Source organism: Pinus tabuliformis, chromosome X (assembly GCF_031772625.1).
Source record: "Pinus tabuliformis cultivar Carrire ecotype Pingquan chromosome X, CPIR1, whole genome shotgun sequence".
Lineage (NCBI taxonomy): Eukaryota > Viridiplantae > Streptophyta > Pinopsida > Pinales > Pinaceae > Pinus > Pinus tabuliformis.
Genome location: NC_142308.1, coordinates 693,137,594 through 693,209,682, shown reverse-complemented (window position 1 = coordinate 693,209,682; position 72,089 = coordinate 693,137,594).

Below are 72,089 nucleotides of genomic sequence, written 5' to 3'. Positions count from 1 at the left end.
CATGTATCATGTGGCATTGTACATCGGGTACAAATGTATAAGTGTGTTGTATATCGGGGGTATGTGTATGCATTTTTCAGTGTCGCACATTGTGTATAAGTGTATGCCTTGTGATGTACATTATGTATGTATATGTGTTGTGTTGTGTCATACACCGAATGTAGGTGCATGTATTGTGTGGTGTTGTGCACTGGGTGTAGGTGTATCTGTTGTATGTCAGGTGTGAATGCATGTATCACATGGTGTGGTATGTCGTGTGTGGTTGTATGTGTTGGATGTACACTATGTGTGTGTGCACATGGTTGAGGAAAAGGCGCTGAGTGTTGTTTGGTGCAAAAATTGATTCGGTATGTGTATAGAAATAACAAAGGTAGAAGTGAGGATCAATGAAGGACAAGTATCGGTATTGTATTTCAGTTTTATTATGCATATGATCTATGGTTCTGGTTTATGATGATTACAAGTGATTTATGATTATGGTTTATGATGGTTACATGTGATTGTGATGTTGATTTATGATTGTTGTGTTTGAGCTAACCTAATGTGATATGTTTATACATGATGATTTGATCAAAGATGCTAGTTTGACTTGTTGTGGTAGGAAGTAAACATGATTGCAAGTATACCTTATTGACGAGCTACCAATGAGGTATGATTTGAAGTTATTTCAATTTATTTTGAATCTAATGGAAGTTCTGTGATTGGTACAAGAAGCATGAAATGCCCAGTTGGGTGGTTGAAACTGACTACAAGAATTAGCAGTGTCGACAAAAGGAATTGAAAAATACAATAGTATGTCGGTAAAGAACTTCAGGAGCAGGGCCATTGTGGGACACTGGTATCGAATAGTGTCCATTGATTTCCATGAGCATCCTATGACTGGAATGATGGTTTTAAGGTAGGGATATGCCTTGGTTTTTGTATCTTCTAATGCGAGGAAGCTTTGCCAAGGCATGGAATTCCCGGGATGGGGGTGCCAGTGGGACTTGGAAGGTGAGTGACTACATAGAAGGGGTGACTGGATTCCTGAGGGACTGTCTAGCAGAGAAGGGAAGGTTATGGATATATTTTCTTTGGTAATTATCATTTCCAGATGGAATCAGATGCACATTGGGAGTGTGCACTGGAACAATGAGTTGGTAATTGTTCGCTAAGAGGACAAGTGGTGCGGGATTGTAGCGCTAGACATTGGATGCAGCTTTGAATGTGGCAGTGGATTCTGGAGTTCCTGGGAAGGATGTGAATCCTCTTATTACTTTGAGGGTGGAGGTGTAAGCCTCTGGATTCCCCTGTTGCAAATCTTTATTTTTTGGTTTAGAAAATGTGCATGTGTATATGTGGTTATTGTAAATATCATAATGAGTTGTGTTATAAAGCTCCAGTATGTGGTATGGTTGTTATCTGGTCATATTGTCATGATGTTTTTCTTTTGAGCGGGTAATTCATTATAAATATTGCAATGAGATGTGTTATAAAGCTCCATGGGTAGTATGTTTTGTTTTCAACCTTGTTGGTTATAGGTGTCATTGAACATTGAGGATGGTGTTCCCCCAAGTGGGAGGGTTTTGTAAAAACCTTGGTTAAAAAACCCATGTAAAAATATATAAGACCATGATTGATGGGACATGTATTCCAAGTTGAATGTTGGGAAAGACATCTTAGGGGGTGTTCATTTGGTTTTTTATAGCTAAGGAAATTGGAAAATGCAATGGCTAAGGCTTTGGAAAGGCAAAATGGAATTTTTGGAACATTTATTTATGAAAATAATGGAAATTAGGAGAAAAGGAAGGTGAAAGGTCACATATTTCATGTGAGTAGGAAAATAATGGAAAATGAAAAAAATAGAAGCATCATTGATAAAAAGGCTTCCGAGGATCAGTGGGCAGGGTTTGATCAATTCAGTTTTGGATCTCTCTCATTATTCTTTCTCTCTCTCTCACTCTTGGACACTTAGATTTTTCTTGGACCACTTTGGCATTGGAGCAAGAAAGGAAAATAAGGCATGAAGAAGCAAAGATCAAGCAGGGCAAGGCAAGATCAAGCATCTATAGCAGGCTTCATTGCAAGTATCGACTTGCATGTGTATTTTCCTTGCTATATTTGGCATGCATGGGATTGCATGTGTTTCTTTTCTACCATGGCATGGGTTTTTCCACACGTGAATATATTTTCATCCTAGCCTTGCTATTTATTAATAGCTTTGATGAGGTCGATTCTCTCGTTCGATTTATGTCGGATGGTCAGATTGGATTCAAAGCTGAGTGGGGTAGATATCTGAATTGACAAACACATGGTCTAGTGGTCCTTGAACCGAAATGTGGATCACAAAGCCACTAGCCTAGTAACCCCCGAACCAGATTGTGGGTTGCGGTAAAGCCAAATTGTGTGCCTTAGTGGGCCTAGGAATCCTTGCTAGTGAATGGAAAGATATACAGTAAAGCCAAGAGGTGGATTTTCTCTTCGTTGGGCCTAGTGATCTTGGGATGGATGCAAAGTAAAACCTGGAGAGTATGTCTCAGTGTAGGGCCTAGTGATCCCAATATCAGACTATGGATGCATGGTAAATCTTGAGAGACTAGGAGGCACTCAAATTCCTCAAAGTGTAGGTGGAGAACTCTAGTGGCATCCATGTTGATTGGTGTTTTGGTGTGTTCTATGAATCCCACATTCATTCTTGGAATATGGTTGAAGAGAGACTTGGCTCAGCCAACCTATGGTCAGGTGGAACATGGTAGTCCCATATTTTATTGGTTCATTGCATTCATTAACAAGAAATGCATTCCCTTGATTTTCATGTGTAAATGTATTAATGTATATGTGGATTTTGATGGCTGATATGTTTATGGTATTTATATTCCTATTATGTCGGTTATATATATATATATATATATTTAATGAAAACAACTATGTATGACTCTCAACATGTTTTTGGTTGTACATGAATGGATAATGTGTTTATGACCTAATAGATGATAATGCAGCAATTGACATGAGAGAACAATGGTTCATAGCAGATAAGTATGGGATCCCTACACTTAATTCTATTGTTTACACCTGTAGGTTACATGTTGATTGTTACACAGTAATTTGTCACTGCCTTCACCCTAGTCCTTCTACTGTGACATGTGTCCAAGTCAAACATGCTCATACTGAACAAATGCTCTCTGATGTTGCCAAATGACCCACTTTTCCTAAGTTATTTTTCTCATCGCGACTATGGACTTAATATACGTGCTGAACGGTGCTCACAAATGGTTTAGCCATGCTGCCAGCGCAGAAGTACATCTGATTCCCATGATGGTCTGATTTCATGCTCTAGCACGAGGTTACTTATTATCTTTAGCGATGATCTGACTAGCTACATTGCTCACTAGTGATGTCAGCGCTAAAGCTCAGTTATGCACCCGCGATGATCCAGATTGGGTGAATTTGTTCCAACAGTTGGCCTTCTGGATGACTCCAGACCTGGTTGTTGGCATAGGTTGTGTCACCCTTCCTCCTCTGGTGTAGCAGTTCCATCATTTGTGCTACCTTCCTTTGAGATAAGCTCACTCTTCCACCTTTCATGGAGACTCCTTCTCCTATTTAAACTCTCACCATTGCTATGCACTGCTAGTTTTGGATAGTTGGATAGTTGGCTAGTTGGTAAATTCTTGGATTGAGCAGTGTTGTTAGTGTTTGTGAGTTTGCTAGATAGCTGGTGTGAGTGTGATAAGTGTGGGATTGTTGATAGCTTGTGGAAGGTTGTGAAGTGCCCTTAACTTTGTGTAAAACTTATGAGTGAGAGAGAGAATCTTGTATGTTGGGAGATCCATCTTCAAAGAGTGAATGCTTGAAGAACATGTTGGCTGGATTTCTCTTAGATGGCTTGCGATGTGAAGACTTTGGTTGTAAACTTGCTCTTATTTCATTATTAATACAATCAATGATGTTTTCCTATGTCGTATATGTAATTTACTTGATAGCTCATGACTTCTTGACTTTGTGAGTAAATAGATCATTATTGTTTTCTAGTTACGTGCTTTGTTTTATTTCCTTTGCATTGTTTCAGATTGATCACTCGTTGGGGAGAAGGAAGCGGAAGCTGGAGTAGCGCAAAGGAACTCCATCGACCATCGGTTGAGGTAGGCCTATCGTTGATCTGTCCTTGTTTGTGACTAGACCCGCTCTAGGGCTAGAGGGGTTGCCTCTGTCCGCAGAGGGAACACTTTCCTGCATCACAAATTGGTGACTCCACTGGGGAATCTAACCTATGTTATTCTCTTTTTTGCTCTTGTTTTGATTTTGATTTGGTATCTTTTGAAGTTTGGGGATTAGTTATCAGTCTTTTGAGTTTCCTGGGTTGATCTGGGAAATACCTCTATTTGATTGATTGTTTTTGGTTTGGGAGTTTTTGTTCGCCTGTCATTGTTTTGAACATCATCGCAGATAATAGTTTAACAGTCGCGCTGTCATCACATCCACCCTTTTGTAAGATCTTGTGCGTCCCGTAATAACGTCTCACAGTTGCGACAGTTCTGAAAATCCGACCATCGCGGAAAAGTCATGTACTTCCGCGACGACATCGCTCTGTTGCTGCAGTTAGTTCTTTATCAGCGCTAGTTGCTTGTGTATTACCCGCGCTAATTCCTGTAGAATTGATTTTCTCAATTCTGCCTCCTGAGTCCATCAGTCCTGCTGGTCCCTTGCTTTTCTCGCTTTCTTAGTAGCTTTTTTTTCACTGTTTATGGTTAAGGCACTCTTTCATTAGCTTTATTGAATGAATCTTGCATTTTCGCCTGTGTGACCTAGTTCATTATTTCAAGTTTCTTGAATCTGTTGGATTGGTTACTGGTTTTCTCAAGGTTCGTTTGCAACTTTCTTGTTGGTTTGATTGAGCCTTCCCCATTGCTCGTTTTTGGTTGATTGATTAGTGACTGTTATTGAACCAATCTTTGGTATTGATTCGATTTCTTTTCACTACCGAACACAGATCACGATTGTTTGGATCAACCGGGATTTTTCCGCACTTGTTTGTTTGCTTATTTGTTTCTTCTAGATTTAAAGACATCAAAATAAAAAAGATTGCATTCATTAGCATACGAAAGTGAAAGTGAATTTGCATCTCAAGTTTGCATATTGGAAAGTGAATGATAAAATCTCTCATTAGTAGTATTCGTGCACTTTAGGAATTGATGTCTGTATTCATTGAGTGACTAACTTTGTTTATCTTGGTTTTCTTGGTTTGGGAATGATCTCTCTACCCTTCGTAGGTGGGTGTTCATTGAAGTAAATTTTGCTCATTCTAGCTGCATCCTAGGATTTGTTGTATACATACGGTAAGGCCTGAAAACAGAAACATAATTCAAGATCAACTCTAAAATGAACTGAATAAACCTAACAATGCATTGGAACATAACGCACACTATTTAGAGTTCTAGGCTAGAGACGTGCTCCGGCGTCATTAAACCTAGTCACTATTGTTTTCACTCAAGGTTGGGTGATTCCTCCTTCTGTGACTCAATAGCAGTCTAGTACGGAATTGTGCTCCCATGTACCATCGAGTATATGTTGGGAGACCCCACTAGGTTATCATCCTTTATCCTTAGGAAGCCGTGTCTGTCGCCTTGCAAACCGTAACGCACTGAACACAACATTCAGGAAGATTGACTGCCGTACGGAAAGTCCTTGGTTTTCATATGACTGCCAAGGTGTATATGCAGTTTTACGGGTTGTTTGGTAAACCTTTTGCCTAGTTCTCCAAAGTAGTCACTTTCGTTCCTTTTTGGACTCCCTAAAAGAAAAGGTCCATCTGAGCACTTGTCACTTCAGGCTCATTAAATATTCGAAGGTGACTAGAGTCATCTTTTTGTCCTTTTCTCAACTCTTTAAAGATGAAAAGGTCAAGTTTTGTTCCTGTGTCTTAAAATTTATTCAGCCACGTTCACATTTACCCTGTTAGATCTTGTTTGCGTTAGCTTGAGTAGGGTTCTTTCTCGTTAGTTTTCCTAGGATTTTTGAATCGAATCATCCTGGCGGAATCATCGATCCCGTCTCCCATTCCAAGTGACCAAGGGTCTCCCTCTTCTGTTGCTCCTGAGATACCGGTTGTTAGTGATACTCTCCCTGTTATTCCGAGTATCCAACCGATTAACTCTTGCGCTCCAGAAGACGAGTCTTACAATATTCACTGGAACCCCATTTGGGAGCCTTTCGAAGAAGATATTCCTGGTACTCCTCCTAGTGTTTTGGTCCCAATGTCTTCTTCTGACATGGATGACACATCCCCCATCACGAGTGAAGAATCCGTTGTGACGAGCGGTGAAATTCCTATCCCAACAGAAACTTCACCCTTCCGTGTCACCCCTCTCGGTGTCACGCTGCCTTTACGCTATAAGGCTTTGAGGGATGTTATGGGTTCTAGGACTCCCCTTACGAGTTCCATGTGGTCTCATACCGTCACTCCGACTTCGGAGTCTTTTATCCCTCAAATTCACAATGTGTCTGTCACCTCAGTCCCGACTATTCCAACTGTCTGTGTGGCTTCTTCAGCCCCTGTTGTTGGTGTCGTCACTGCATCCTCAGTTGTGACCACTATTGCTGGACCTTCATCCAGATCGGAAAATAGTGGCCCATCGGCATCTACATCTGGAGTTGTTGATCCTACACTAAATTCCCCACATTCTTCTAGTTCCATTCCAGCAGGGGGGGCCTACGATCAATATTTACAAGCTCTTTAGAATCCGGACCCCCAAGATCTATTTCATTATTACGATTCTCGAGGAGCTCATATTTATTACCCCAAACCTTTGCCATCTCAACCTGTGATTGAGGTATCGGTTCCATTGTCTATTGCTTGGGGTACCACCGCTTATCATGGTGGCCAAGTACCCCCTGCGAATTTTCAAGGACCACCTTATCAAGGTCAGTTGTCTTACGTGCAACCCTCCCATGGATAGCAGTATTACAGACAACCTTATCTAGGGCAACCTGGAGGCCCACAAGGACAACCCTTCCAAGGACAACCTTCAGCCTCTGGTGGTTTTCCTTTTACCTATTTCGGGCAGCCTTCTAGTAATCCAGGACAACCTTACATACAACAAGGCCAACTTGGTGTCCAGCAAGGCTACCCTTATGGGCAAGTCGGTCAGCCTTACATTCAGCAAGGCCAACCCACTGTCCAGTCTAGTCAACCATCTGGACAAGTTGGTTAGCCTCAAATCCAATCAGACCAACCAACCGTCCAATCTGCTCAGCCATCTGGCCCATCAGGACAACCCTCAGTTGTGCAAGGACAACCCAATACCCAGCAAGCTCAACCGTCTGGGAAAATGGGTCAGTCTCAATCTCAACTAGGTCAACCTTCTGGCTAGACGGCTCAACCTCAGTTCTCTCAAGGAAATCCATCTGGGCCTGCTCAACCGGGCACTCAAATGATTGTTGCTTCTCAAGATCCACTCGGTTTTCAGTCCCAGTCTGGGCTCCAAACCCAATCCGGTCCTCAAATGCAGGTTAGATCTCAATCTCAACCTGCTTATCAAACATAGCCTGGCCCCCAGGCTCAGTTTGGAACCTAGCTGCCTTATGGTTTCCAGAAATCCCAAGGGCAAACCTAATTTGCCCCATACCAAAATTATCAACAACTGCAGGTGAGTCCTTACTAGAATTACTAGCAACCGTATGTTGCTCCTGCAGGCCAAGTTGGTAATCAATGGAATGTTGGGGGGCAGATCCAGGGTCAGCCATCCAGTTATAGCTATAACCCCTATGGACAAAATCCCTATGGACAGAACCCTTCTGGGCCAAATCTGTCTGGACAGAATCAATGGGGGCAACAAGCAGCTGGCTGGAACTTTGGTGCTACCTCCTACCCGTGGCCTCAGATGTCCTTTAACCCTTAATTACCCTTTTTAGCAACATTGGAGTTACCGGATGTGTCCAAACTGACAAATGATCCTATTCTTCATAATCCGTATTGGCCACCGGTTCCAACTAAGATTCCTGGTGATTGTCCCAAGTTTGATGGTAAAGCTGGAGAAGATCCCCAAGCCCACATCATGACTTATCATCTATGGTGTTCATCAAATTCGTGGCTTGATGATTCAATCCGGCTCTACCTTTTTCAACGGACTCCCATTGGCTCTGCTGCTAAATGGTATATTGAGTTAGCTCGTGGATCTTTTCAGGACTTTAACTCGTTGGCTATGGAATTTTTAACTCATTTTTAGTTGCCGAGTCGATATGAAATGGGCACACATCTCTTGACATCCTTGAAACAAACAACGGCTACACATATCTCTGATCATATCCATGAATGGAGACAGCGTCACTGTTTGATTAAGTTTTGGATTCCCGATCAGCTTTTGATCGACTAGTTCATGACCTCATTTGTCGGTCCAATAGCACGGGACATTGCTATGGGGGCATGTGTAACTGAAGAGCAGGCTATTGTGCGTGCTCAGTACCTTGACTTGGTTTACTCCTAATCTGGTACACTATATGATTATTTGCCTGATGCCCCGAGGCCCAGAACTTCCAAAGCCCCGCCAACACCATCTGTTGACGGCGTCATTGGTTCTATTAATCCGTCCTCTAAGAAATCTTCCACGAACCCTGGGAAGCAAAAGTCGAATGCTCCAAATGAAAATACTTCTCAGGCTGTATCCAATTCCGGTAATACTTCCAAGGTTAACGTCGTCCAGTCCACCACGGCAGACAAAGCCTTGAAAGGGAAGAAGAAGGGAAAAGGGAAGAATAAAGCTGATCAACCGAAGCAGGATTCCCCTAAACCTCCACCCAAGGAAGGTGCCAAATGCAAGCCTAAGTATCGTTGCCTTATCTGTGACGAGGATCACTATACCAAAGACTGCCCCAAGCGGTTTAAAGTTAGTCGTTTGTTGAAAGGCGCCATCGAGACTCCTGCCATGCTCAAAGATCCCTTTCCCTCGCAGCAAATGCAAATGGTGGCTGATCCATCCCAATCCTCTTCTCCCTTCGGTTCTCAGGTATTTATGGCTGGGACGATTCCCGTCCACATTAGTACTCGGGCAAAAGAGTATCTGTCGCCTATCGGGAAGGAGCCTGAGGTCCCCTCTAGCACTCCTCTGTCCAGTTCTTGTCCCCTCCATATCAAGAGACCTAGCACTGAGACGACCATCTGACCCCCTCCTAAAGGTGTACTTCGGAAGTCTTCTTACAACCCTAATGCTCGTGCTACTCAACACTATAGCATCGTTGAGGACTTAGCCCAGGCTCCGTTAACTATGTCCGCTTTAGAAGTTCTCTAGAGTTGCCCCTCTCAAAGGAAGTCCTTGCTATCAGCTATCAGTGGCATTGACCCGGCCGACTTGGATTTGATCACTTTTGATCTCGATAGCCATATATCGAGACTACCTCACCAAATTGCCTTCCTTATTCAGGTCATCATCAATTCTAAAATGATTCATTGTATCGTCATTGATGAAGGCGCTTCTACTTGCATAATGTCTGTTGCTTATTGGAAGGCTATTGGTTCTCCGACTCTGAGCCAGTCTCCTACGACCTTGGAAGCCTTTGATGGGAGAGAGTCTCGCCCTTATGGTATACTCCAATGCTTGCGTATTACCTTGGAAGGAAAGACGGTCGAAGTGGAGATTGAAGTCGTTGATGCCAATCTAACTTACAATCTCCTTTTGGGACGAAGCTAGACATATGCCATGTGAGCCGTGGCTTCATCTCTATTTCATGTCATTCGTTTCCCTCATCAGCGGAAGATCGTCACAGCAGACCAGTTGTCTTTCTTTGCCTCCTCCTCTTCTGATGGAAACGTGCATTTTGTGGAGCATACCTCCATTCCATGTGAGAGTGTGGGAGCTAGACTCTTTAAAGACCCTGCCCTTATGGGTGTCTTTTCGCTCCCACCTCCCAACATCGCTCCTATTAATATGATTTCTATTCGCTCTGATCCGTGGGTTCTTCATTTCACTGATCAGATAGAATCTTGGGGCGATGAGATGCCGTTGAGTCCTGCCGAGCTCAACTATGTTGAAATTGTTTCTGCATCGGCTCTACCTTTCGAATCTGCTCCTTCGAGCAGAGCTCTCGACTTGTACGCTTATTCCCCTTGGCTTGGAGATGGCGCTTCTTTAGACCCTTTAAAGGAAATTTTTCCTTCTGATGAAGCCATTATTGAGCCCATGTCTTTCGAGGAACCCCCTTGGTCCGATCATCACCATTGTTCCCCGTTTCTCGCTGCCCATCGAGAGATGCTTACCTGTCTCAAGCGGTTTTCTCCATTGCACCCTGTTGTTACCATCGGCCCTTTTGTCAAATGGGGCATTGATTATATGACCTATAACCCTCGCTCGGAAGGGGGGCATGGGTATATCATCGTTGCCGTTGAATATTTCACAAAATGGGCCAAGGTGATGCCTACACTATCTGAAGACAGTCACACAACGGCGCAATTTTTATTTAATCATGGTATCTCACGGTTCAGAGTCCCTCAGGCTATCATCACTGATCATGGCAAGCATTTTCGTAATCATATGATGACTGAGTTAACAACCCAACTAGGCTTGCGGCATGATAGCTCGACACCTTACTATCCTCAGGCCAATGGCCAAGTAGAAGTCGTCAACAAGGTTCTAGTTACGATGCTTCAATGCACCATTGGCATGCACAAGTCCAACTGGCACTTGATGTTGTTCTCCGCCTTATGGGCCTACTGAAACTCTGTGAAGGATGCCACCGGGTTCACCCCATTCCAATTGGTTTACAGGCTAGAGGCTACCCTTCCAATTGAATGTGAGATCCCTTCTTTGAAATTAGCCGTCGAATTACTCCCCAACACTACTCCGGTAGAAGAACGCCTTCTCTACCTAGAGCGGCTGGACGAGACTCTTCAACTAGCCTCTATAGTTATTGAAGCACAGAAGAAGAGAGTGAAAAATCACTTCGATCATACTGTCCATCCTTGTTCCTTCGTTGAAGGATATTTAGTCCTGCTCTATGATCAATAAAATGATAAGCTAGGGGCAGGTAAGTTTGAGCCCATGTGGCACAGGCCTTATATTGTGAAGCAAGTTTTACAAAAAGGGGCCTATGAGCTGATTGATTATGAAGGGAACCCTCTGGATAAGCCCCGAAATGGGCTTTACCTGAAAAATATTATGCGTGAACTCCATGCACTCTGATTTGTACATACGTGTGTTTTTAGCAGGTGTGTTGTGTGTGTGTTTTCATGTTTGGCTTGGTGTGTAGGCATAATTGCCGCTTATTGTGTCTTTTGCTTCTTGTGCAGATGTCTAGTACACCTTACGTTGGTTTCACTGATGGTGCCTGCCGCAGTACCTACAACCTTTCTTCTGCGGCATGGGTGATCTACAATCCTCACGGTGAGTTAGTAGACCTTCAAGGTGTTTGTCTAGGTTGTACCACAAACAATGTCACTGAATATAGTGTTGTTATTGAGTTACTGACCGAGGCTATCAATCTCAGTATTCGTACATTGGTTGTGAATCTGGATTCTCAGCTTGTCGTCCACCAGCTTAATGGGCATTATTCTGTTAGAGACCATCGGATTTTAAGGTTGTATTTATGTGTTAAATTGTTAGAAAGGAATTTTGATTTTATTACATATCAACACATTCCACGAAGATTAAACACGTTAACTGATGCATTAGCAAACCATGTATTAGACAGACATTTGTGTAACATGTAATCAAAATAGCATATAAGAAGCATGCAAAACACAATAATGAACCATAGGAATATGTATATGTATATATATATATATATATATATATATATATATATATATATATATATATATATATATATATATATATATAGATATATATATATATCTCGTGTGACCCATTGAGGCGCTCAAAAAATAAGTGTATATGTCCAAATAGAGTCTGTGTTTCCCATACATCCGAGACACATGTCTCTCAAAAAATCAGTAGGAAATAAAACCTAGGCATCTACTACGGTGGGTTATGCTCCCTATAGCACACCACCACTCGTGCCACTCACCTCAACAGGTGGTGCACCCTGGGTATCACTCCTACTGTGTGAATCTGGAACTCTATGGGGACCTCCTCGATCCCCATGTAATCAAGGATCCCCACCGTCAGGCCCTCAAGATTTCGGGCCACTGTCTCCACTGGATCATTAGCTGGGGGAGCCAAGGCCAGTACTGTGATGCCCTGTGCATCCCTCCATGCCTCTGGAGCCAGCCCTACAGGTCTCACTGGTCCCACATCTGCAAATACCATAGAGTACGTCATTAGGACATATACATGAAAAAATCTAAAAAACATCATAAAAATAAAATGCAAAAATAATGTGATCAAGTGTCTTACCACCATCATCCCACTACTTTCCAGTGAGTAGCTGCATGTCAGGGTCTCTACGAAAGTCCATGCCAGCATATGGCCAGTCCTCAACAAAGATCGTCTAGCACTCCAGCCACTCACGGAACAATGTCCCCCATGACACTGGTCATCCGCCACCTCCTTGTGGCATAACGTGTGCCCACTGTGTGATCCTCGTCTCCCATGGTCTGGGAAAATCCAAGTCCATGTCCTATAACTGCAACGCTGGCACCCGCTCTAGCATGAGCGGGACCAAGATGGACCCGTAGCCAAACTGTTTCGTCTCTCCTCGACGGTAGTTGGTAAGTTGTCTCTTCATATTGGCCATCACTGTTTCCACCCAGTTGAACATGGTCGGATTGAGACATTCGAGAGCCAACCGGAGATGGGTCTTCGATGCCTCGTGTTGGGCTTGGGAGCCCGCTGCCCGCGTCACCATAAATAGCATTGCACGAAGAACCACATCTTCCACCGTCGGGATTGCCACCTTCCCGCTTCTCGTTTTGCATGCCCGTGGGCACACTCGTGCCATCAGCATCTCTAGAGATTCGCCCCCGGGTCACTGCCCCTCTAGAATTGGCCTCTCACCGCGATGAGACAACCTGGTCAGGAAATATACGTCCGTGGCATCGAACTCAATGTCTCGGCCTCGGATTATGAATTTTCCATCTGTCGGATTCCAGGCACGAATCAGTAGCTCTAGTAAATCGGGTTGGGACCGAAGGTGCGGAGTAAGGAAGAATTTTAGCAACCCGCACACACGTAAAGCATTTCGGCACCCAGCATCAACAAAAGCTTCCACATCATTATCATCGTGCATTCGTTCCTGCCAAAAAAACGCCATGATGTCCTGCATGACGAGAAAAAATGAATTAGAACTTCGTTTACAAGTTTCAATCCATAATTTGTACAAAAATATTTTTTTGTCATCATCGCGACTGTTTTTAAAACAGTCGCGATGGCGTGAAGTTGACAGTTCAATTTTCTCACGGTCATCGTGGAAGTACATCATATTCTCACGATGATCAGAAAGCGTTATGTGTAAAGCATGCTCAGTCATCGCGGACCCGAGTGGCATACCTGCGATGACCGAGCGGTGGACTCCGACTCAAAAATCCATCTAAACTTACATGTCTAACGCCAAAATGCATAAAAAAGATACTGAAATGAAGCATAGGAAGAAGTCTACTTACTTGGTAGAAGTTTCAAGATGAATCGTGGACGAATGAGGCTAAAATCAGCGCGCCAACTTTGCTCAGGTTGGTGCTCAAAAATGCTCCAAGGTTGAACAGTGCCAATGGTAAAAATAAATGGATTACCCCCTTTTTATAGTAATTTTTGAAAATTAAAAAATTATGTTTTTAAAATGTGGGTTTTTCCTCATTTTTATCACATGGTTAGTTAAAATGTTTGGCTTTTTAACTATGTTTCCGCATATATTGTTCATTTTATGTCAAATGGGTTTAAGTTTGACGTGTTTTGTGCAGAGCTACAGGTCAAGGAGTTATGTCATGCTTCGTGTACACTTGATCCGTAAAGTCTTCTTTAATGCTCTTTTCCGACTTAAAAGATGAAAAGATAGCCGAGTTATTCCTCTTGACTCATTAAACGAAATAAGAGGCGGTCAGCTTTAAGCTCTTTTCCGACCGTGTAAACACGAAAATTTTTCCAGGCCTTTGTCGTTTTGGGTTCATTACTGGTTACAAAACGACGTGATTTCGATCACTTTTCTACTTTTTTAAGTTGAAATCACTAATCACAAAAAGTACTCCTCGATCGTAATGGTCGAGCGGTTCTTTCGAGTATCATTTTATACTTTTTCGGGCTCGAGAGACACAAATCTACGAAAAAGGACCCCCCTGGAGTTTTCTTTTCCGTGTCTTTTTCAAACTCTCTAAACATGAAAAATACTTTGAGTTTTACCTATGTCGGACTTGTTAAACCCTGACGACATTGGACTCGTCACCATCACGAGACTCGAGCTTCTCCTCCCTAGGGCTCATTAAACTATTACTAGGTTGGATTCGACCGACAGTTGAACTTATATTACAAGCATATGTTATCCCCTTCAAGCTTGTTTTCAAAAATAATTGGGGTACTCGCCAGTAATGGTGGGGGAAAATTTGGAAATCATCATTGGCAGCTAGTCACTCTTGAACATCGACACTTTTGCTTCTTGTCAGGTTGGGACATCCATACATCGTCATTTGGCCTTCCGTGGGTTTGGGTTGTCATTTAGCCTCATTCCATCTGATTCACACCGTCTCCATCGAGCCTCTGATCCCTTGGTACCTGAATGCTACCGCCCTCCGGAGTCGTGTTGCTGACATGTTCAAGAGTATAATCTTTCTCCAGTTTACATCCTTGCCTCCTCCTCTGATACTCTGTTTCACCATCTATCTCTTGTTCCTTATCTTGTGTCATTGATGGGGGAAACATTATGGCCCTCCTGTGATGGGTCGTCTCCTGTCAACATCAGCTCATTATCCAGGAGATTGATCTAGAGATCCCCTTTGGTACCTTAGAGCTTGCATGCCTCAATGGCAAGTTCTTCAAACCTAATGGTTGACTTTCATCATTGGTCGTCGATTGGGTGATTCCACAAGTGTTTGACTTCAGTTCCTTCCTCACACTTCGTGGATTATGCTAAATAGTACCTTGAGAACCATTGGCATTATTGGTGGTTTCTCTCGTGCTTGTTAATGGTTTTCCTCATTGACCGGTAATCAAGCGACTTCCTATCATGCTCGACTCCAGCACATCTATTCGCATCTTAGAATTTGTACTATGATCGGTCAGGTTCAAGACCCCGAACTCAGATTACACATGTTCAGGCTGCGTGGATTGGTTCGTGATTACATGACTCATTGATGGATGTCTGCGACCATACCTGAGTCTTCATGGATGGCTACAACCATACCTTTATCACTATCATGGTATTATTAGCTGGATGGCTGCATCCATACCATAGACCTAGTTCGTATGTCTTTTGGATGGCTGCGCCCATGCCTAGACTACATGTATTTCACTATCATAGATATCAGTTGTACTTGCGTGCAGGTTCCTTCAGATGGTGTTCTAGCTCAGTCAGTTTCGTAAAGCATTTCACCCCTCCCACTCTCTTGGGCTTCATACTTTAGGGGGCATCTGTTACATAGTAATTTGTCATTGCCTTCACCCCAGTCCTTCTACTGTGACATGTGTCCAAGTCAAACATGCTCATACTAAATAAATGCTCTCTGATGTTGCCAAATGACCCACTTTTCCTAAGTTATCTGCCTCATCGCAACTATGGACTTAATATACGCGCTGAACGGCACTCACAAACGGTTCAGCCATGCTGCCAGCATGAAAGTACATCTGATTCCCGCGATGGTCTGATTTCATGCTCCAGCGTGAGGTTACTTATTATCTTTAGTGATGATCTAACTAGCTACATTGCTCACTAGCGATGTCAGCGCTAAAACTCAGTTATGCACCTGCGATGATCCAGATTGGGTGAATTTGTTCCAACAATCGGCCTTTTGGATTACTCCAGACCTGGTTGTTGGCATAGGTTGTGTCACCCTTCCTCCTCTAGTGTAGCAGTTCCGTCATTTGTGATACCTTCCTTTGAGATAAGCTCACTTTTCCACCTTTCATGGAGACTCCTTCTCCTATTTAAACTCTCACCATTTCTATGCATTGCTAGTTTTGGATAGTTGGATAGTTGGCTAGTTGGTAAACTCTTGGATTGAGTAGTGCTATTAGTGTTTGTGAGTTTGCTAGATAGCTAGTGTGAGTGTGACAAGTGTGGGATTGTTGATAGCTTGTGGAAGGTTGTGAAGTGCCCTTCACTTTGTGTAAAACTTATGAGTGAGAGAGAGAATCTTGTAATGTTGGAAGATCCATCTTCAAATAGTGAATGCTTGAAGCACATGCTGGCTGGATTCCTCTGAGAATGCTTGCGACATCAAGACTTTGGTTGTAATCTTGCTCTTATTTCATTATTAATACAATCAATGATGTTTTCCTATGTCTTATATGTAATTTACTTGATAGCTCATGACTTCTTGACTTTGTGAGTAAATAGATCATTGTTGTTTTCCAGTTACGTGCTTTGTTGTATTTCCTTTGCATTGTTGCAGGTTGATCACTCATTGGGGAGAAGGAAGTGGAAGCTGGAGCAGTGCAATGGAACTCCATCGACCACCAGTTGAGGTAGGCCTCCAACTATGATTGTTTAAGGAAAGCTATTGTTGATCTGTCCTTGTTTGTGACTAGACCCACTCTAGGGCTAGAGGGGTTGCCTATGTCTGCAGAGGGAACACTTTCATGCATCACATCGATGATATGTTTGATGAAATTTCTCTCATGGCTAGTAGGGGTCCGGCTATGGTCTTGTTCAGTTTATTCCTTTTGTATCATTTTTTCCTTGTATTTTTAATGATTCTAAGCAATCACTCCATTTTGGGTAGTGGCCTGGGCTCTAGGCCTGAAAAAGTAGCTAAATCCTAGGGTCGTTGGCACAAAAATGGAAATTTTGGTCCCTGATCGGTGGTAGGAAAGCCTGTGAGAGTGACTTTGGGTTGTTGGTAACTCCTTTTCCCATAGGATGAAAGCAACTATGGCCTAAGAGATCCAGAACATCAGTGGGACCGAGGGACAGGTTGCCTGAGTGGCTGACTTGTCTTCTGAGGGTTCTGTTGATGATATTGGATGACTGTGTGTGATTTTCTGTCGATTCCACTTCCTTAAGGTCACATAGGAGGTTGAATCTAATCATAGTAGCCTCTCGTCTGATGTTAACTCCGGTTGGCATGGTTACTTTGGTGGATGTGGGAGGAGGGTGTTACATTCAATTCTACCAATTCAAACCAAATATAATGTTGTGTAGATGGGTAGAAAGGTGTGTGGCAAGTAAGATTTTAAATTTTTTGATATCACTTTCTTGCTTACCTATATTCCATTCTTTCATGGTTCTCCTTCAAATGTCAAAATAATGCATGTATGAGAATGACTCAAAAAGTAAACTATGTTCTTGATTTCATTGGTTGTGGCATTTTTTCCTAGCTTTTCTACTTTCATCAAGTAGCTTAGGTAGGTATGATTTATTTATGTTCTAGTTTCAATCATCTTAATTTTTTAGTCATGAGTTCTCTTGTTTCCTTCATAGCTTATTGTATTTTATTAAGTAGAGAAAAACTCAATCGTAGAAAGATTATCCATTTTTTTCCTAAAATAAACGAGTGAATGCCTTTTGGGGATCGGGAGAAGTCACATACAACATCATATATAATGCACATGATTGAATTTTTATCCAAGGAAAAAGGTTCAAATTTTCCCAAAATAGGAAAAAGATAGGAAAATGAACATGGTGATATTTTTGGCAAGTTTGATAAACTAGATGATTGAAAGAATGAGATGATTAATATGGAGATGTGGATTTTTGTCTATATGAAAAAAAATTAGTTTGATACCCTTGGTTTTACTCTTGAATTCTTATTCATCACATGGCACCTATTTTTCAAAGCATTATTAGGTAGTTTTATGTTCTTTTGTGGGTTTGGCTTTTTCCTGAGTTTTTGTAATTATAGATATTATGTTATTTGTTTTTTAGCAATATGGAAAAGTCCCTTATGCCCCAAATATCATTCAACAACTTTCATATTGTGAAAAAATCCATTGTTTAATGGGGGACACACTTTCTATAGATTGGGGTTAGCAAGTACATTGGTGGACTTTTTCACTATGGCTAAAGAACTTGAAAGAATTCCACACATTCACTAAAAGGTAAACTCACAGGTTTGATCTGTGACTCCTACACAAAATATTATAGAATATTGTATGGAGGTTAAATCCTTACCACCACACTGGTTGGTTCGAAACGCGTCGACAAAAGATTGGTTATGTGATTTTGCCGAAGACTATCTTAACAATAATGGAGTTGTCTTTAGTGCAACATTTTGGACTTTTCGGTGTCAGAATCCGAAGGAAAAATTTGAGGTGAAATTTTTATTTGTGTTATTTAAACTGGTTTTTTGACATTATATATGGATTCAACACCATGAAAAAACCCTAAGGCACTTCGATTGTGTAGGGGTTACCAATAAAACTTGTGTTTTCAATAAATTCTTGCTGGATTTTAGAGAAATTAGACCGGAAAAACCCATCGGAAAAGATTCCAAAAAGTCTAACTCGAATAATAATTGATAAGTAAGTTAAAATTATGGAATCCCTATTACAAAATAAACGTGCCTGTCGATGTGAATATGCATGTTAGTAAATACATGAAAGAAAGATATGGAGATACAAGAATTTGATTCTTATCTAGAATGACTACTAAAGGATAATCTCCCAATGTTGAATTATGTACTATATGATTCTTTAGAACCTCCTATGGAGAATTACGAATGCACCTCCAGTTCCTTAGGTAGTTTGGGTGATTACCATAAAGCATATGCTTTTGTCCTATTGTACGGGTTCACCTAGAGTTATAGTGGTAGTAGTCGGAATCCACCCTGCATCATGCAAGTACGAGCCTAGCCCAGTTTTTTATTCCTCTAGACAAATTTTTTTATTATTTAGAATAGAATATAAGTTAATGTATAAGGGCCTACTACAATTACTTGATCAAAAAAATAAATAAGAGATAAGGGAACCTACAAGGGGAAACCTAAGGGGAAAGCTTAAGGAAAAAATAAGTTCAGGGAAAGGGGAGACAATAGAAAGAAAGTTAAGGGATAGTAAGGTAGGAGACGAATAGATAACGACAAAAAGAGGGAAAGAGAAGGGGGGAAACAAGGAGAAAGAACAATGCAAGGGAATGGGAGGAAATGTAAGAGGAGTGGATACTAGAGGAGAGGGAGGGGGAGAGGGAGGAAAGAACAAATGGGAATGAAAGAAGGAAATTTGAAGACAATCAAAGATAGGAAATGAGAGAAATGAAAATAAAAGGAGAAGGAATAAGATAAGGAGAGAAATACATAAAGGTGGGAAAGGTAACACAAGGCAAGGAGGAAAAGAGGAAATGTATGGAATCCTAGGAGGAAAGGACAAGAGACGAGGCATACGAAAGAGATGAAAGGAGGAGAAGAGGGGGGGAAAGCAGGAAGGGGTAATGCAATCAGAGAGAAGATTGGGGAGGGAAGGAAGAGGGGGGCAATGGGAAGAAGAAACCAACCACCACAACTGGCTTGGCTTGGATTTCCTTTTGAGGCCCTGTTGAAGTTTTTTTTTATGAAGTACTCTTGGGTGGGGGGAGGGCAGAAGAAAGGGCTGGAAGGGAAGAAATTAGGGACAGAGGGAGTCTACCATAAGGAATAAGGGGAGAGAACCATTTTGGTTAGAATGATTTTTTCAGGTTGATTGCATTACCAATATTTGGCAGACCAAGGAAGAGAAGATATTGTTTCCCTTATTTTTTTTATGATAGCTTGCCAAATAAAGTTTATGGAGGCCCTTATATTCTTAAATGTTTGTTTATTACGCTCCTATAAAATCTCCCATAGGATGAATCTTGTGATTAGTTTCCATGCTCTATTGACAATGGTATTAGTAAAAGGGGAGTCATGCCATAATTGTAGAGTGGAAAGGACATCATTTTTCATTATGTTAGTTTGTCAAAAGAGCATAGCAAGGTGGTCCCAGATAGAAGTAGAGAAATACAACTATTGAGAAGATGATTGACATTTTCTAAATTGGAGAGACAAAGAAGGAATATTAAGGGGCCCTGAAAACCATGACTTTGAAGCTTGTCCCATGTCAAAGGTTTTCTCCATAATAGAAGCCACAAAAAAGAGTGTTTTTGGATCAGTGTTTGAGATTTCACATTTTATACCATTTTCCTATATCGTCCTAATCTTTATTTCTTGTGAGAATATTGCAAGGTTTAGAGAGGTTAAAATTGTCTGAAGGACGATAAACCGTACAAACAATATCATTTCTCTCTTGAACCAATATTATTTTATTTTCTAATTCTTGGTTGATAATTATGCTTTCATTTTGGGAGGGAGGCTCAATCCATTCCTCACATGATGTCCAATTGTACCATTGACAAGTGCAGGGGGGTGGTTCCCAATAATATGCAACTAATATTTGGCCCTTGGAGACGAGGGAGTCCTTAGTTGGGTGGAGTTGTTCATTCTGAGTTAACTTTGGCCACTAATGCCACAAGCCATCCCAAAATAGTGCATTGTTCCCGCTTTGATTTCCCAAAATTTATGCTCCTAGACAAGATGTTTGTTTCTCCAAGCAACATTTTAGATATGAGAACCACCAATGTTGTCCATCATTCTGATGACCTGATATTCCTAGGTATTGGGGGCATACTTACATTTCCACAGTTTTATCCATAAATCCTCTAGGTTTTTAATCCATCTCCACCAAGTTTTAGCACTTAAGGCTCTATTGAGTATATATGGACCGCCATGACTAAGGCCTCCTTGTTTTTCTAAACAACAAATTTTATCCCATGCAACTAAAACCCATTTTTTGGTCTCTTTTGGTGCCCCCCCCCCTAGAGGAATTTGTGCTGAATATTTTTAATCTTATTTAGGATTGATTTAGGGGAATCCATTACTAGGAGAATATAAGTAGTGAGGGATTGAAATATAGATTTTAGTAGAATCAAGCAACTGATTGAGTGATTTGAAAGACCAACAAGAAATTTTAGCTTCAAATTTAAGAAGAATATTTTCCAATACATTTTTTCTGAGAGGATTTCTAATTAAAGGGATTCCCATGTATTTGGATGGAAGAGAGTTCCTTTAAACTAAGTAAATGAGATTTGTAAATTTGGATAGCTAGTGGGGTATTAAAAAAGAAGATTTGGTATTTTTTCATGTTAATGGAGGTTCCCAAAACATCAAAGAAGTATTGAAGGATATTTTTAAGAGTAATGAATTCTTTGATAGTGGGGATACCCAAGAGAAGAGTATCTTCCACAAACTGTTGGTGTGAAGAAATTATATTATGTGAACCAAGAGGAAGACATTTTAGTTGGCCAAGTTGTAGGGATGAGTTGATATATCTTCCTAGCCCTTCAGCCATGAGCAGAAAGATGTAAGGGGAAACAGGGTATCCCTACCTAATAGCTCTCAAAGAGAAAAAAAAGTGGGAGAGGGAGAGCCATTAACTAGGATGGAGAATAAAGTTTTGGAAATGAGGGAAAGAAACCAATGAATACATTTTTATGCAAACCCAAAAGTAATTAGCATCTAAAAGTAAATTTCCAGCTCAATTTGTCAAATCATTTTGACATATCAAGTTTGATGAGCATACCTTGAGACTTACTGGAATCAAGCAAGTGAATTTGTTCATGGACTAATATTATGTTTTTCATAATTTGTTTGGATTCTACATAAGAAATTTTATGAGAGATAAATGAGGGGAGAATGGGTTCTATGTCAATAGGCCTAATAATATGAAGGAGAATCAACACAAGATTTTTTAGGTATAAGAGATATAAAGGTAGCATCACAGGTTGTTAATATAAAGGAGGAGCTTCGAGAGTCTTCTACTACTTGCAAAACATCATACTCGAGAATTTTCCAGCAAGCCTTATAGAAATCGATGGTAAAGTCGTTGGGACCTATTGAATTTGTAATTATGGCCGGTATTCATAATTTACATTTGGTGCCTTGATGTAATTAATTATCATTGTAAAACATATTTATAAATTCTTAAGTAAAAGGAAAATTTATTTTGAGTCAAAGTCCCATTGCAATTTTTTAAAGATGAAAATTTGAATTTTTGAAATGTAAATTTTTGCTTTAAAAGTGACAAATCGACTTCCCTCCAAGTCAAGTTAGTCTTGGCCAAGGGACATGTCCATTTTTCCTAGACATACTACTATATAAAGGCAGGGCGATCTTCTCCATTTGAGCATTCACATTCTCTCACAGAAGACAATTTCTAAGAAAGAAAGAAAAAGACAAGAAGGGCAAAGTAGGATGAAGAAGGAGGCTGAAATATCTCTTTTTTTATCTCTCTTGAAACTCACACGTCTCTCTCTCCGCGGTTCTCTTTTTTCTGGGAATAAGTTACAGGGGGATGAAATTTCTGGGTTACTAAGGCAATTGTTGTAGGGTCAAAATTTCTAGGTAAACTGGCTATTGCAGAAGAGTTGGAATTATGGGTCAGACAGGTAGAGTGACACATAGGATTAAATTAGGTGACTCAACTTGGAGGATAAGGCTGGTTTTAACCATAAGTCGAGGTGTCTCTCATTGAACAAGAATAATTTTTCTATTGAAAAATATTTTTGGGTTGTTCCTCTTTGTGGGTTTTCCCAGGGTAAATATTGTCTTCCTTTGTGTGTATTGATCTCTATTGTTCCATTGTTCTTTATGGTTGAATTTCTAAAGTGTAATTGTTGAATGATGTATTGGAAGAAGTTAAACTAATATCTACATCAAAAGTAATTATCATAATTTCAGAAATATTGTACTAACCCTAATTGCTCTATGAAAATCAACATGGTATCAAAGCTTTGGTGAAGAGGAAGGGAACATTGAGATCACCTTGACAAAACCATAGAGAGCATTTTATTCAATTTCTTCTTATAGGTTGAAAATAATCTAGAGGGAGCATCTAATTTCTGAGCTTGGAAAGTTAGAATATATATTCTTCTTTCCAAGAGTAGGGTTTTGGACATTGTGAAAGGAAAGGTTCTTGAACTAGAATATGATGATTGAAAAGAAAAGTTCAAGGAGGATAACATCAATGCTATGAGCATCATACTGAACTCCTTTAGGGATTGTTGGTAACCCACAGTGCAAAACTTGATACTTCAAAGAAGATGTACAATTCCCTAATGAATATTTACACTATCAAGAATGTTGGCCAATCAACGAGCTTGAAGAATAAACTTTGAAATACAAGGATTACTAATGACAACACTTCGGTTTCCTACTTTGTAAGTATTTCCCAAATAAGAGATCAGATCCAAGCAATTGGATAATCCATTCCTGATCATGAAATAGTGATTACAACACTTAATGGTCTTCCTAGATCATGGAATGCTTTGCAGTAGGTATAAGCAGTTGGAAATAAGCTCCTACATTTGAAAAACTATGGACATCATGTGCTCAAGGAGAATTAAGACTGATGACTAGAGATCATCAAGATGAATAAGTTCAACCCTTGAAGTTCATTTCAAGAACAAGGGAAAGAAGAAGTTTGGACCTCAAAACAAAAAGTCACGAAAGGGATCTTCTTCCTACAAGAAGAAGAAAGAATTTTCAAAGATCCAATGTTATGCCTATCCGGAAAGTGAAAATCACAAGAGATATTTTCCTAACATGGCTAATAATAAGAATAGAAAATGGAAACAACACGCTTCCGTAGTAAATGATGAAGATGGAAAACCAAAGAAGGCCAAAGGTGATAAGGATTTCTTTTACTATTTTACTTTGACAGGTTCCCTTGTAGATGATGATGACATGTGGATGGTAGATAGTGGAGCATCAAGGCATATGAACAAAGAGCATGGGAATCTTTCAACCACGAGAGAAAATAAGTTGTCTCAAAGGGTTGAATTGGGAGACAATAACAATTATGCAATCAAAGAAGTTGGAAAGGCATCCATAGAGATGGAATTTGGTAACAATGTACATCTAATAAAATGTTCTCTGTGTACTCTATTTGAAAAAGAATATTGTTTTTGCTTCATGCTTATAATATAGATGAGATTCTAGAGTTTCTTTTATGGATGGAAAAGTACTTGGGATCTAGTATAGATGATGCTAGGCTTATTGGGATTTATGATGGAAGCTTTTATAGACTTGTAGGTCAACTAGATCAAGCACTAGTAACTAAAGAAATAAATCCAAGTGATTTATGGTACAAAAGGTATTAAAATCTTAATTTTAGAGCATTTCCTGAGGTTAGTCAAATAGTGTCAAGGGTTCTTGAACTACAAATAAATAATGATGGTGTAAGCAAAGGCTGTGCTCTTGGGAAGAACATCAAAAAACCATTTCCAAATAGTGATAATAGATATAAGGAAGATTTGGACTTGATTCACTCTGATGTATGTGATCTGATGCCTATTAAATCACATGGTGGTTCATTGTACTATATGACATTTATTGATGACTTCTCCCATAAGACAAGGATATATCTCTTGAAGACTAAGGATAAGGTATTCGACAATTTCCATGATTTCAAAGATGAAGTGGAAAACTTGATAGGTAGGAAGATCAAGATATTGAGATCTGATAATGGAGGAGAATACACCTCAAAGGAGCTTGTTGATTTTTGCAAGCAGGCTAGGATTAAGAGGGAGCTAATTGTCCCCTATAATCCACAAAAAAATGTTGTAGCAGAACGAAAGAATGGGTCCATTAAAGAATATGTCAAGGACATGATGCATGATTTGGACTTATCGTTGTTCTTATGGGGGGGAGAATTGCAAACAGATGTGTACATTCAAAATATAAGTCCTCATAAAGTTTTGGAAGGTATGACTCTTGAAGAATAATTCTCTAAAATGAAGTCATAGGTTGGTCACATGAGGATCTTTGGTTGTCTTGTGTATATTCATGTTCCTAAGGATAAGAGTAACAAGCTTGAACCTTCAGGAAAGAAAAGCATATTTTTTGGATAGAACAGATCATCGAAGGCCTACATAATATACATTATAGAGCAACAAAGAATTGAGGTTAGCCAAGATGCCACCTTTGATGAGAAAGTGTTATATTGGAAGTATAAGGAAGTATCCATAGATTCCTTGGATGAAGTGAAACATGAGGCCTCAAGGAAGGAGAATTAGAGTTCTCTAGAATATACTGGAAGGCTAGAAGGGCCTCAACATCCAGCAGAATGAGTCATAATTCCAAATATCAAGAAGACACAAACATGGATTAGATTCGAATTGGGAGAGGTAGAAGGACATGCAACTCTTGATGGCACATCTAGAGAGGTGAAGAAACCTAATAGGTTCTCTAGCTATGTAGATCTCATGAAAAGACTTATTGATCAATAACCTTCCACATATGAGGAAGCAACTAGCCAGTAGGTGTGGAAGGAAGTGAAGAATGAAGAGTACCAATCGATCAAGAATAATGATGTTTGGGAGATTGTGCCAAGACCTGAAGGGAAGTCAATGGCGACTTCCAAGTGGATATACAAGATTAAGCATGTTCTAGATGGTAGTATTGACAGAAAAAAGGCATGGTTTTTGGATAGTGGATTCTCTCAGAAAGAGGGAGAAGACTATGATGAGGTTGTTTCTCCAATTGTCAGGTACACCTCTATTAGATTCATTATCTCTCTTCTTTCTTCATTAGGATGGAAATTGCACCAAATGGATGTGAAGATTGCATTCCTCAATGGTGTGATTGAGGAAGAGGTGCACATAGATAAACCATAAGAATTTGAGGTATTTGGAAAGGAATCTCATATTTGTAGGTTGAATAAGGCCTTGTATGGACTCAAGAAAGCTCCAAGAGTTGGGTATGCTCATATTAACAACTATCTGATGAGACTGGGATTTACCAAGATTGATGTTGATCTAAACCTTTAATTTATGGTTGTAAATAATGCACCTATGATATTGTTATTATATGTTGATGAATTTTTTATGACAGGTGTTAAGCCTCTTATTATTTAGTGCAAGAAGAAGTTGAATTATAAGTTAGATAAGGAGCACCTTGGGTTGACACACTATTACTTGGGATTAGAAGTATGGAAACAACTTGGTGGAGTCTTCTTTGGTCAAGGAAAGTATGTGATAGATATCCTTCATATCTTTGGTATGATCATTTGCAAATACACAGTGACTCCCATGGTGACTAACTTGAAGAAGTTAAGAGGCTCTAACTCTAGATTGGTAGATCCATCTATGTACTGAAGGTTGATTGGTTCATTGATGCATTTGGTTAATACCAAGTCGAACATATTTTTTTTGTGAACACATTGATGCAGTTCCATGTTGAACCGAGACATGAGAATTGGAATGCAACAAATCACATTTCGATGTATTTGTGTGGAATAATGAATTATGGATTGATATTTTTTGCAAACAAGGATGTACAACTTCAGGGATATACAAATTTTGATTGGGCAGAAAATGTTGAAGATAGGAAGAGAACCTCATGAGTATGCTTTAGTTTGGGATCTACTACGACATCGTGGATGAATAAGAAGTAGAGGTTTATTTCTCTCATCACTATTGAAGCAGAGTACATTGTAGCCAATAAGTTGTAGGGCTCTAGAAGTTGTTTGCAAAATTTTCTGCCAAGATTTAGAACCAACGGTGATACACTATGATAATGAAAGTTGTGTGAAGATTCCATAGAATCTTGTATTCCATGATAGGTCAAATCATATTGAGATCAAGTACCACTACATATGTGACATGGTGTAGAGGAGAGAAATAAGGCTTGAATACATCTCCACGGATGAGTAGACGACTGATGTTCTGATGAAGTCATTGCCGAAAGACACGTTTGTGTACTTCAGATACAAGGTTGGTGTAATATTCGTGCTAGGAATTTAATAGTGACAATAAAGCAAAAACACCATATGCAACACAAAAATTAAAACATTCAATTAGACACCCATAAATTTCCAAAAATTGCACCAATCTAAGCCATTTTATTAATATATCAAGGAGAGTACAATATATGTATGGAGTATGTGCACTTGGGCTTGCAAAAGAAATCTAGACAAGTCCCATGTGAGAAAATGTGCTACCCTGATGATAGGAAGTAATTCTCCTTCAACCCCTACACTAGACCAAAAAATATATTTCTATTGGCTAGAAAGGAACTGGAGTTTTACCCCTCTAGAGTGCTAAGAAAATTATGTAAAATTAACTGTGGTCTCTCCTCACCAAACCCATAAAGACCTAGAAAGGGTTTTGCCTTTGTTTTGACCTTTCAAAAATACCACCAAATAGTACGAGTTCCTCCTCCAACTAGATATTCACACCCCCTATGAATATACTTCCCAAAGACCTCAAAAATGCTAGGAAATACTTCCAACAATTCTCCTTATGACCCCTCGAAAAACTCATCCTCAAACTCCTGAACAAGCCTCCCACATTACACTCGCTCTACAAGTGATTGTGTAATCCTTCCAAACCACCTCTGTGCATGCCCGGAAAGAAAGGAATTCGACCTGAGTGATGATCACCAAATAAACCCTCCAAACCACTACAAAATCACTACAAAATACGAAGGACATGTGCTGCTAAAATCCGACACCAGCTCTGAACATAAGTTATCCCCCCCAATAATGCATGTGCCCAGACTACTCCAAATATAGTTATAATTTCCCCTATAGAGTCTCCTGGAATAGCTCCCAAGTTTAGTAATGGGAGGTGAGGTATCCCCTTAGAAAACTCGCGTGTTGAAAAACACTTCGTAGACTTGGCTCAATAACTCAAGAGTACAAGAGAGTTCAAATTTCAAATGATCAAAAGCCCCAAAATGATGTATTCTCCTCCTATTTATCCTTGATCCCATTCTCTCTCCATGTGGGTCTCATACATCGACCCTTGTTTTTCCTCTCTCTCCCCAAGTGTGTGTTGTTCCAAGGGGAGCATATTCCTCCTAGGGTGGCCTCCACCATCCACTAAAGTTTCGATTTTCCTCTCTTATCCTATGTTGGACCCTCCCTTAGCAAATATTTTAAAGTGGGGCCCTCCTAACCCACTTTTCCTAAGTCCTCCTTAGCAAAACTCAACATTATGCAAAATTGTGACTACTTAGAAAAACTCTAAGGAACATCTTAGTCCTCCCTACCCAGATGTTGCTTGTCCCCAAGCAACTATAGTGATTAGCATTGGAGTACATGTTCCCCCTCCCATGTGGCATCCTCCTCTAGAAAATATTTCCACTTCACTAGAAACTCCCGAATGGTCATGTTTTTTAGCCTTACCTTTCTCACCTCAAAAATGGCCTTCGACACTAGCACCAAATGCCCCTCATCATCCAAAGGGGGTACATAAGTAGCTACTGTCACCTGCTTCCCCAAGGCCTTTTTCAGGCATGAGACATGAAATAAATTGTGCACCTTGCTGCCAGGTGGGAGCACTACTCATAGGCCACCTCTCCAACTTGCCTAGTCACCTTGTAAGGCCCATAGGGATGTGGTATGAGCTTCTCAACTCCCTTCTTCTTTAGATTGGACTGCCTGTATGGTTGGAGACTCAAAATGACTAGGTCCCCAACCTTTAAATGTCTCTCAACCCTGTGCATGTTTGCATAGATCTTCTACTGATTTTGGGCCATCTGTAAATTATCATTGAGAGCCCTACGGATGTTTTGGTTGTCATGTACCCAATCTTTGGCCCCTAAGGCCCTGCTTTCTCCAAACACCAAATCAACAAATGTTAGAGCATCATAGCCATATAGAGCATGAAATGGAGACATACCTATCGACATGTGGAACATGGTGTTGTAGCAATATTGATCTCCATGGTGATGCCACTGCACCCATGTGCGTTGCTGCCTAGTCACATAGTTGCACAAGTACCCCTAAAGTTAAATAAACAAAAGTATATGATAAAAATAAAAATAATAATTAAAAAAGGTAAGGTATAGGTACAAGATGAGGTTAGGGAGAACATATACTAAAGCATGGTTGCTAGGGAAACAAGAGAGCAAAGAGCTTAGAGAAGAACACAATAAAACAAAAATTGCATGGATTCAAGAGGATAAATGTTATTAAAATACTAAACCTAATTATAATAATTTATTATAGATATGTAATAATAAAAATTATATATTAATTTTTTTATTCTAATTACGATTAATAGTATAATGTTTCATAAATGTAAAAATATTAATCAATGTATTATAGTATTAATAGGGAACCTTTGAGAAATAATATAGTATGTGTAGGAACATTAATATAACATTATAAATGTCAAAAGTATAATATAATATATTAATTAATATAATTACCCTTAATTAATGTATTATATAACCAATAGTGAACTTTTAAAAACTATTATATAATGTACAGAGAAATTGGTATGTTAATGTCTTTTAAAATGCCAATATAGTATATTAATTAAAAGTATAATAAGATGTATAAATTAATACTAGAAATTCCCCAAGGGGTGTAGTTCGATTGATGATCATCGTATTATGTAGATGTTGTGCAAATTTGAGGTTTGAGGTTCAAATCCTTTGATTTACCGTGTAGACTGTGCATGGGGGCATGTATGGGTTCACCTAGAGGTGTAGTGGTAGTAGTGAATATATATATATATATATATATATATATATATATATATATATGTATATGCATGTATGTATGTATGTATTATATATATATATATATATATATATATATATATATATATATATATATATATATATATATATATATATATCTATATATATATATATATATATATATATATATATATATATATGTGTGTGTGTGTGTGTGTGTGTGTGTGTGTGTGTATATTTACACACACACACAGATATATATATATATATATATATATATAAAAAGAATATAAGTTAATGTATATGGGCCTACTAAAATTACTTGATCAAAAAAATGAATAAGAGACCAGGGAACCTACAAGGGGAAGCCTAAACGAGAAGCTTAAGTAAAAAATAAGCTTAGGGAAATGGGAGACAATAGAAAGAAAGTTAAAGGATAGCTCAGGGTAAGGCCCCACTCCCTTCGACCCTGCCTATTGACCTCACCCATGAAAGGGACCATGACCACTCAATCACTGTAAAATGCACAAAATTGGCTTATGAACCAAATGTCAACCAGATTTATCAAATTGTCCAGGGGTGAACCCTCCATTGGGGCTCTCTGACAAGGTAGGAACCTAAATTGGTCACCCTAGCACTCTGAGACGAAGCTTTGGCTCAAAACACTAACCTCGCTTAAGGGGGAACCAACTGGGGTGGCCCAATTGTAATACAATGCATATATTTGAGAGAAGTCAAAATAAGGATGGGTGTCACCTCCTATCAAAATTCTCTCACTGGCACAACAAATTTGGTCTAAAGCAAGCTCTATCTCCAAAACTCGAGGGGTCCGGAGCTATATTATCCTCCTCATAAGCTATCAATAAATTCCCCCAACTAGGATATCCAGGATACCACACGCCTCTCACCAGCGCTTGAGCACAACTAGCATTTTGCTCAAACCACTCACAATCATCTCCTCTCAAAAGCAATTTGTCCAAGCCCATGGGCATGCATAGGTGTAAAACCCATGCACACTTTGTCTCAATAAAACCACTCAACCAACCTCTCATAGAAAGGAACCAAATGAAACGTAAGGCTTTGAAGAGGCGAGCTCTGTAACCAACTACCTTCTTCTTGATTGTTTTGAGTAGATGGCACCACTTGTCGTTGTCACCCTTCATTTCATCATGTGTCATGTCTCATTATCTGGCTCGCCTGAGGATAAGCACCATACCACTTTCCCACCCTCCTCTGATGTACTCATGTTGTTCCTCTTCCCCAGTGGGGAAAACATATTTTAATTTTTAATTTTTTTCCTTTTTTTCTATTTTTTTTTTAAGTTTTAATCTTTTATTATTATTTTTAACTTTGAAGTTTTTATTTATTCATTCAAAAAAATAATTGTTTTTTTCCCGTGATTTTTTAAGGAAAAAAGGTGTGTGTGTGTGTGTGTGTTTTTTCCTTCTAACATAGAGGTGGTTTTTTATAACAATTAATTGATCAACAAAAGAAATAAGAGACAAGGGAACCTGCAAGGGGAAACCTAAAGGGAAAGCTTAAGGAAAAAATAAGCTCATGGAAAGGGGAGACAATAGAAATAAAGTTAAGGGATGGTAGGGTAGGGGATGAATAGAGAACGACAAAAAGAGGGAAAGAGAAGGGGGGGAACAAGGAGAAAGTGCAATGCAAGGGAAGGGGAGGAAATGTAATAAGAGGGGATACTAGAAGAGAGGGATGGGGAGAGGGAGGAAAGAAAAAAGGTAATGAACAAAGGAAATTTGAAGACAATCATAGATAGGAAAGGATAGAAAGGAAAAGAAAATGAGAAGGACTAAGATAAGGAGAGAAATACATAAAAGTGGGAAATGTGACACAAGGAAAGGAGGAAAAGATGAAAGGAATGGAATCCTAGGAGGAAAGGACAAGAGATGAGGCATAGGAAAGAGATGAAAGGAGGAGAGGGGGGGGAAAGGGAGGAAGGAAGAAGAGGTAATGATATCAGAGAGAGTCTAGCAGAGGGAAGGAAGAGGGGGGGAATGCAAATAAGAAACCAACCACCACAACTAGCTTGGCTTGGATTTCCTTTCGAGGCCCTATTGACATTAATTTTGATGAAGTCCTCTTTGGTGGGGGGAGGGAAAAACGAAGAGTTGGAAGGGAAGAAATTGGGGATAGAGGGAGTTTACCATAAGAATAGGAGGAGAGACCCATTTTGGTTAGAATGATTTTTTCACATTGATTTCATTCCAAATATTTGGAGGACCAATGAAGAGAAGAAATTGTTTCCCTTATTTCTTTTAGAATAGCTTACCAAATAAATTCTATGGAGGCCCTTATATTCTTAAATTTTGTCTATTACGCTCCTTCCAAATCTCCCATAGGATGAATCCCGGGATTAGTTTCCATGCTCTATTGACAATGGGATTAGTAAAAGGGTAGTCATGCCATAATTGTAGAGTTGAGAGGACATTATTTTTTATTATGTCAGTTTGTCAAAAGATCGTAACAAGGTGGTCCTAGATAGAAGTAGAGAAACTACAACTATTTAGAAGATGATTGATATTTTCTAAATTAGAGAAACAAATAAGGAATATTAAGGGGCCCTGAAAACCCTGAATTTGAAGCTTTTCCCATGTCAAAGGTTTTCTCCATAATAGAAGCCACAAAAAAAGAGAGATTTTGGATAAGTGTTTGAGATTCCATATTTTATTCCATTTTCCTTAATCATCATAATATTTGTTTCTTGTGAAAAGATTGCAAGCTTTAGAGAGCTTAAAATTTCTTGAAGGACGATAAATCAAGCAAAGAATATCATTTCCCTCTCAAACCACTATTATTTTGTTTGCTAATTCTTGCTTGATAACTATGCTTTCATTTTGGGAGGCAGGCTCAATCCATTCCTCACTTGATGTCCAATTGTACCATTGGCAAGTGCAGTGGGATGATTCCCAGTAATATGCAGCTAATATTTGGCCCTTGGAGAGGAGGGAGTCCCTAGGTGGGCGGAGTTGTTTTTTCTAAGCTAATTTTCGCCATTGATGTTGTGATCCATCCTAAAATAGTTCATTGTTCCTGCTTTTGATTTCCCAAAAGTTATGCTCTTGGACAAGATGTTTGTTGCTCCAAGAAACATTCTAGATATGAGAACCATTGATGTTGTCCATCATTATGATGACTTGATATGACTTATATTTCCACATTGTTTGCCATAAATCCCCTAGGTTTTTAATCCATCTCCACCAAGCTTCAACACTTAAGGCTCTGCTAAGAATATCTGGATCGCCGATACCAAGGCCTCCTTTTCCTAAACAAAAAAAATTGTCCCATGGAACTAAAGCCCATATTTTTGGTCTCTTTTGGTTCCCCCTCATAGAGGAAGTTGTGTTGAATATTTCTAATCTTATTTACGATGGATTTACGAGAAGTCATTGCTAAGAGAAGATACATAGTGAGGGATTTAATTACATATACGAGTAAGATCAAGAAACTGATTGAGCGATCTGAAATACCAACAATAAAGTCTAGCTTCAAATTTAAGAAGAATATTTTCCCATACATTTTGTTTGAGAGGATTTTTATTTAAAGGGAATCCCATGTATTTGGATGGAAGAGAGCTCTTTTAAAAACTAATTAAATGATATATGTGAATTTGGACAGCTATTTAGGTATTAAAAAGGAAGATTTGGTATTTTTTCATGTTAATGGAGATGCCCAAAACGTCAAGGAATTCTTGAAGCATGTTTTTAAGAGTAGTGAATTCTTTCATAGTGGGGATTCCCAAGAGAATAGTATCTTCCACAAACTTTTGGTGTGAAGAAGAGATATCAGGTGTTATGATACCAACTCAAAAAAAGATAAAAAAGATAGATCAATGCCTTAGAATTCAGCCTCTTTGAGGGGGCAAACTCCTTTACATTACACAAATGAATGATTATTTTATGATTCAAATGACAAAACCTCCTTTCTATATATAGGAGTCTAAGGAGTCACAATATAACCCAACCGACCTAACAATAATAATATATATCCACAAAAAGAACAATATATGGATTCTATGGGGCACAGTAATAACAATATGGGGACAAATAAGGGCACAACAATATTAATAAGGGATACAACTACAATAGTAATGGGGTAATCACTAGTATTATAGGGACCTAACATGCCCCTCTCCTTCAAAAAAGTGTTGTCCTCAATGCTTGAGTAGTTCTGGATGCTTCTATATAAAATTCTCATCCTCCCATGTGGAATCTTCAGTGGATAAGTTCTTCCACTTGATGAGATACTCCAAAATTGATTGATTTCATAGCTGTCAAGTTCTTGTTTCTGTGATTGCTTCCGGTTCCAATATAATTTTTCCTTCCTCATCAAGTTCTGGCAATATTATTTGAACTGGGAGCTTGTCGCCTATAACCTTCTTTAAACATGAAACATGGAAAACTGGGTGCACTCGAGAAGTTGCAAGAAGCTCCAATTTGTATGCCATAGTACCAATCTTTTGCAACACCTTGTATGGACCATAATACTTTGGTGATAATTTATTATCCTTCTTAGCTTGCTTGAGGGACATTTGTTTATATGGTTGTAGTTGTAGGAATACCCAATCACCTACATCAAAACTTTTTTCGCTGCGATGTTGATCTGCATGTTGTTTCATTCTATTCTGTGCCAACACAAGCTTATCCTTTAAGAGTTGGAGGACTTGTTGTTGATGTTCGATGTGATGTTCCACTGCTTGAACCTTAGAATTTTCTCGTAAATATGATGTGATGGATGGTGTCTGATATCCATAAAGTGTCATAAATGGGGTCATTTTTGTTGCTGTATGGAAGGAAGTTTTATACCACCATTCGGCCAGAGGCAACCATTTGACCCATTGTGTCTGTTTATCATATACAAAGCAATGAAGATATCCTTCCAAACATTTGTTTACTATCTCAGTTTTCCCATCAGATTGAGGATGATAAGATGAGCTATGAGCTAACTGAGTACCAAGACAAGAAAATAATTATGTCCAAAAATTTCCAGTGAAAATTAGATCTCTGTCACTTACAATAATCTTTGGGTTTCCATGTAGCTTTTGAATTGTTTCCATAAATGCAGTAGAAACTATACTGGCTTTAAATGGATGTGATAATGCACAAAAGTGTGCATACTTGGTAAGTCTGTCAACTACCACCATGATGACACTCTTTCCCTCAGACTTGGGTAAACCTGTGATAAAATCCATTGAAACCTCCTCCCAATGTTGGCTTGGAATGGATAAAGGTTGTATTAAACCCGGGGTCTTAATTGTTTCAACTTTATTTTGTTGGCAAACCAAACATTCCGCCACAAAATTTTGAATATCCGATTTAAGGCCATCCCAAAAAGATTCCTTCTTAACCTTGTGGTAAGTTTTTAAAAATCCTGAGTGCCCTCCTAAGGGAGAAGTGTGCACTTCCATAAGAATATTTTGTTTGAGTTGGGAATTCTTACAAAGGTATAAGCGATCTTTGTACCATAACGAATCATTTTGCCAGCAAAATGTATCAGATGTATTGGAATCTTGTTGTAACTTTCGAATAAGTGCCCACACTTCTTCATCATTCTTCCATTCCTCCCTTGCTTCGTTTATCCAATCTAGTTGGATAATAGAAATGGTGCACAACAATGCTTCCACATCCTCATCCTTTCTTGAGAGTGCATCTGCCACCACATTTTGCTTCCCTTTTTTGTAGATGATTTCAAATTCATAGCCCAACGTATTTGTGACCCACTTCTGTTGCTCTTCAGAGAATAATATTTGTTCTAAAAATTATTTAAGGCTATCATGATCTGTTTTTACCTTAAAGTGTCTTCCCATTAGGTAGGGTCACCATTTCTTAAGCGCATGTAGTATTGCCAACATTTTCTTCTCATAAATAGCTTTGTGTAAAAACTTTCCCTTGATTGGACGACTTTCAAAAGCAATGGGTCTTTCATCTTGCATTAAAACAGCACCAATTCCATTTCCTAATGCATCGCATTCCACAATAAAGATTTTTGTGAAGTCTGGTGTAGCTGAGATTGGTGCTTGGCACATTGCCTCTTTAAGATGTTTGAAGGCCTTTGTTGCTTCTGGAGTCCATGAAAATGCATCTTTCTTCAATAATGTTGTTAGAGGTGTTGCTATTCTCCCATAATTCTTAACAAAATTGCGATAATACCCTGTCAACCCGAGAAATCCTCACAGATGCTTTATGGATATGGGGATATTCCATTCCTTAATGGCTTTAATTTTTCTAGGGTCTACCTTAACTTCTTCATGAGATACAATATGACCCAAATATTCCACCTCTTGTACTCCAAAGAAACAATTGGATGTTTTTGCATATAATTGTTTCTCCTCCAATAGTTGTAGCACCCTGTCAACATGTTCAACATGATCCTTCCAAGACTTCCTGTAGATTAGTATATCATCAAAAAATACTAACACAAATTTTTTAAGGAAGGGTTTGAAAATGGAATTCATTAAACCTTGAAATGTAGAAGGTGCATTGGTAAGGCCAAAAGGCATGACCAAAAATTCATATTGACCCTCATGAGTTCTAAATGTTGTTTTTCAGAATGTCTTCAGTCTTCATTCTTATTTGATGATATCCTAAACGAAGATCCAACTTGGTGAAATAAATTGATCCATGCAATTCATCCAGTAATTCATCAATGACAGGAATGGGAAACTTATCTTTAATAGTGAGCTTGTTGAGCTCCCTATAAGCTGGACACATGCACCCATCCTTCTTGTGCACCAATACTACTGTAGTAGAGAAAGAAATTTGACTAGGTTGAATTATACCAGCCTCTAGCATTTCTGCAACCATACGTTCAATTTCACTCTTTTGGGCATAGGGATATCTGTACGGCCTGATGTTTGGAGGAACACTTCTTGGAATTAGATGAATAGAATGATCATGATCATGAATAGGTGGGAGACCTTTGGGAGTCTCAAATACCTTGGAATGATTGTCCAAGACTTTTTGGAGATCTAGAGAAATAGATGATTCTGATGTGGAAACATCTAGCGAACATAATTGTGCAATTACACCTCTTTGTTCCTTTTTTAGAAGCGTGGTCATACCGTTAGAGCTAATTATCTTTCCTGATTTCCCTGCAATACCCCTTAATTCAACTTTCTTTCCTTCTGCAGAAAATTTCATGAAAAGTTCTTGAAAATTAAAAGCTATTATACCCAAGGATTGTAGCCATTTGACTCCTAGTACAACATCAGCACCTCCCATTGGAATGGAAAGCATTGGGCTAGTCAATACATATTCTCCCATGGATAGCTTGATATTATGGCACTTTCCAGAGCAATTTATTTTTCCTCCATTTGCAGCCATCACTTGACACTCTGGTGCTAGATATAGGAAGCAATTCAATTCATTTGCTACCTTACAATGAATAAAATTGTGGGTACTTCTTGAATCAATCAACACTATTACCTTTTTCTTCTTGATTTGTCCTTCTATCTTAATGGTTTGAGGAGTGGTAATTCCAGCCAATGCATTACAAGATATGGTCGGATTCATTTCTTCTTTATCTAGGCTTTGTTCCTAGAGTATATCCTCTTCCTTTGACCTTTCTTGCTCCTTTTCTTCTTCCTCTTCACAATCTATGTAGAATAATTTCTTCTCAGCACACTTATGACCTTTAGTGTATTTTCTATCACAACTGTAACAAAGCCCTTTTGCTCTTTTTTCTTCCAATTGTTGTGGTGTCAACCTTAAAGGTTGTGGAAGACTAGGGGCAACAACACTTCCATCTTTATAGTTGTGAGTGGTATGCTTCCTGGTTGCCATAATTTTGCTTTCCATTTTTCTTGCTAACCTGAATGCCTTCTCTAATGAATTAGGTTCCCAAAGGTGAACATCATGTTGGATATTATCCTTTAAAGTCCCTATGAACACATCAATCCTATGCTCCTCTGGAATATTTTTTACCCTTATGTTCAATTTTTGGAACTCCTCAATGTGCTCCATTATTGAACCCTTTTGTTTGAGACTTATCAATTGGCTAAAAAAAGTGTTGCTTTTTGTATCCTCATAATGTGTTGTCAATTCTTCCATAAAAATTGCCCAAGCGATAATTTGTTTATGAGAGCAAAGCCATTGATACCATACAAAATGATTTGGTTCCAAATATAAAGTTGCAATACGTACCTTTTGTGTGTTTTGCACATTATTGAGGTCGAAAAATTGCTCCATCTGTAATATCCATGTTGCGGGATCCTTGCCATCAAACTTCCTCATATCGATTTTTGGAATATGGTGGGTCTCTGATCCAACAATAGAGTCTATGAAATCATGATTAAAATTTCTTTTGTTTGCATCATGAGTTTCCTTTACTGCCCTTTCACCATTAGTAAGTATTTCTTGTAGAAAATTTGTCAAATCTGTCTTCAAATCTGCCATACCTGTCGTCAAATTTGTCTTCAAATCTATCTTCAAATCATCCATCTTAGCTTCCATGCCATTCATCTTAGCTTTCATGCCCTTTTTCTTAGATTCCACACCATTTATCTTAGCTTCTGTTAGCTTTTGTGAGAGTGACATTTGTTGCACTTGGTCTTGTAATTTTGATATATCATGTAGCATTTCTTCATCTTCTTCATGAGTCATGCTAGATCTTTCAGGTTGCTTACTAGGTGTTTGCATTTTCTTTCCTCGGGGCATTAGTTATCGATAATAGTGCTCTACTATTCCCTTTGAATTCCTTCAAAATAATTTTTCAAACCAAGCTTAAGAAAAAATTTTAAAAAATCTACACACCTTGTTTCACTTTGTAGGAGCTCGATATTGCCTCTGATTTATCTATGTAATTTCGGATCATCTAGTTCTAAAATTGTGCTTTGCAGTAGCCCTCTATGTCCTCTTTCCAATGCCACCCGTTTGATCCAAATTGGATTCTCCAAGGAAGAGTTATGCCAAATCTACCACAGTGACCTGATTATAGACTAGTTCAGTAGAGAAAACTTGTACGACATGCCATGTGTCTCTGTTTCGACATTTGGCTCTAAAAAATATATACAAGAAAATACAGTCCATCCTCTTTCTGTACCTTCTTATGAAATTTCAATCTAATGCTCAGAGAGAAAGTTATGACGATTTTCCCTAGGTCACCTGTTTGGAATGTAATTCAGGAGTCTGCAAAAATACCAACTTCCTCAGATCATATCTCTGTAAATATAGCGTGAAAAGCTCTAAAAATTTAGACCGGAGGTTCAGTGCAATTTCGTCTCAAACAGATTTTTTTTTTCGCTTCTGAAACGTCGTAGAAAAAAAGTTATAGCGAAAATGCCACAATGACCTATTTGGAGCAGCGAAACCCTAAAATCCAAAGCTCTGATACCAAATGTTATGAAACCAACTCACAAAAAGATAGAAAAGATAGATCAATGCCTTAGAATTCAGCCTCTTTGAGGGGGCAACCTCCTTTACATTACACAAATGAATGATTCTTTTATGATTCAAATGACAAAACCTCCTTTCTATATATAGGAGTCTAAGGAGTCACAATATAACCCAGCCAACCTAACAATAATAATATATAGCCACAAAAATAACAATAGAGGGATTCTATGGGGCACATTAATAACAATATGGGGATAAATAGGGGCACAACAATATTAATAAGGGATACAACTACAATAGTAATGGGGTAATCACTAGTATTATTGGGACCTAACATCAGGGGAACGAAGAGGAAGGCCTTTAGCTAGCCAAGTTGTATGGATGAGTTGATAGATCTGCCTATCCCTTCAACCATGAGCAGAAAAAATTAAGGGGAAATGGGGTATCCCTACCTAATAGCCCTTGAAGAGAAAAAAGTGGGAGAGGGAGACCCATTAACTAGGACGGAGAAGAGAGTTTTGGAAATGAGGGCAAGAACCCAATGAATCCATATTTCTGCAAACCCAAAATAAATGAGCATGTGAAAAGTAAATTTGCATCTCAATTTGTCAAATGATTTTTCTTTATCAAGGTTGATGATCATACCTTGAGACTTATTGGAATTAAGCAAGTGAATTTTTTCAAGGACTAGTATTATGTTGTCCATAATTTGTCTAGCTTCCATGTAACACCCTCCTCCCACATCTACCCAAGCAACCAACCAGTCGGGGTAAACATGCAACGAGAGGCCACTATGATATGATTCGACCTCCTAAGTCATGTTAAGGAAGTGGAACCGATAGAAACACACCATACAGATATTCAACATCAGCTACAGGACTCTCAAGAACTAATCTAATACTTTAGACAACTTTCCCTCGGGTCCCACTGAACTTTTAGACAACTTAAGCCTAAGTCGCTCTCATTCTATAGGCATGAAGTCATCAAGAAACCAAAATTCGCTCTTATAGGCTTGTGTGCCAGCGACCAAAGACTAAATTTGTTAGTGCTATGCCAACGACCCCGAGATTTGAGCCACTTTTTCATACTCAGAGCCCAGATCACTGCCCACAATTGAACCATCTATTCATAATAGTAAAACAACATGAAAATGACAGTATTAAAGAAAATACTCATTTAAGACCTTGACTGGACCCCTACTAGCCATGACAGGAATTTCATCAAACATATCACGAATATGTAATCTACAAGTGTAAATAAAAGTTTTGAGCATAGGGGTCTCATACTTAGCCGAGAATCGCTAAGAACCATTGATGCCTCAATGTTGGGTGTGGAGCCTGATTATCTTCTATATTCAAAGGTATCGCCACATAGGACCCCAGCTCGAAATGGGGGCGGCGTAAAATGTTCGCTGCAGGGGGGGTCCAGGGGGGGGCGGCTGCGACCTTTGGGAGCCCCTCCCTGGCGGGGGGTTTCGGGGGCAGTGCCCCCGAAGCTAAAAACAGCTGTAAAATTGCCTTGTAAAAGTATAGTAATTTCTAGTCAATCTGGGCCGTTCATTAGGCGGATGATCTGACGGTAGAACTTATGTTTAGTTTAGGGTTTTTTGCCCTAGAAGGCAACCCCTCTCTTTGTATGAGGGTATTGTATTTGAGGCTGTGTGATAGATGTGTATTCTGTGAGTGAGAAACAGAGAGGTGAGACTGTGAGAGAAAATAGAGGATATTACAGTGGATTTGCTGTAGGTTGTGTCTCTTCATTTTGCTGGATAATAGAAAGGAAGGACTGGCTGTTCGGGGTGGACGTAGCCCAAACTGGGTGAACCATGTATATCTGTGTCTCTCTTGTTTTGTGCGTTTTCTATGTTTATATTTCTGCAATATTTTATGTGTTCCATTGCTCCGTAATATATAATTTTCTAACAACTAGTATCAGAGCCAAAGGTCTATTTGGCTGATAAACTCGCAGGAAAGAAGGGTTCCTGGTTCGAGTGGGAGCAATGGCGGAAGATGGTAAGTTTAGGGTTGAGAAATTTAACGGCCAAAACTTCTCGCTGTGGAAGATGCAGATGGAAGATTATCTGTATCAGAAAGATCTATACCTACCATTGGGCGGAAAAACAAAGATGCCGACAGGTATGAAAGACGAAGAACGGAACCTTCTCGATAGAAAGGCACTCGGAACAATACGGTTGTGCCTTGCTGTGTCAGTCGCCTTCAATATTTCGAAGGAAACCACGACAGAGGGTTTGATTCAAACGTTGTCAAAACTATATGAAAAACCCTCGGCCTCAAACAAGGTATTTCTTATGAAACGGTTATTTAATATGAATATGTCGGAAGGTGGATCTGTTGCAAACCATTTAAATGATTTTAATACAGTTACAAGTCAGTTAATTTCTGTAGGGGTAAACTTTGATGATGAAGTTAGAGCTCTGTTATTCTTGTGCTCATTACCAGAAAGTTGGAATGGTTTGGTAATGGCCATTAGTAACTCCGTTTCTGGATCTAGTACTTTAAAGTTTGATGATGTTGTCGGTGCTATCCTTAGCGAGGAAATGCGACGGAAAAGCTCCGGTGAGACATCGGGAAATGCTTTGAGTGCAGAGTCTAGAGAAAGAAAAATGGAAAGAGGAAAGAGCTCAGGATATCGCAGTAAATCAAGGAAAGGCAGATCCAAGTCCAGATCGGGGATAGTGTGCTGGAAATGTGGAAAGAAAGGACACCTAAAGAAAGACTGTAGATCTCGAAAGGGAAAAGAAGGAGATGCACAACAAGAAAACAATCATGAAGCAAATGTGACAGGTGAGGTGTTACAAGATGCTTTGATTCTTTCTTTCGAAAATATTACTGATTCCTGGGTGGTAGATTCAGGGGCTTCATTCCATGCCACACCTGATAAGAAATACTTTCATGACTATGTTCAAGGAGATTTTGGACAAGTTCGTTTGGGTGATGATAAACCCTGTAAAATCGTTGGAATGGGTAAGGTTCTTGTAAAACAGCAGAATGGAAACCAATGGCTATTAAAGGAGGTAAGGCATGTTCCAGATCTAAAGAAAAATCTGATTTCAACAGGGCAGTTAGGCGGTGAAGGTTTTGTGACAACTTTCACAGATAAAGCCTGGAAGGTCACTAAAGGAGCCCTGGTAATAGCAAAAGGCAAAAAGGTTGGTACATTGTATCTATGCAATGGTATTTCTAACTCTGTTAATGCTTTAACTTCTAGAGGAGCAGATGCAACATTATGGAATCATAGGCTCGGACACATGAGCGAAAAGGGGATGAAGATTCTTCACTCAAGGAATTTGTTGCCGGGTTTGAAGAATGTTGATTTGGAATTCTGTGAGAATTGCATTTATGGAAAACAGAAGAGAGTCAGATTTCTCAGAGTTGGGAAAGAAAAGAAGAACGAAAAATTAGAGCTTGTGCATACAAACGTATGGGGACCTGCTCAGGTATCATCTCTCGGTGGCTCTCGTTATTATGTTACTTTTATTGATGATGCAACTAGAAAAACTTGGATTTATTGTATTAAGAATAAATCTGATGTATTTGATACTTTCAAGAAATGGAAAGCTTTGGTTGAGATTGAGACAGGAAAGAAATTGAAGTGTCTTAGATCAGACAATGGAGGTGAATATTGCAGCAAAGAGTTTGATAGGTACTGTTCAGAACATGGAATTCGCAGAGAGAAGACAGTTCCAAGAACACCACAAGAAAATGGTGTGTCAGAAAGGATGAACAGAACAATCATGGAGCGTGCAAGGTGCATGAGATTGCATGCAGGATTGCCTTTACAGTTTTGGGCCTGTAGATACTGCTGTTTATCTAATAAACAGAGGGCCTTCAAGTTCCTTGGATGGTGGTGTTCCAGAGGAAGCATGGACAGGTAAAAAGGTAAACTACTCTATTTTAAAGCCTTTTGGTTGTGAGGCCTTTGTCCATATTGATAAAGAAAATAGAACAAAGCTTGAGGCAAAGTCAAAGAAATGTACCTTTATTGGATATGGTGTTAATGATTTTGGTTATCGCTTATATGATTACGAAAATCACAAAATCATTAGGAGCAGAGATGTAATATTCAATGAAAAGGTCTTGTATAAGAATCAGTTGCAGGAAAAGAAACAGGAAAAGGAAAACAAGGAATACACAGTTTTTGATGAAATCACTGAAAAAGTAAAGGTGCCTGAAAATAATAATAATCAACAACCACAACAACAGAAACCACCACAACAACGACAGGCACCCGAAACACCTGAAAGTGGTGTTAGAAGATCTACCAGGATAAGTAGACCCCCTGAACGATACTCTCCTTCATTATATTATTTATTGCTGACTGATTCCGGTGAACCCGAATGTTATGAAGAAGCAATGCAGGTTGAAAGCAAGAAGAAGTGGGAGGTAGCCATGGAAGAAGAGATGGACTCCTTAATGCATAACCAGACTTGGGATTTAGTCAGGTTTCCTGTAGGAAAAACTACATTGAAGAATAAATGGGTTTACAGGCTGAAGGAAGAAGATGGAGGAAAACAAAGGTATAAAGCTAGACTTGTGGTGAAGGGGTTTGCACAGAAGAAAGGTATTGATTTTGATGAAATATTTTCTCCTGTTGTTAAAATGACTTCAATCAGAACTATTTTAAGTCTTGTAGCAGCTGAAGATTTGCATCTTGAGTAGTTAGATGTAAAGACAACCTTTCTCCATGGGGATTTGGAGGAAGAGATATATATGCAGCAGCCACAAGGATATGAGGTGAAAGGGAAGGAGAAACTAGTGTGCAGGTTGAAGAAGAGCTTGTATGGCTTAAAACAGGCTCCAAGGCAGTGGTATCTAAAATTTGACAAGTTTATGTCTGAACAAGGTTATACTAGATGTCACTCTGATCATTGTGTTTATTTGAAAAAGAAAAATGATGGCAGCTATATTATATTGTTATTGTATGTAGATGACATGCTTGTTGCAGGATCTAACATGCAGGAAATAAATGTGCTCAAAAGAAAATTGGCAAATTCATTTGCAATGAAGGATTTGGGAGCTGCGAAACAAATCCTTGGTATGAGAATAACTAGAGACAGGAAAAATCATAAATTAACATTGTATCAGAATGAGTACATACAAAAGGTGTTGAAAAGATTTAACATGCACAATGCAAAACCAGTTAGTACACTTTTTGCTAGCCATTTCAAACTTAGCAAAGAAATGTGCCCAAAGACCCAAGAAGACATGGATTATATGTCTAAAGTTCCATATGCATCAGCAGTTGGAAGCTTAATGTATGCAATGGTCTGCACAAGGCCTGATATTGCACATGCAGTGGAGTTGTAAGTAGGTACATGAACAATCCAGGAAAGGAACATTGGATGGCAGTGAAATGGATTCTCAGATATTTGAAAGGTACCACAAATCAAGCATTATGCTTTGGTGGTTCAAACATCTCCCTACAAGGATATGTTGATGCAGATATGGCAGGTGACAGAGATAACAGGAGGAGCACTACAGGATATGTATTTACTGTTGGAGGAACAGCTGTCAGTTGGGTTTCAAAAATCCAAAGTGTTGTTGCACTTTCAACAACAGAAGCAGAGTATGTTGCTGCTACAGAGGTTAGTAAAGAAATGATTTGGTTACAAAGGTTTATGGGTGAATTGGGTAAGGAGCATGATATGGGCACGTTATACAGTTATAGCCAAAGTGCCATTCATCTTGCAAAGAACTCAGCATTTCATTCCAGGACTAAACACATACAGCTCAAGTACCATTTCATACGATCAGTGTTGGAAGATGGAGAGTTGAAGTTGGAAAAGATACACACTAGCGAGAATCCTGCAGATATGCTAACAAAAGTTGTAACCAGGGAGAAACTGAGAATATGCTCAGTTTCAGTTGGTCTTCAAGGATGACGATGAAGATGAGAAACAGCCAAATCCAAAGAGGAGTCGTTGTCACACAAATGGAGCAGCGGTGGAGTTGCTACAATCAGTCTCCAAGTGGGAGATTGTTGGGTGTGGAGCCTGATTATCTTCTATATTCAAAGGTATCGCCACATAGGACCCCAGCTCGAAATGGGGGCGGCAACGCCGCCCGTAAAATGTTCGCTGCAGGGGGGGTCCAGGGGGGGCGGCTGCGACCTTTGGGAGCCCCTCCCTGGCGGGGGGTTTCGGGGGCAGCGCCCCCGAAGCTAAAAACAGCTGTAAAATTGCCTTGTAAAAGTATAGTAATTTCTAGTCAATCTGGGCCGTTCATTAGGCGGATGATCTGACGGTAGAACTTATGTTTAGTTTAGGGTTTTTTGCCCTAGAAGGCAACCCCTCTCTTTGTATGAGGGTATTGTATTTGAGGTTGTGTGATAGATGTGTATTCTGTGAGCGAGAAACAGAGAGGTGAGACTGTGAGAGAAAACAGAGGATATTATAGCGGATTTGTTGTAGGTTGTGTCTCTTCATTTTGCTGGATAATAGAAAGGAAGGACTGGCTGTTCGGGGTGGACGTAGCCCAAACTGGGTGAACCACATATATCCGTGTCTCTCTTTTTTTGTGCGTTTTCTGTGTTTATATTTCTGCAATATTTTATGTGTTCCATTGCTCCGTAATATATAATTTTCTAACACTCAATACATCAACTACCATTCCATCCATTAGGTCATAGATACATTGAACATTCAATTACAGGTAAATACATGATGAAATCCATACATGACTGTTGTCATAAAATACATACATAACCAACGTAATAGTAGTAGAAACACTCATGAAATTATAACTAGATAGACGACATATAATCTATCAAAATTCTCATAAAAATACAAGGATAAATAACCTTTCATTAATGATGTGAAATCCAAACCCAAGATGGGACTTCCACGTTTCACCCAACTGTAGAATGGTTGAGCCAAATCTCTCTTCAGCCATTCACCCTCATGCCATATTCCAAGCATGAATGAGGGATCTCATAGAACCCATCAATTGAAACTCATCTAGGGCTTCCAGAGGCCATCCACCTCAACCCATCAAACAATGATTCCACCTCACGACCAGACATCACAAAACCATCATCAGATTGGTCTCCATCCAAGCCTTCCAGGGCTTCCAGAGCATTTATTCCAACCAAGGCTTCCAGGACTAGTAACTCAACCCACAACTATCATCGAGCTTCCAGAGTGTTTGTCCATCCAAAGCTTCCAAGACTAGTAACTCAACCCACCAAGGGCTTCCAGAGTGTTTTTCCAACCAAGGCTTCCAAGACTAGTAACTCAGCCTAAGTTGTTATAGGGCTTCTAGAGTGTTTGTCCAACCAGGGCTTCTAGGAACTAATAAGTCAACCCAAGCTAAGGAAACATGAGAACCAACCAAAAATAAATAATAAAAGTAAACCCAAAATCACCATGGCTATCTAGGAAATGAAAAGGCTTGAAAATCCATTCTCAATTCAAGAAATCCTCCATGTGAATGACAGATCATGACCAAGAATCCACATGCATATGCCATGCATTCCATAACTAGTGAAGAAAACATACATGCAACTTGATACCTGCAAGAAAATTTGATGTAGTTGTTGATCCTGATGCCCTCTTGTGGTTTCCTTCTTTTCCTTTTCCTTCTTGCTCCAAGAATCCAAGTATGCCACACCCACCAAGAGTGCTCCAAGAAGACTCTAAGTCTCCAAGAGTATGAGAGAGATACAATAATGGGAGAGATCTAAATTTGAACTAACAAAAGGTTACCAATTGATCCTCAGAAGCCTTCTTATGAATGAGGCCTCTATTTTCTTCATTTTCCATTGTTTTCCTTCAATTTCCTCCTCACATGCAACCTGTGACCTTTCACCTCCCATTTCTCCTAAGTTCCATTATTTTCATAAATAAATGTGCCAAAAATTCTATTTTTCCTTTCCAAAGCCTTAGCAATTTCCTTTGCCAATTTCCTTAGCCATAAACAATCACAAGTGATCCCCATCACTAGGATTTTTCCCAACATTCAACTAGAAATAAGTGTAACCATGGTTATTATTTTCCTTTATTTACTTTTATTACATGGAATTTTCACCAGGGTTGTTATAGAACCCTCCCCCTTGAGGGAACATCGACCTCAGTGTTCAACAACACCTATAACCACAAAATTGTTGGAAGAAAAATATACGGCCGATGGAGCTTTATTACTTTGCTCGATGCAGTATTTATAATGATAAACCTGTTGAGAAACAAACCAAAATGAAACATAACAACATAACATAATCATGATATGACACCCTTACCAATTATTGGAGCTTTATAACATAGCTCATGGTAGTATTTACATCCATATACATATGTACATAAACCATCATCATCAAAACATATACCAAAATATATACCACAAACCACACCAAAACACCAAGCCAAAAATGATTTGCCTCAACCAACAAACAAGGATACATAGCTCGGATTTGATTCGCCATCTTCCATGTAGCTTCATCAGGCCCAAAGTGCTTCCACTGCACCTTAACTTGCTCAATTGCTCAGTTCCAGAGCATGAGCACTTTTTTCTACAATATACACTGAGGCTTTAGCTAGAATTCTCCATCTGGTTCCACTTGCAATAAAGACTAGTCAATCACATGATCAACATCTTTAACATACTTCTTTAGTAATGACACATGGAAAAAATCTTGAAATTTCATTGTTGGAGTTAGTGCAAGTTGATAGGCTACTGGCCCAATCCTCTCAACGATACTAAAGGGTCCACAAAACCGTGGTTCCATCTTGGCACATGATCCAATCCACAAGGAGCTCTTCTTTGGTTTGATGCACAAGTACACCTGTTCCCCAACCTAGAACTCCTTGAACAACCTGTTCTAATCTGCATAGGTTTTCTTCCTATCTTGTGATGCCTTTAGATTTTTCTTTATAACCTGCATTTCCTATTCCATGTCTGCCAACAAATCTTATCCAATCAATACCCTATTAACAAAATCACTCCAACTTATGGGATTGTTACAACTCTATCCATAAAATACCTCAAAAGGACTCATTCTCAAAGATTTTTTATACCCATTGTTGTATGCGAACTCTACCAATGGAAGGTACTCTTCCCACTTTCGTTGTTGATGCATCATATACATCCTCAACATTTCCTCCAATATCTTGTTGACCCTCTCTGCCTATCCATATTTATGTGGGTGATAATCCATAATAAAGGTGAACTATATGCCCAAACCTACAAATAACTCCTTCAAAAACTTGGAAGTGAACTTCGCATCCTTGTCTCACACAATCTTCTTTGGAACATGTTGTCGCAACTACAACCACCCTCCAAAATTTTGCCTTAGCTTCGTTTTGGAGCCTCCCTTCCAACCTTCACAGCAGCATGTCTTACTTCGTCAAGTACACAAGCTTCAGTGTTTTTATTAGACAAAGGCAACTTGTCAATTATAGCTCGATGAATTCCCCTCATAGGTTGATCACCTGGACTTGGTCTACATACAAGCAGAGAAACTCCCCAAGAAATTGTGAAATTCTGGAGGGCAACCAACCTTCCCTCCAAAAATTTCACAATCCTGACTGGTAGCCTATCGGGCTCTAAAATTGCACAATTCTCGGAGTCAACACTCACAGTGAAATTTGCACAATTTTCCCCAGTAGGGCTGCTCAGCCCAGAATTTGCACAAATCTTGGCAACATTCAGTTACTCTGCCCAGAAATTACACAAATATCCTAGGTAGCCAGCACAGCTCCTAGCCAGAAATGTGCATTTTCTCCCAGCAGTCGATCAGTTTCTTGCATGTGCAGCTGAGTTGATCAGTTCCCTCCGAGACTGAGCAAAATTGACTTGCATGCATGGGCTGCTTTTCCCAAGGTAGCATGCAAAGGCATCCCTTGTTTTAGGGATCTATTTTTAGCAGTTGGAGGTTACATGCAAGGATCATTTCAGAAATCTCCCACCAAGTGTCACTTTCCCTAGATTTGTGGCATGCACGTCACAACCTCGATGTTATCAAAACTTATCAACTGGATGCCACAGAGCTCATTCCTCACATCAACCTTGCAACTCTGACATCCCACATCACATCTAGGAGCTATCAGCACACTCAACTCAATTGTTTTGAGGTAAGCCTGATTTCCATGACTTGTGTTGCATTTCTGGTGCTTTTTGTGTTTTGCTTCATATGAACGTCGTCTGCTTGATTTCAGTGAGTTCTTGATGTCATTTTGATACATTTTATCTTTTTCTAGCACCGTTTCAGTTTTTGTCAACATATCATAGTCACCGATCCGATGACTCACCTCACTCACTGCATGTTGTTCCATTTTCTGAATCTGTCATTCACTGTTTACATGCATGATCATTCACTTATGCTTACACTCAGTATCGCCATGCATTCGTATTCACATTCGCTTTCAGTTTCCCGTCGGCGAGTCTAGCCAACCTTGGCATGGACTCTGCCTTCAGTGACACAACATTACTCAAACTGGAGAAGGAGGGCTCTGTATTCCTCTTCAGAAATGGGCATTTCTACCCAGCCACTGTCCTCCAGGACCGTTTTGCACATTTCTGAGGGACAGTGACTGCTAGCCCAGAAAATTACGCAATGCAGTCACTGAAGCTACAATCATTGCCAGCTGAGATTGCACATTGCACAATTCCAGCAGTCAGCAGGAAGACTGGACTGTGCATTGCACAGTTCCAGCAGTCATTCATCCTCCCAGCAGCCCAGACTATGCCTTGTGTAGTCTTGACACTTAGTCTCCCAACCTCCCAGCTGAAATTGCGTGACCTTCATGATCAGTCACACAGGTATGTTGTAAATCAGTTCTCAAGTTAATTTTGGTTTTCAAATGACAGATTGCTTGCCATGAGTGTTGCCATGTGTCTAGGTATCACATGTGTTCATCTGCCTATCAGCAACACAAGTACAATGGTTTCCAGTAGAGCAAAGTTGAAGACATTATTCATATCACACCTGGTGATGTAGTCAATCAAGTGTCTATGAGCTTGCCTACTCACGAAGACATCAAGCTATTCATAGGCAAGGACATCAAGACCATATGACAACAATAACATCACAGTGAGTAGCATCATGAATGACAGCTGAAGGTAACATACCAGATGCATCAAACATGAGAGGAAGGTTGTTGACAACACAAAGGCAGAACAAAGTTGCAAGCTCAATTAGATCCATTGGTGATGAAAGAAACTTTGGAGACTCAGGCTATGAGGTGATGATGCAACATGAAGATCATGCTAAGACAGAGAACGAAACAAAGAAGGAGTTGCATGTGCTGAAGCAGCAACTCAAGAGAGAACATGAAGGTGCACAAACAAGAGAATGAGTGTAGTAGGAACAGGAACAATAGGGGGCGCAACATACATTCACAAATGAAACTGCACCCGTACAAGTTAAAGATCCATCCCAACAGCTGGCATGAAGCAGGCATGGTGAGCAGTGCTTTTGGTCGCATGCAAGGGATTCAATAGCATGCATGTCATTGTGCACACGCATGTGATCCAACCCATTCAACACACTCACCAAGGCGAGGATAATGAGAAAGTCCAACTGGAGTTGAACATGTACTTTGGCAAGTTGATGCGCATGACTACCAGCACACACTTAAAGATCAGCATGGACACTATGCATCAGTGTGTTGTCGGTTCAGCCACACCCAAGAAGACCATGTGCATGTTAGCAGACGAGTTGGATGAAGGAGCCATACCAATGCATTGGATGCAACAGAGGCAAGAGTTCGCCTTAGCAAAATGTTACCATGGGGTGCATGAACACCATCATGGATGACCAATCTTGGTATCAACTCACTACCTTCACCATCACAAGCATGTCAAAGAGTTGGTCTCACCTCAACAGACCGAGTGTCAACGATTTCTTGCATGGCTTGCTTAAGAAATTTTGTCTCACATGAGCACATGTGCATTGTAATGTAACGTCATGTCAAGTGGAAGTTAAAGTGTCAATAGTTGGATGTAACAATCATAGAGCAGATGAAAAATCATGAGGGTAGATGAACTATCACAAAGGGGAATGTCAAGGGTCACCCCACCCTTTGCTATAAATAGAACCTCATAACTCATTGTAAAGAATTTTTGGTCAGCCAAGCTTCAGATAAGACTATCTTGGAGAGAGCATGGACAATATTGTAATGCACCTTGGCTTCTCCATTGTGTAGAGCTAGTACATCTCTTTGGAGGAGCAGGCAGATGTGGCTGTAACGTTCCACTATTGGGACTAGTGGTTGGACATGGATGTATTATATGATTGGAACTTACACTTCTTTATATAATAAGAGCCAGCACATTTCATGCATATGTTGTATTGTATTCTATGCTATCTGGTTTACTCTAAATGATATATGTATTTTCTTTCTTACACATGCATGTATGGACTATTCTGTATGAGTATGTATGAATCTTTCTGAAATGTGTTGTTGGTTTAACCATCACTTTGGATTGCTTGCTAACTCGCTTTCCAGCTAGTGATGCATCTTTGCTCGTGTGTTCCCTTCCAAGCCGAGTACTATTATAGGTTTCCAAGGGGCGCACTCATCTCAACCCCCATGTGTTAGAACCTCTCATGCACCTTCCTTTACTCGTTACAACTATCACACCCTTTCTACCAACAGAGTCATCTTACTTGCATCTATGTAAAATCGCGGTCAAGGCATTACTATACGACCCACTGCTGGGACTCCTACACCAAATGGTCTGAGGTCTAATTGGGACTTCTTACCGAGGAGATCCCCTTACATGTTGGTGGGTCTAGCACCATCAACATTTTGGTGCTAGAAGGAGGGCCAGATGACAAGCTGAGTCCTCACATCTGTTTTGAATCTCTACATATCTATCATGACTAACTACCAAGTTTCTCTTCTAGAGTGTATGTCTTATGGAAATGAATTCATTATCTCGGAAAAGCTTTCAAATAACTTGTCTCATAAAACATTTGATGGTGGAGTCTACATAGCCTAAGCCTTTGTTAGGCACACAATTGGCATTGTAGGCTCAGGCGAAAGACATGGATTCTTTGTAGAATACATGAGTTGTGCGTTGTTCATCTACACACTTTGAGGTCACCCCATGCAGTGGTGTGCCATGTTGCCTGAAAAATCTATTCATTCTCTTGCTCATCTAGTCACAGAGAAAGACTATGCTTTCAATCACTTTAACTATAAAGCACTCAACAAAGAAATTATTGAATTATGAAAAGCACCCGATGAATCCGTTGAATAGTTTTACACGCTCTTTTGCAATCTTGTATACGGATTCCCCGAAGATGATATTTATTGGGAATTTCTCGATGGGAGATTTGAGTATCTTCTTCACATATCTGAAAATTTTCAATTCTTGATATCACTCGAATCCGGCTCATACTCCAGTGATGGAACTACACAATCATATGCAGGCACAGTTGTTGTCCTAAGTGACTATCTGCCTTCACCTCATCAAGTAGCTCCACCATCGTGGAGTGAGATGGGAGATCATGCACACACCTATGTTCAACTATCACATCCTCCCACCCCACCTAATCTTGATATCTGCATAGATTTGTCTTGGAAGACTGTTGGTTGTCACATGGATTTGTTCCCTCAACCTCCGTCCTCGCGTTCTGTTGATCCTCTGGATTGTATTTTCTTATGTTCTTCCATTCCGAACTCCTCACCTGTTGTGAACGAGGATCATGATGTCGATGGATTTGGTGTTATGTAGCCAACCTACACCATCATTCATGATGAGTGTGTGCCGGAATCTAAAGAAGAGCTTGCGGTGAAGGATGACTCATTTTCAGCCGCGCCTCATCCGCTTCATCCTGACATCCCTTGTGATTCTGCCACTGCTGATTTTCCCTATGAAAACCCATTTCTGGATGTTTCTACTTTCGATCATTGACAGGACATATTGGATGTCAGTTTGTCATTACAGTGTGGAGAGGACACATCTTCCTCGGAAAATCTATCCAATCTGTCATCTATATTTCCTAAAAATGCAGAGGGTGAATATATTTTCTTCCCATCTACCCCTATGCCCAATTCATCAAATCATGACGATGCCGATGAACATCTCAAATTTTCTGATCTTGGTTGTTGTGATCTATTCACTTCCTCATCCGATCATGATGTTGATTCAATCATTGTTAGTCTGTCCAAGACACTGGTCTACGATGATCTATCTGTCAACGAAGTCAAAACCCACCAAACTATCGAGGCACTTTAGCCTGAGCTGATGGCTATGTCAGGCCCTTGCTGTCCTAAGGTTGGTTTCACTTTCGGTTAGGAAATTGTTGAAACACTCAGGGCTCCTCATCACTCTCTACTTTGCATTGAATATCAACCAAGCACTCATATTTCGCTTCCTCCACTCGAACTACACAATCCCATTGCTCATGCGTTGGAGGGATCTTACACAACAAGAACACATGTACAACACAAGTGGCTTACCTTTCTCACATTTTATTGCATGTCACAGTAAAGAGAATGCATACACTCAACATCTGCATTCAGTGCAGCGCAACTTCATGGCACCTCCACAGAATGTTGTCATGCACTTTCACTCATCTTTGTTCTGTGGTCGCTTGTAAGCTCGGAGTGTGTTTGTCTTCACTGTTACATGTTATTTGTGTTCTTGGTTCGAAAAACTGCCTTGTTCGTGAACCATGCCTTCACCAACATGGGTCAACCAATGCGCCAGTGGCTACATTGGAAGTATCACTTCACGTGAGATGGCCCATGCACCATTAGTTTAGGAGTAGAAGTAGTGTTTGCTTTCAGTCAATTTGCTTACATGCTTGTTCACTTACTTGCTTCGTTTGTTTGTTTGTTTGTCTTCTTGCCTATTTTCTTACTCGCTTTTCTTTCACTTTTGCTTCTGCTTTTGCTTTGCTTTGTTGCTTTTTAGTTTGCTTGTTTTGTTTGTAGGTTAGTTTTGCATGAAACCATGTATGACTCTAGAAACAAGCTGGGTAAAGTATAAGAGGGTTTGTGCAGCTATCACTACATGGTTATCTGTCATCTTGCTTCTGTATGAAGAACTTGTTATGTTTATTCCATGATACGTCGAAGGAAAATACATATTGTTCAAAGTGAACCTTGGTGAAATCACAATGCTTGTGCACTAACTAGTACCACCTACTCTAGTCGGTTGTGTTTGGGTTAATCCTTGTCAGCTCAGTCAAGTAGAGTAAGGTGAGGGGGAAAACCTTAATAGGAACGTTAAAGGTATAATAAAATACTTCTCTATAGGAACAACCTCTTCTTCTCTGAATAAGTCAAGATCCCTCTTCTGCCTCTAAAATGAATAAGTGTTATGCACAGTTACAAATATGAAAAATGAAAAAAGTGAAAAAGTGAAAAAATTTGAAAAAAATGAAAATGAATAAGGCGAAATAAGTGAAAGGGATTCTTGTGCAGAGAGGTGATGCAAGTAACTCCATCGAGGTACTGACCAGGCTTGCTGGTAGTGGAGCCATGCTTGTGTTCCTATGTGACTCCGTCGTGGTACTGTCCAAGCCTGCTGGCAGCAGAGCAACACCAGAGATGAAACTAAGACTCTAACAACTATACTGCTTGTGCACCAATATGCCCCTCAACCCCAATCAAAATAACTATGTTGCGTTGGCTTGGAATGTGTGTCAATCGACCAAGATCTTGGCAGATGCTACATCTTACAATCAAGCTAGTGTGGAAACCAAGAGGAGTTGAGAAATGAACAATAATTTTGGAGGTGTTAGGACTTGTTTTTCACGAACAAGGTCCATTCAAAGAGCTGGAGTTTACCAGTGTGTCGCCAATTGTTGTAGCGGCTACAACCACCCTAAAAACATTTTCCTTAGCTTTGTTTTGGAGCCTCCCTTCCAACCTTCACAACAACATGTCTTGCTTCATCAAGTACACAAGCTTCAGTGTTTTTCTTGCACAAAGGCAACCTGTTGATCATAGCTTGATGCATTCCCCTCACAAGCTGATCATCCGAACTTGGTCTAGCTGCAAGCTAAGTAGATCCTCCAAGAAATTGCGCAATTTTGGATGGAAACCAACCTTCCCTACATAAATTTTGCAACACTAACTGGCAACCCGTTGGGCTCCAGAATTGCAGAATTCCGAAAGTCAACACTCATAGTGAAAATTACGTAATTTTCCCTAGCAGGGGTGCTTAGCCCAGAATTTGCACAAATCTAGGCAATGGTCAGCTGTTCTACCTAGAAATTGCACAAATTTGGGCAATAGTCAGCTGCTCTACCTAGAAATTATGCAAATCTCCTGGGCAGCCAGCCCAGCTCCCAGCCAGAAATGTTCATTTTCTCCCAGCAATCAAGCAGTCTCTTGCATGTGCAACTGAGTTGACCGGTTCCCTTTGGAACTGAGGAAAATTGACTTGCATGCATGGGTTACTTTTCCCAAGGCAGCATGCAAAGCCATCCCTTGTTTTAGGGATCTATTTTTAGCAGTTGGAGGTTACATGCAAGGATCATTTCAGAAACCTCCCACCAAGTGTCGCTTTCCCTAGATTTGTGGCATGCGCGTCACAACATTGATGTTATCAAAACTCATCAACCAGATGCCACATAGCTCATTCCTCACACAACCTTGCAGCTTTGACATCCTACATCACATCTAGGAGTTGTCGGCACACTCAGTTTAGTTGTTTTGGGGTACGGTTGCTTTCCATGACTTGTGTTGCATTTCTGGTGCTTTTTGTGTTTCGCTTCATATGAATGCTTTCTGCTTGGTTTCAGTGAGTGCTTGATGTCATTTTGATACATTTTAGCTTGTTATAGAACCATATCAATTTTTGTCAACATCTCATTGATTTCACATGCATGAAGTTGTTTTTCATGAACAGTCGTTGATTCGGTGACTCGCCTCACTCACATGCATGTTGTTCCGTTTTATGAATATTTCATTCACCATTTGCATGCATGATCATTCACTTATGCTTACACTCAGTATCGACATGCATTCGTATTCACATTCCCTTTCAATTTCTCGTCGGCGAGTCTAGCCAACCTTGGCCCAGACTCTGCCTTCACAGAGACAACATTGCGCAATATGGGGAAGTGAGGCTCTGTCTTCCTCTCCAGAAATGCACATTTCTTCCCAGCCACTATCCTCCAGGACTGTTTTGCGCATTTCTAAGACATAGTGACTGCTGGCCCAAAAAATTGCGCAATGCAGTCACTGAGGCTGCAATCATTGCCAGCTGAGATTGCACATTGTGCAATTCCAATAGTCAGTAGCCAAATTGGATTGTGCATTGCATAGTTTCAGTAGTCATACAACCTCCCAATGGCCCAGACTATGTCTTGTGTAGTCTTGACACTTAGTCTCTCGACCTCCTGGCTGAAATTGCGTGACCTTCATGATCAGTCACACAGGTATGTTGCAAATCAGTTCTCAAGTTCATTTTGGTTTTCAAATGACAGATTTCTTGCCATGAGTGTTGCCATGTGTCCAGGTATCACATGTGTTCATCTGCCTCTCAGCAACACAAGTACAATGGTTTCCAGGAGAGAAGAGTCGAAGACACTGTTCATACCACACTTGGGGATGTAGTCGATCAAGTGTCTATGAGCTTGCCTACTCACGAAGACATCAAGTTGTTCATAGGCAAGGACATCAAGATATGAAAACAATAACATCACAGTGAGCAACATCATGAACGATAGCTGAAGGCAGCATACCGGATGCAGCAAACACGAGAGGAAGGTTGTTGACAACACAAAGGTGGAACAAAGTTGCAAGCTCAAGTAGATCCATTGGTGATGAAAGAAACTTTGGAGACTCAGGCTATGAGGTGATGACGCGACATGAAGATCATGCGAAGATAGAGAATGGAACAAAGAAGGAGTTGCATGTGCTGAAGCAGCAACTCAAGAGAGAACATGAAGCTACACAAACAAGAGAATGAGTGTATTAGGAATAGGAACAACATGGGGTGCAACATACATTCACGGATGAAACTGCACTGGTACAAGTTAAAGATCTGTCCCAGCAACTAGCACAGAGCAGACATGGTGAGCAGTGTTGTTGGTTGCATGCAAGGGATTCAATAGCATGCATGTAATTGTGCACACGCATGTGATCCAACCCATTCAGCACACTCACCAAGGTGAAGATAATAAGAAAGTCCAACTGGAGCTGAGCATGTACTTTGGCAAGTTGATGCGCATGACTACCAGCACACACTCAAAGATCAGCATGGACACTATGCATCAGTGTGTTGCTGGTTCAGCCACACCCAAGAAGACCATGTGCATGTTAGCAGACGAGTTGGATGAAGGAGCAATACCAATGCACCGAATGCAACAGAGGAAAGAGTTCTCTTTGGCAAAATGTCACCATGGGGTGCATGCACACCATCACAGACGACCAATCATGGCATCAGCTCACCACCTTTACCATCACAATCATGTCAAAGAGTTGGTCTCACCTCAATAGACCAAGTGTCAGTGAGTTCTTGCATGGCTTGCTCAAGCAATTTTGTCTCACATGAGCACATGTGCATTGTAATGTAACGTCATGTCAAGGGGAAGTTAAAATGTCAATATTTGGATGTAACAGTCATAGAGCAGATGAAAAATCATGAGGGTAGATGAACTATCACAAAGGGGAATGTCAAGGGTCACCCCAGCCTTTGCTATAAATAGAACCTCATAACTCATTGTAAAGGCTTTTTAGTCAGCCAAGCTTCCGATAAGACTATCTTGGAGAGAGCATGGATAGTATTGTAATGTGCCTTGGCTTCTCCACTACGCAGAGCTAGTACATCTCTTTGAAGGAGCATGCGGATGTGGCTGTAACGTTCCACTATTGGGACTAGTGGTTGGACATGGATGTATTGTATGATTGGAACTTACACTTCTTTATATAATAAGAGCCAGCATGTTTCATGCATATGTTGTATTGTATTCTATTCTATCTGGTTTACTCTAAATGATATATGTATTTTCTTTCTTACGCATGCATGTATGGTCTATTCTGTATGAGTATGTATGAATCTTTCTAAAAAAATTTCTTGGTTTAACCATCACTTTGGATTGCTTGGTAACTCGCTTTCCAGCTGGTGATGCATCTTTGCTCGTGTGTTCCCTTCCAAGTCGAGTACTATTACAGGTTTTGAAGGGGCGCACACATCTCAATCCCCATTTATTAGAACCTCTCATGCACCTTCCTTGACTCACTAGAGCTGTCACTCCCTTGCCAACAAGGTCATCTTACTTGCCTCTGTGCGAAATCGCAGTCAAGGCATTGCCATACGACCCACTGCTGGGAATCCTACACCAAATGGTCTGAGGTCTAATTAGGTCTTTTTACCGAGGAGATCCCCTTACATGTTGGTGGGTCCATCACCATCAACATAACACCATGCAATATGACCACATCTCAGATGAATACTTGTGCTTTATCGCGAGCTGAAAATGTAGAATTCACGAGAATGAAATGTGCAACCTTTGTCAACCTGTCCACAATAACCATGATCGAATAATGTTGTCTCACTTTCTTCAGAAAACCTGAAATGAAGTCCATGGAAAGGACTTCACATTTCCACTTTGGAATCGTGATCGGCTATAGCAATCCACATGGATGCTTACATTCTTCTTTCATGTGCTGACAATCAAAACACCTAGCCACGAACTCTACTACATCCCTCTTCAAATTTGTCCAATAGTAAAATCTCTTCACTGTTTTCAGTGTCTTCTGATAACCTGGGTGAACTAAATAAGGTTTCACATGAAACTGCCTCAAGATAATCTTCTTGATCTCACTGTTGTCTAACACATATATATCCTATCTATAAACCTGAACAATCCATATGTTGTAAGGCAATAATCCACATCTTGTGCACCTGCACCTATACCACTACATGTACTTGTACCATCACCTGTACCTGTACCTATACCTATACCTGTACCATCACCTGTACCTATACCAGTACCAGTACTCTGCTATAACTTGTGCACAATATCCATATATCTAACATGTTGTTGACCTACCCACAAGATCCTATCCTGCAAATTTGTCCCATAGGAGCTCATAGTTGCTAAGTGATTTACCTATATCTGGCTGCTAAGAGAATCTGCCACTTTGTTCTCATTACCTTTGATACACTTGATCTCAAAATCAAACTCACTGATCATAGCCAACCACCGAGCCTGCCTACCATTCAGGTTTGGTTGGTCAAATAGATATTTCAAACCACTGTGATCACTCTTCAATGCGAACCTCTTACCTAGAAGATAGTGTCTCCACATCTTCAATGCATGTATAATCGTTGCCAACTCAAGATCACGCGTGTGATATTTCTACTCATGCTCATTCAACTTCCGCGAATCATAGCATACCACATGTCCATCTTGCATAAGGACTCCACTAAGTCCTCTCTTGCAAGCATCTGTAGATACTACAAACTCTTTGACTAGATATACAATCATTAGCAATGGTGCATGTGTCAACAACTACTTGAGCTGCTCAAAACTAGCCTCACACTCCTCTATCCATTTGAACTTCTTATGTTTCCTCTACAATGATGTGATAGGATAAGAAATATGTGAGAAGTTCCTGATGAACTTCCTATAGTAGCCTACCAAACCCATGAAGGATCTCACCTCATCCACATTCTTAGTATCTACCCACTCCATGATGGCTCTTATCTTTTCTAGATCTACTACAATGCCTTCCTTCGAGACAACATCCCCAAGTAGTGTACCTCAGTCTTAAAGAAACTACACTTGCTGAGCTTAGCATAAAACTCATTCTCTCTCAACAACATCAACACTGCTTCTAGATGTTCGACATGCTCTTCCTCATTTTTAGAATATACCAGTATATCATCAATGAACACAATAATAAACTTACCCAAATATGGTTGCAACACATTATTCATCAAGCATAGAAATGTAGCTGGAGCATTAGTTAAGCCAAATGGAACAATAACAAACTTATAATTCCCATACTTGGTCCTGAATGTGGGCTTATAAATTTCCTCCACTTTGATGTGTACATGATGATATCTGGATCTCAAGTTGATCTTAAAGAACATTGCTGATCCCTTCAGCTAACCGAACAAGTCATCAATCCTCGACAATGGATACCTATTCTTGATGGTTACTTTATTCAACTTCCTGAAGTCAATGCATAATCTGAGAGTACCATATTTCTTTTTTACAAACAATGTCAATGCGCCCCAAGGTGATACACTTGGCCTAATGTACCCCTTGTCCAACATTTCCTTCAATTGCAACTTTAACTCAAGCAACTCAGATGTGCTCATTCTGTAAGGTGCTTTCGATGGTGGAGCTTCCCCTGACACTACCTCAATAGAAAATTCTACCTCCATGTGAGGCAAAACTCTGTAATGTCCTGAGGAAATACATCCTTGAACTGTTGAAAAACTGGGTACCTGCTCAACACATCTGCATCTTCAACTTCCTTACCCTTATCACTGGAAATGTGCACTACAAATAGTTTACACCCTTTCCTACGAATACACTTTTCTTGCATAGTTGTCACCATCCTAACCGATGTAGCTTTCTTCTTACCCTGTAAGACTCTTGGTTATACATTTTCATCAACACACTCAATGGATTTGTCATAACATTATACCTTGGTTCTATGAAGATACAACCAATCCATGCCCAAAAACATAATGTATGATCCCAATAGAAATACATTCAAATGTGTTGTGGTAGGCATACCATTAAAGTCAAATGCACAAGATCTTACCCAATGATGAACTCGCTTCTTCGTACTTGTAGCCAACTGCACTAACCAAGACTCTGCATGCAATTCCTTACTCAAACCAAACTTATCCACCAAGTCAGGACTAACATAGCTATAATTAGATCCAGGGTCAATAAAAATAGAAATAACTTGATCACAATGCTTACCGTCCATCTCAATGATAAATGCTTGATGATCTCTCTGTTTGTTATCCAATGTTGCATAGATATGTGGAATACTCTGAACAACATCCCCAACAGTCTGTGCCTCCTGTGCATTGTATATCTGAGGTATACCACCCTGATTCTGTGGAAAATCTCTCCTACAATGATCCTTGCCACAAATACAAAACTCTATAGGGTTCTATCCCGTCTCCTTGTTTTTTTCTCCTTATCAAAATCCCTGTCCTCTATTCGATGCATTGAACTTCTTAGGTGGTTCAACATTCTCCTTGTTACTTGTATCCTAAGTCCTTTCTTCCTTTCTATCCCATTTTCCTTTGTTCTTTGCATTACCTCTCCAATCTGGCTTAGTCTTAGTTCTGCGCTTTGATTGTTCATAGCATTGGCTTAGCTTCCGAATGACCTCCTCCAATGATCTAGGCTCATCGAACTCAATATCGTCTTTAAATGCAACTGGTAACTCACTAATGAACCTATGAATCTTGGCATTTTCATCTATGAGATAAGGCACATACCCCAACAAATCTAAGAATCTTCTTGTGTACTCATCATCTGTCATGTAACCCATCTTTAACTCATAAAATTCTTTCACCATGTCATCAAAGTATCTCTTTGACAAATACTTCTTCTTGAATAGCCGCTCAAATCCATTCCAATTCAAATCCTCCCCATGAATGCATCTGACATTCTTCACATCTTCCCACCAAATTTTTTATTTACCTTTGAGACTAAATGTAGCCACTATAGCTTTCATGTTCTTTGAATAGTCATGCAATCTAAAGAATTTCCTCATGCCAAGAAACCATGCCTCTGCATCTTGTGGTTTCTTCATCTCTCCATCAAATTTTGGTGGATTTTCTTTCTTAAACTCATCCGACAAATATCCCCTATCACTCCTCCTGTAAGGATGATAACGATGACGATCATGATTCATATATGAATAAGAACTAGAATAATACCTGTGTCTATCCCCTCTCCTATTCGGAGTGTCCAACAATCTGCCATCTCTAATTGTGTCATCTCTATCTAACCTGTGACCACCATGCAACCGACTACCATATGCCCCATTAGTTCTATCCTCCTGCTCATAGTTGATCCGACGTGGTCCCTGACGCTGCAAATCTGACAACTCTGAAGTATCACTGCATTTACCTTTGCTTGTTTCTCCCATGCCTACATGATTATGTCATTACCTATCTTACACTTTCTTATTTCTTCCTTTAAGATTCTTAGTGTAACTTCCACATCGAAAGAGTTCCCAACACCATAATGCTCTTCGGATTCATAGGGAGAGTCGTTGTAGTCAACCATCTTGCTAGCCATTTCATATGTCTTCCTACAAGGTATATCATGTCAGCTAAACCAAATCACAATAAACAAACGTAGCTTAGCATAGCTTGGGGAGGATACCTTATCTGCAAGATCAACAAATTAGTGTGATACATGTATAACATAATCATGACAATATATAGAAACTTAATACATAATCATATGACCATGCAACTGTTATTCTAGTTGGGGTCTAGTCATCAATGCATGACCTTAACAACAACACACACTGTGACCTCATGCATGAAAACAACCACTACATCACTGTACTCTTGACCACATGAAAACATGAACATGCATAAGCAATACGTAACTAACTACACATGCATAAGAACATATGATCAAGCATGAGTGAACGATACTTGAAATCAAACTTGCAAGAATGATACATACAACCAAGCATACAAGAATGTAACCCAACATGTAAGAATGTAGCCAAGCATACTACAACAATACATGTAAGTGACATAAATCGACATGTAACCAGTCATACACTCACAATGATGCATTCCACAACAACAACCTCAAATTTCACACAACGACATCACTACAACCATGAACAACATCATGCAAATGCAACAAGCACATGGAATTCAAGGGTGAAAGACACACATGCAAATAACATGCATGCATGAACAAAACATAACCCATCTAGTCCGATGGGTGAACAATGCTCTGATACCACTCTATAACACCCTCCTCCCACATCTACCCAAGCAACTGACCAGCTGGGGTAAATATGCGATGAGAGGCCACTTTGATATGATTCGACCTCCTAAGTCACGTTAAAGAAGTGGAATAAAAAAAAACACACCATACAAACATTCAACATCAACTACAGGACCCTCAGGAACTAATCTAATACTTTAGACAACTTTACCTTGGCTACCACTAAACTTTAGACAACTTAAGCCTTAGCTGCTCTCATGCTATATGCATGACAACGTCTAGAAACCCAAAGTCTGTCTCACAGGCTTGTCTGCCAGTGACCAAAGACTAAATTTGTCAGTGCTATGCTAGCGACCCCAAGATTTGAGCCACATTTTCAGGCCCAGAGCCCAGGGCACTTCCCATAATTTAACCATCTCTTCAGAACAATAAAACAACATGGAAATGACAATATTAAAGAAAATACTTATTTAAGACCTTAATTGGACCCCCACTAGCCATGGTAGGAATTTCATAAAACATATCATGAATATGTAATCTACAGGTGTAAATAACAGTTCTGAGCATAGGGTTCTCATACTTAGCTGAGAATTGATAAGAACCATTGATGCCTCAATACTTCAACTTGCATTCCATTCATTAGGTCATAGATTCATTGATCATTCAATTACAATTAAAAACATGATGAAAGCGATACATGGCTGTTGTCATAAAACACATACATAACCAACATAATAGCAGCAAAAATCCTCATGAAAGTATAACCATATAGAACTCATATAATCTATCAAAATGCTCATAGAAATACAAGGAGAAATAACTTTTCATTAATGATGAAAAATCCAAACTTGGGATGGGACTTCCATGTTCCACCCGACTGCAAAATGACTAAGCCAAATCTCTCTTCATCCATTCACCCATGTTCCATATTTCAAGCATGAATGTGGGATCTCATCGAACACATAAATCAAAACTCATCCAGAGCTTCCAGATGTCATCCACCTCAACCCATCAAACAGTGATTCCACCTCACAGCCGTACATCACAAAACCATCATTAGTTTGGTCTCCATCCAAGCCTTCCAGGGATTCTAGAGTGTTTGTTCCAACCAAGGCTTCTAGGACTAGTAACTCAACCCACAATTGTTGGTGGGATACTAGAGTGTTTGTCCAACCAAGGCTTCCAGGACTAGTATTTCAACCCACCAAGGGCTTCCAGAGCATTTGTCGAACCAAGGATTCCAAGACTAGTAACTCAACCCAAGTTGTTACAGGGCTTCCAGAGTGTTTGTCCAACTAGAGCTTCTAGGAACTAATAACTCAAACCAAGCTAAGGAAACATGAGAACCAACCAAAAACAAATAATGAAAGTAAACCCACAATCACCATGGCTATCTAGGAAATGGAAAGGCTAGGAAATCCACTATCAATCCAAGCAATCCTCCATTTAAATGATAGATCATGACCAAGATTCCACATGCATATGCCATGCATGCCAGAACTAGTGAATAAAACATACATGAAACTTGGTACCTTCAAGAAAATATGATATAGATGTTGATCCTGATGCCCTCTTGTGCTTTCCTGCTATTCCTTTGCCTTATTTCTCCAAGAATCCAAGTATGCCACACCCACCAAGAGTTCTCCAAGAAAACTCTAAGTCTCCAAGAGTATAAAAGAGAGAGAATAATGAGAGAGATCCAAATTTGAACTGACAAAATGTTACCAACTGGTCCTTAGAAGCCTTCTTATGAATGATGCCTCTATTTTCTTAATTTTCCAATGTTTTCCTTCAATTTCCTCCTCACATGCAACCTGTGACCTTTCACCTCCGTTTCTCCCAAATTCCATTATTTTCATAAATAAATGTGCCAAAAATGCTATTTTGCCTTTCCAAAGCCTTAGCCATTGCCTTTGCCAATTTCCTTAGCCATAAAAAATCACAAGTGATCCCCATCACTAGGATTTTTCCCAACATTCAGCTTGGAATAAGTGTCCCATCAATTGTGGTTATTATTTTTCCTTTATTTACTTTTATTACATGGAATTTTCACCAGGGTTGTTACATTCCACATAAGCACCTTTCTCAGAAGAGATAAGTGAAGGGAGAATGGGTTTTAGTTAGTTTGCAATAAATTTGGAGATAATTTTATAGATAACATTACATAGGGAAATAGGCCTAAAATATGAAGGAGAATGAACACAATTTTTTTAGGAATAAGAGATATAAAGGTAGAATCACGAGTTGTTAATATAAAGGAGGAGCTTTGAGAGTCTTCTACTACTTGCAAAACATCATAATTGAGAATTTTCCAGCAATCCTGATAGAAATCGATGGTAAATTTATTGCTCCGTGTTGAATTCGTAACTATGGTCGTTCTTCATAATGTACATTTTGTCACTTGATGTAATTACTTATCATTGTAAAACATATTTATAAATGCTTGAGTCAAAGGAAAATTTATTTTGAGTCTAAGTCCCATTGCAACTTTTTAAAGATGAAAATTTGAATTTTTGAAATGTAAATTTTGGCTCCAAAAGTGACAAGCCATCTTCCCTCCAAGAAAATTTATCCCTGGAAAAGAGACACGTCCATTCAACCAAGACTTACTATTATGTAAAGGCAACCCCACCTTCTCCATTTGGGCATTCACATTCTCTCATACAAGACAATTTTTGAGTAAGCAAGTGAAGGACAACAAGGACAAGGTAGGATGAAGAAGGAGGCTGAAATATCTCTTTTTATCTCTTTTTCAACTCACACGTCTCTCTCTCTGTGATTCTCATTTTTCTAGGGAAACTGTTGTTGGGAGACAAAAATTCTAGGTTACTAAGGTAATTGTTGTATGGTCGAAATTTCTAGGGACACTGGCTATTGCAGGAGGGCGAAATTCTGGGTCAGATAGGTGGAGCGAAGTGTAGGATCAGATTGGGTGACTTGACTTGGAGGAGAAGACTAGGTTTAACGATAAGTATAGGTGTCTCTCATTGAACAAGACGAATTTCTCTATTGAAAAAGATTGTTGGGTTTTTCCTCTTTGTGGGTTTTTCCAGGGTAAATATTATCTTCTTTTATGTGTAGTGATCTCTACTATTCCACTGTTTTTTATGGTTGAATTTCTAGATTATAATTTCTAAATGATGTATTGGAATAAGTTAAAAGAATATCTACATCAAAAGTAACTATCAAAATTTCAGAAATATTGTTCTAACCCTAATTTCTCTAAGAACATCAACATGGTATCAGAGCTTTGGTGAAGGAAGAAGGGAACATTAAGAACACCTTGAAAAAAACCTAGAGAGCATTTTATTCAAGTCCTTGTAGGTTGAAAACAAGCTAGAGGGAGCATCTAATGTATGTGTTATGAAACCAGCTCACAAAAAGACAGAAAAGATAGATCAATGCCTTAGAATTCAGCCTCTTCGAGGGGCAACCTCGTTTACATTACACAAATAAATGATTCTTTGATGATTCAAATGACAAAACCTTCTATATATAGGAGTCTAAGGAGTCATAATATAACCCATCCGACCTAACAATAATAATATAAAGGCACAAAAATAACAATAGAGGGATTCTATGGGGCATAGTAATAATAATATGGGGATAATAGGGGCACAACAATATTAATAAGGGATATAACTACAATAGTAATGGGGTAATCACTAGTATTATAGGGACCTAACATGCCCCTCTCCTTCAAAAAAGTGTTGTCCTCAACACTTGAGTAGTTATGGATGCTTCTGTATAAAATTCTCATCCTCCCATGTGGAATCTTCAGCGGATAAGTTCTTCCACTTGATGAGATACTCTAAAATTGATCGATTTCGTAGCTGTCGAGTTCTTGTTTCTATGACTTCTTCCGGTTCCAATATAATTTTTCCTTCCTCGTCAAGTTCTGGCAATATTTTTGAATTGGGAGCTTGTCGCCTATAACCTTCTTTAAACATGAAACATGGAAAACTAGGTGCACTCGAGAAGCTGCAGGAAGCTCCAATTTGTGTGCCATAGTACCAATATTTTGCAACACCTTGTACGGACCGTAATACTTTGGTGATAATCAATTATCCTTCTTAGCTTGCTTGAGGTACATTTATTTATATGGTTGTAGTTGTAGGAATACCCAATCACCTACATCAAAAATTCTTTCGCTGCGATGTTGATCTGCCTGTTGTTTCATTCTATTCTGCACCAACACGAGGTTATCCTTTAAGATTTGGAGGACTTGTTGTTGATGCTCGATGTGATGTTCCACTGCTTGAACCTTAGAATTTTCTCTTAAATATGATGTGATGGATGGTGGTTGATATCCATAAAGTGCCATAAATGGAGTCATTTTTGTTGTTGTATGGAAGGAAGTGTTATACCACCATTCAGCCAGAGGCAACCATTTGACCCATTATGTTTGTTTATTAGATACAAAGCAACGAAGATATCCTTCCAAACATTTGTTTACTATCTTAGTTTTCCCATTAGATTGAGGATGATAAGATGAGCTATGAGCTAACTGAGTACCGAGACAAGAAAATAATTCTGTCCAAAAATTTCCAGTGAAAATGGGATCTCTGTCACTTACAATAATCTTTGGGTTTCCATGTAGCTTTTGAATTGTTTCCATAAATGCAGTAGAAACTATACTGGCTTTAAATGGATGTGATAATGCACAAAAGTGTGCATACATGGTAAGTCTATCAACTACCACCATGATGACACTCTTTCCCTCAGACTTGGGTAAACTTATGATAAAATCCATTGAAACCTCCTCCCAACGTTGGCTTGGAATGGATAAAGGTTGTAATAGACCCGGGGTCTTAATTGTTTCAACTTTATTTTGTTGGAAAACCTAACATTCTGCCAAAAACTTTTGAATATCCGAGTTAAGGCCATCCCAAAAAAATTCCTTCTTAACCCTATGGTAAGTTTTTAAAAATCCTGAGTGCCCTCCTAAGGGAGAAGTGTGCAATTCCATAAGAATAATTTGTTTGAGTTGGGAATTCTTACAGAGGTATAAGAGATCTTTGTACCATAACAAATCATTTTGCCAGCTAATTGTATCAGATGTACTGGAATCTTGTTGTAACTCTTGAATAAGTGCCCACACTTCTTCATCATTCTTCCATTCCTCCCTTGCTTCGTTTATCCAATCTGGTTGGATAATAGAAATGGCACACAATAATGCTTCCACATCCTCATCCTTTCTTGAGAGTGCATCTGCCACCACATTTTGCTTCCCTTTTTTGTAGATGATTTCAAAGTCATAACCCAACATCTTTGTGACCCACTTTTGTTACTCTTCAGAGGATAATCTTTGTTCTAAAAATTATTTAAGGCTATCATGATCTTTTTTTACCTTAAAGTGTCTTCCCATTAGGTAGGGATGCCATTTCTTAAGTGCATGTAGTATTGCCAACATTTCCTTCTCATAAATGGCTTTGTGTAAAAACTTTCACTTGATTGGATGACTTTCAAAAGCAATGGGTCTTTCATCTTGCATTAAAACAGCACCAATTCCATTTCCTAAAGCATCACATTCCACAATAAAGGTTTTTGTGAAGACCAGTGTAGCTAAGACCAGTGCTTGGCACATTGCCTCTTTAAGATGTTCGAAGGCCTTTGTTGCTTCTGGAGTCCATGAAAATGCATCTTTCTTCAATAATGTTGTTAGAGGTGCTTCTATTCTCCCATAATTTTTAACAAACTTGCGATAATACCCTGTCAACCCGAGAAATCCTCATAGATGCTTTATGGATGTGGGGATTTTCCATTCCTTAATGGCTTTAATTTTGCTAGGGTCTACCTTAACTCCTTCATGAGATACAATATGACCCAGATATTCCACCTCTTGTACTCCTAAGAAAAATTTGGATCTTTTTGCATATAATTGTTTCTCCTCCAATAGTTGTAGCACCCTGTCAACATGTTCAACATGATCCTTCCAAGACTTGCTGTAGATTAGTATATCATCAAAAAATACTAACACACATTTTCTAAGGAAGGGTTTGAAAATGGAATTCATCAAACCTTGAAATGTAGAAGGTGCATTGGTAAGGCCAAAAGGCATGACCAAAAATTCATAATGACCCTCATTATTCTAAATGTTGTTTTTGGAATGTCTTCAGTCTTCGTTCTGATTTGATGATATCCTGAACGAAGATCCAACTTGGTGAAGTAAATTGATCCATGCAATTCATCCAGTAATTCATCAATGATAGGAATGGGAAACTTATCTTTAATAGTGAGCTTGTTGAGCTCCCTATAATCCAGACACATGTGCCAAATACTACTGGAGCAGAGAAAGAACTTTGACTAGGTTGAATTATACCAGCCTCTAGCATTTCTGCAACCATATGTTCAATTTCACTCTTTTGGGAATAGGGATATCTGTACGACCTGATGTTTGGAGGAACACTTCCTGGAATCAGATGAATAGCATGATCATGATCACGAATAGGTGGGAGACCTTTGGGAGTCTCAAATAACTTGGAATGATTGTCCAAGACTTTTTGGAGATCTGGAGAAATAGATGATTTCGATGTGGAAACATCTAGCGAACATAATTGTGCAATTACACCTCTTTGTTCATTTTTTAGAAGCTTTTTCATACCGTTAGAGCTGATTATCTTTCCCGGTTTCCCAACAATACCCCTTAATTCAACTTCCTTTCCTTCCGTAGAAAATTTCATGAAAAGTTCTTGAAAATTAAAAGCTATTGTACCCAAGGATTGTAGCCACTGGACTCCTAGTACAACATCAGCACCTCCCATTGGAATGGAAAGCGTTGGGCTAGTCAATACATATTCTCCCATGGATAGCTTGATATTATGGCACTTTCCAGAGAAATTTAGTGTTCCTCCATTTGCAACCATCACTTGATACTCTGGTGCTGCATATAGGAAGCAATTCAATTATTTTGCTACCTTACAATGAATAAAATTGTGGGTACTTCTTGAATCAATCAACACTATTACCTTTTTCTTCTTGATTTGTCCTTCTATCTTGATGGTTTGAGGAGTGGAATGAATTACAAGATATGGTCGGATACATTTCCTCTTTATTTATTCTTTGTTCCTGGAGTATATCCTCTTCTTTTGACCTTTCTTGCTCCTTTTCTTCTTCCTCTTCACAATCTATGTAGAATAATTTCTTCTCAACACACTTATGACCTTTAGTGTATTTGCTATCACAACTGTAACAAAGCCCTTTTTCTCTTTTTTCTTCCAATTGTTGTGGTGTCAACCTTAAAGGTTGTGGAAGACTAGGGGCAACAACACTTCCATATTTATAGTTGTGAGTGGTATGCTTCCTGGTTGCCATAATTTTGATTTCCATTTTTCTTGCTAACCTGAATGCCTTCTCTAATGAATCAGGTTCCCAAAGGTGAACATCATGTCGGATATTATCCTTTAAAGTCCCTATGAACACATCAATCCTATGCTCCTCTGGAATATTTTTTACCCTTAGGTTCAATTTTTGGAATTCTTCAATGTGCTCCATTATTGAACCCTTTTGTTTGAGACTTATCAATTGGCTAAAAAAAGTGTTGCTTTTTGTATCCTCATAATGTGCTGTCAATTCTTCCGTAAAAAAATCCCAAGTGATAATTTGTTTACAAGAGAAAATCCATTGATACCATACAAACTACTTTGGTTCCAAATATAAAGTTGCAATACGTACCTTTTGTCTGTTTTGCACATTATTGAGATTGAAAAATTGCTCCATCTGTAATATCCATGTTGCGGGATCCTTGCCATCAAACTTCCTCATATCGATTTTTGGAATATGGTGGGACTTCGATCCAACATTAGAGTCTATGAAATCATGATTAAAATTTCTTTTGGTCGCATCATGAGTTTCCTTTACTACCCTTTCACCATTTGTAAGTATTTCTTGTAGAAAATTTGTCAAATCTGTCTTCAAATCTTCCATGTTTGTCTTCAAATCTGTCTTCAAATCTGCCATGTCTCTCTTCAAATATGTCTTCAAATCTATCTTCAAATCATCCATCTTAGCTTCCACACCATTCACCTTAGCTTCCATGCCCTTTATCTTAGATTCCACGTCATTTATCTTAGCTTCTCTTAGCTTTTGTGAGAGTGACAATTGTTGCACTTGGTCTTGTAATTTTGATATATCATGTAGCATTTCTTCCTCTTCTTCATGAGTCATGCTAGAGATTTCAGGTTTCTTACTAGGTGTTTGCATTTTATTTCCTCGGAGCATCAGTTACTGATAATAATGCTCTACTATGCCCTTTGAATTCCTTCAAAATAATTTTTCAAACCAAGCTTAAGCAAAAATTTAAAAAAATCTACACACCTTTTTTCACTTTGTAAGAGCTCGATATTGCCTCTGATGTATCTCTGTAATTTCGGATCATCCAGTTCTAAAACTATGACTTGCAGTAGCCCTCTGTGTCCTCTTTCCAATGCCACTAATCTGATCCAAATTGGATTCTCCAAGGAAGAGTTATGCCAAATCTCCCACAATGACCTGATTATAGACTAGTTCAATAGAGCGAACTTGTACGACATGCCACATGTCCCTGTTTCGACCTTTGGATTTGAAAAATATATACAAGAAACTACAGTCCGTATTATTTCTATACCTTCTTATGAAACTTCAATCCGATGCTCAGAGAGAAAGTCATGATGATTTTCCCCAGGTCACCTGTTTGGAATGTAATTCAGGAGTCTGCAAAAAGACCAACTTCCTCAGATCATATCTCCGCAAATATAGTGCGAAAAGCTCTGAAATTCGGACCCAAGGTTCAGTGTGATTTCATCTCAAATGGGTTTTTTTTTCTCTTCTGAAATGTTGCAGAAAAAAGTTATAGTGAAAATGCCACGATGACCTATTTGGAGTAGCGAAACCCTAGAATCCAAAGCTCTGATACCAAATGTTATGAAACCAACTCACAAAAAGATAGAAAAGATAGATCAATGCCTTAGAATTCAGCCTCTTCAAGGGAGAAACCTCCTTTACATTACACAAATGAATGATTCTTTGATGATTCAAATGACAAAACCTCCTTTCTATATATAGGAGTCTAAGGAGTCACAATATAACCTAGTCGACCTAATATAAAGGCACAAAAATAACAATAGAGGGATTCTATGGGGCATAGTAATAACAATATGGGGACAATAGGGGCACAAAAATATTAATAAGGGATATAACTACAATAGTAATGGGGTAATCACTAGTATTATAGTGACCTAACGGTATGAGCTTGTAAAGTTAGAATAAATATTCTTCTTTCCAAGAACAAGGTTTTGGACATTATGAATGGAAAGGTACTTGAACTAGAAGATGACGCATGAAAAGAAAAGTTCAAGGAGGATGATATC